Raw genomic sequence first — 72,089 nt, 5'->3', positions numbered from 1 at the left:
AAAATCGGAATAGACTCGACATATAGGGATAAGCACATTCAACAATTATAACCAAGTATGTAAAGATACTAGCATATATCCTATGAGATAAGCACATTCAACAGTTGTAACCAAACATGTAGGGATACTAGCATATATCCTATAGTCACGGATTCAATTCATCTCATTTATATCATCATTCAACTCATCACACAAGCACACTTTGTTGGCGCCATAGAACCAATCGCATGCCCATACATGAGGGTCAGCGCATATAGCTCTGACACGGCCCCGCAGCACCCTGCCTCGTATCGCAACACGAAGGGGTCGATCGCAACCGACCAATGAACCGCAGCTCATCATAATGTTTGATCGCAACCAAACAGTGGACCGCAGCCCAAGAGTAGTCATCTGACCGCAGCCAGGAATACGAACCGCAGCTCATGTAAAACGTTTGATCGCAACCAAACGGTGGTGTAACACCCCCATTTTTCAAAACCAAATTTTCTTTAAAATAAATCTCTTTCTCAATTCAAAATTCATTAATACTATAGCGGAAGCATTAACTAACCAAAATAAAGGGTGTTACCGCCACACTTAGGCAACCTACAACCTAAGTGCTAAGGCTAAACTTACAACATCGAATAAACTCAAACACAAATCCAACTTCTATAATAATAATACAATAAAGGATAATGATATACAACCATAAAGCTTCAGAAATAATAAATCTCCAATAGGTATATTCTTAATTCCTTCTTAGCTTGAATTCATCTTGAATTCCTATCCATGTTCACCTGTAAAAATTATTTGACACAAAAAGATAGAGAATAGACAAAAATTAGCGTAAGCTAAGTAAGTTCCATTTCACCCCGTAAAATAATAGGCTCGGATTTTATATAATTTCCAAATCAAAATACTTATATATTCTTATACTTTTGCAAATCATTTATATATATAAGTATATGTATACTTTTGTATAATTAACATAGTAGAGTTTGTCAAAGTATTACTCAATAAATAATCATTTTTTTTCCAAAACCTTCCACGTCATTTTTCCAAAATACATCATATTTATCAAGAAGGAGTAGATACCAAGTGAAGAGTCTTTAAGCTCTCGACATAACCACCAAAAGGCATCATAAGCCAATCATGAAAAGAATTTAGAATTTCAATGTGAGTTCTACTGGCTCACTCTGGTTTCCATATCTGAGACAAATTTCAAACTTGTGAGTTCTTCCGGCTCACTCCGGTATAATAAAAATATTTTTGTGAGTTCTCCCGGCTCACTCCGGTAAAATGACCAAATTCCAGTCGGTAGGTTGTGAGTTTTCCGGCTCACACCAGCATCAAATATCATCCTCCTCCAAGACTAAAATATGTATGTATATATATTTCCATGTCAAAATATTTCTTTTCCAAATTTTATTCGGTAATAATATGAACGTGGAATAATAATAAGATTTCACCACATACATAAATGGTGTAGCTTGTCAAAATAACACTTTTTGTAAATTGATCACATTTGATCATTATTATTTAGTATATATACATATCAAAAATTCCAAGCCAAGCATATACACAACACTCGGGTTCGACGCGTCGAAACCCATTCTCGATATTTCGAGAATCACCACACAATAGTACCATTTATCGATAAATGCACTCATGTCCACGTTAATAGCATATATCATATAACATTACATATAATATCAATACATACAATAACCGGGAAAAATAATAATTTTAGTGAACATGAAGTCTTACCAAAATGATGACACTATCAACTCCATAAAGTGTCCCAACTCCAATTCCTATCTTTCTTCCTCTATTTTGTTCGTCTTTCTTTTCTTCCCATTTCTCTCTCTCTTTCTTCTTTCTTTCTTTCTTTTCGTCTGCTTTCTTTCTTTTTCATTCTTTTTTTCTTTTCCTTCCTACGATTCATCTCCCTACCCCCTTCTTATAATGCTTCACTTTCTTATAATAATAAATAATATAAATCTTCTAATCATCAATCAGGAATAAGAATATATAACTACTGCTAATCCATCCAATTTGTCCATAATCTACTGCTAATCAATTAACAATATACTGATTTGTCTACTAATCACTCCAATCATTATAATAACGGCTAATCACCTTTTTTTTTTTTTTTTCATCCAATCATTTCTCTGCTAAAATCAAAACAAGATAACCAATTCACAACTGGAAAGAATCAAACTCAACATCTCAAGATGAGTAACATACAAGTCTCAAACCACCACACCATTTCATCCCTTGGTTTATTTCTTAGCAATATATATATATATATATATATATATATATATATATATATATATATATGGAATAGAATATATGGCTTTCTTTAGGCATAATAGATAACTATAACAATTTAATTTTTCTAGGAATAATTTTTGAAAATTCTTTTGGCAACATACAAAAATATTTTAAAGGTGGACTAAATAATTTCCTCAAAATTATATTATTGCCTAAAATTACCAGGTGTCACAGGTGGACCGCAGCCCGAGAGTGTAATTCTGACCGCAGCCAGCTTCTGAACCGCAGCTCAGGAATAACCAATTTGATCGCAACCAAATTGGGGTAACATGCACACATAACACATAGCAAGCACATGCAACCCATATTAACACATTGGGAAAGGGGAGAAAACGTATAACGAAACCTATGTGTGGTCATCCACATACTAGGAATAATCCTAAGGGGTTCATACTTCTCTCACCTAGGCCAACAGGATACCAATTCCACTAGCATGCACAAATATATACATATATAAGACTCGTTTATCCTACGAATGGTACCCGAAACATCAAACTAGACTTTAGGCATGATAGACGGGGTCCGTTGGGACACCACGGGGGTCGGGGAAACATTAAACGGGGAAGCCGGGATCCCGAAGTGGGACTATTTCCAGCGGGTAGCCGGTGGGTGAAGGGTCACCCGCCGACGACGAATTTCCGGGCAGCGGGTGCCCGGCGGTGTAACACCCCGTGTTATGATCCCTAAAACCAATTAATCATTTAACAAATTACCCAAAAGAAAGAATTAAATCACAATAATTAATTAGGAAAGGCCCACCATAGTCCATGGGCCCTTATCCCTAAACTCAATCCTTAGTTCCAAAAGAAATAGAATTAGCAAGCCTATAATATTAATTCCTAACTAGGACTCCTAAATATATAAATAGGGGGCTTAAGAGGCACCTAGAACCCCCCCCCCCCCCCCCCACCACAATAAACGTTCCACCACCCCAAAGAGCTCCAAGAATCCCCTTAAAAGAAATCAAGAAAGCAAGAAAGCTTAAAGAAAGACCCTTCATAGCCAAGGAATTAATTAAGGCTAAGAGGTAACCCATGTCTCAACAAAACCTATTTTCATAGCTATGATTCCCCTCTTAGGATTTCCCCATATTATTGTGTATTGCTGATTTGTGTTATTATTGATGATTGATGGGATAATTCCATGGGTGATCTTGATGATGAAAGGTTCCTGATAATTATTGTGTTCTTGATGATTATATGACGTTCTTGATGATTATATGATGTTCTTGATGAGTGTAGGATGTCCCTGATGATTATATAATATTCTTACCGAATCTTGATATTAGAAGATGAATCGTGACCTTGTTGATTTAAAATTGATTAGAACCCTAGGTTGTATCGTATGGAATTATTCTTGGTATATTGGGTGGGAATTCGCATGATTGGGTGTTTATTACGTTTAGAAAAGCACGATAGGTTACGTGCCGTTTGTTTCCTGATTTTGATCCGTTAATTGTCTACGTGTGTTATCAATTGCGTTTGAAAGTGTCTAAGCATGGTTTCGGGTTCCACAAAGGTTCCCGGGGCGTTTTTGATGAAAAGAGTCAGTGGGGGTAGGGGACCCGCCACCTACCCGCGGCCTCCTTGGGCAACGCCGGCAGCGGGCAGTCGGCGGGCGGGCAGCTGCCCGCTGGGCACCCGCTGCCCGGAATGGCTGCCGCCGGCGGGTGAACCCTCACCCACCGGCTACCCGCTGGTTTGCACCCCAATTGGGGATTTTGGCTTCCCCGTTTGATGTTCCCCCGACCCCCGTGGTGTCCCAACGGACTCCGTCTATCGTGCCTATGTCTAGTTTGATTTTCGGGTACCGTTCGTAGGTCGTATGGGTCTTATATATTGCATGCTAGTTGAATAGGTATCCCGTTGACTTAGGTGAAAGAAGTATGAACCCCTTAGGATTATTCTTAGTATGTGAAGGATCACGCATAGGTTTTGTTATACGTTTTCTCCCCCTTCCCAATGTGTTAATGTGGGTTGCATTTGCTTGCTATGTGTTATGTGTGCATGTTACCCCGACTTGGTTGAGATCAATCGGGCAATACGGGCAGTCGGGTAGACTGAGAACCATACCGGCTGTTAACCAGGCTGGTAGAGACCGGTCAGGTATATAAATATTATATAGGAGTAAGATCCACTATACGGGCAGTTGAATGGGTTGAGAACCATCACAACTGTTAACCAGGCTGGTAGAGACCGGTCATGTATATAAATATTATATAGGACAGAGGTCCACTATACGGGCAGTTGAATGGGTTGAGAACCATCCCAACTATTAACTAGGCTGGTAGAGACCGGTCAGGTATATAAATATTATATAGAGCTGCGGCTCATCGGTCGGTTGCGATCGACCCCTCCGTGTTGTGAGACGGGGCAGGGTGCTGCGGGGCCGTGTCAGAGCTATATGCGCTGACCCTCATGTATGGGCATGCGATTGGTCCTGTGGCGCCAACAAAGTGTGCTATGTGATGAAGTATGGATGAGTTGTTGTTATGAGTATCTTGGGGATGAGACTATGAGATTTATACCGGGGATTGTATATGTTGGGTTATGATTATTAATTGTGCTTATCTTATCTGTCTTGCCTTTTGAAAACTGTATATGCGCGGTATAACTGCTGTCTGTGCTTAGCCCTATCTGTTGAGTCTATCACTGTTTTAAATGCTAGAGTTGTAGGAGATATCCTCATGTTCAAAATGACTTTTCATATATCTATATATATATATATATCTATATGTACTGTATTTCAACGCGTTGGAGTGAGTTACCAGCATCTCTCGCTAAACAGATATATTTGGCTTTCAGGCACAGACGAGTAGATCACTGGAGCGCGCTAGAAGCTTGGACGTAGCTTAGATAGTTTTTCCCTTCCAGACTGCGTGTCATGATTTAGTATTGATACTATTTGAGGATATTAGTTAGTTAGCCTATGCACCTGAGTTCTCTAGCTCAGGTGTGGCATAGCACCCCATACTCTTGTATTATGTTTTGGGATTTAATGAGATTTCACCTTTATTTTATAAGTTTTAAATATCCTGAAAATCTGGGGTGTTACAGGCGGGCAGTCGCCTGCCCGGGGCAGCCGGCGACGTCAAAACTGGCCGCGGGTAGGTGGCGGGTCCCCTACCCCCCCACTGACTCTTTTTCACAAATAACGCCCCGAGAACCTTTGTGGAACCCGAAACCATGCTTAGACACCTTTAAACGTAATTGATGATAACACGTAGACAATTAACGGATCAAAAGCAAGAAACATACGGCACATATCCTATCATGCTTTCTAAACATAATTAACACCCAAACATACGAATTCCCACCCAATATATCAAGAATAACACCATATGAGTTTCACGATACATCCTAGGGCTCTAATTATATTTAAATCATCAAGAACGTAATTCATCTTTTAACACTAAGAAACAATACGATTTATCAAGAATATCACACAATCATTAGGAATCTAGGTTTATCAAGAACATCACACAATCATCAAGAATCTCTTTCCATCATCAAGATTATCAAGATTACCCAAGAAAGCATAACATTAATTATCAAGATCACACCATCAATATCATAAACGAATCATCAATACACAAGAATGTAGAGGGATGCCTAGAGGGAGATCATAGCTAAGAAAATAGGTTTTGTTGAGACATGGGTTACCTCTTAACCTTAATTAGATCCCTTGGCTATTAAGGCTCTTTTTCTCTACAATCTCTTTTTTCTTGATTTCTCCTACGTTTAGTGGTGGGGAATTCTTGGGAATTCTTGTGTGGTGCTATTATTATGGTGTGGGTTCTAATTGCTTTCTAATCCCCTATTTATAGAATCAGGAATCCTAATCATACTCTGAATAATAAAGACCTACTTTCTTTATTCCTAATAGGTATATAGGTCTAGGATTCCTAATTAGAATCTGATTAGTAAAAGGTTTACCCTCTTTATTCCTAATAGGCTTAAAACTCTAGTTTAGGCAAGGGTCCACAGCCCATGGTGGACCACATTAATTAATTAAAGGGAATCCTAACCAAATTAAATCCTTTTTAATTACTATTAACGTAATTAATTAAATAATTAATTCGGGATTGAAGGCTGTAACACGGGGTGTTACAACCTTGACTCTTAGTTGTACCCCCGTGCTTGTTGTTAAATCGAGTCTTGCAGCGAATTCGGCTGCTATGAACGAGTTGGTGGCTCCCTAGTCAAATAGTACGATGGCGAGAGTGGCGTGTACGAGGAATGTCCCGGTTATTACGTCGCTGTCTCCGATTCGGGCCCTACTCATGGCAAGGATTCTCCCCTGGGTAATTTTTGTCCCATTTTCCGAGACCCGTGCCGTTGACTTTCCCCAACCTTGTGGTAAACCGGCCCTGACAACTTTTAATTTATGTGGAGGGATTATGGGACTTCCTTCGACTTTCCTCTTGTGCACCTCGGGAGTTCCCGGAGGGTTATGCTGTACTTGTTGGAGCTCGGCCGCCTTAGCGTAGGCTTCTTCGAGTGTCCTTGGTTTGCTTATGGTCAAGGCTTTCCTGCCTCCGAAGTTGAGCCCGGTAACGAACCTTTCTACTCTGATTGCTTCCATAGGGACCAACCCACCTGTGAAGCGAGTCAACTCTAGGAACCTCTTATAGTACTCTTCCACTGAGGCGTTCCCTTGCCTTAGGTGCAGGAATTCTTCGTTCATGGTTGCTCGAATATGCTGCTGGGGATAGAAACGTTCTCTCAGTTTGGCTTTTAAGAGTTGCCAGTCCACACCTGGTTCCGACCCTTCCTGTGCCCACCACGAGTCGGCCTTATGCCGAAGGTAAAACGATGCTAACTTGACTTGATGCTCCCCTGGACAATTCATTACTTTGAAGATCTTGTCGAATGTCCGAATCCATTCTTCGAGTGTTGCAGGATTTTCTTCCCCAGCAAAAAAATGGGGATCGTAATCCCTTATTCGGCGTGCTAGGTCGTGGCCTCCATCTAATGGGGCTTGATCACTGCTGGTTACTATGGTGTGGTTTAGAGTTTGAATGATCAGAGTCAACTGTTGTAGGTTCTGGGTCAGAACGTCGCGGATGTAATGCTCAGAGGTCCCTGATTGTTCTCCTAATAATGCCCTTCCGGCTGTCTACAGGTTCAACACCGGATGTGAGTGTAAGTCAGGGGTTCACGCCCTTAACTATAAGAATTTCCTATGCTAAGCACATAATATATATTGAGGAAAAGTAAGCATAAGATGGTAAATACACTCACAGCCCCACCGCGCGTCCTAATGTTTCTAGATCTTACGTGACAAAGTACTTAGAATTCAAACCTATTGTCCTAAAGTCTCGTCTTAGGGCCTTATTCCTAGAGTCGAACTTAGGCTCTAATACCAACTGTAACACCCCTAATTTTTAAAACATTTAAAAGCTTATATAAATAACGTAATCTATTATTAAACATCCAAACAGAGCATAAACTATTCATGAGAGTCGGGGTGCTATGCCACACCTAGGTTTGAGAACCTAGGTGCACAGGCTAAACTAACTAATACACAAGTTCCATAAGTCCAAAACACAAGCCAAGGCACGCAGTCCATCATCAGTACCAGTACTGACTAAACTAAGGCTCCAATTCCAACTAGCGCGCTCCTTAGTTACTGATCATCACCTGAAAAACATGTCATAGCAACTGTTATCGAATAATGCGTGTAACACCCCAGATTTTCAGGATATTTAAAACTTATAAATTAAGGGTGAAATCTCATTAAATCCCAAACAGAGTACGAGTGTACGGGGTGCTATGCCACACCGGAGCTAGAGAACTCAGGTGCACAGGCGAACTAACTAATGTCTCAAAGATATGAATGCATAAACATGGCACGCAGGCCGAAAGGGAAACTATCGATTTCTATAATCCAAGCTCTAGCGCACTCCAATGACTTAATCTTCTGTGCCTGAAAGCCAAATATATCTGTTCAGCGAGAGATGCTGGTAACCCACTCCAACGCGTTGAAATACATTACATATAGAGATATATATAGATATACGAAAAGTCATTTCGAAGCATGAAGATATATCCTACGAGACTCTAGCTTTTAAAACCGGGAATGACTCGACAGATAAGGGTAGACACAAGCAACAGTTACAACCAGCGTATATGATCCACAACAGGCAAGACAGATAAAGATAAGCACAATTAATAATCACAACCCAACACAAACAATCCCCAGCATAAACCCCTTAGTCACATCCTCCAATATACTCATAAACACAACTCCTCCATATCTCATCACATAACACACTTTGTTGGCACCACAGGACCAATCGTATGCCCATACATGAGGGTCAGCGCATAGAGCTCTGACACGGCCCCGCAGCACCCTGCCCCGTCTCACCTTACGGAGGAGCCGATCGCAACCGACTGATGGACCTTTGTCCTACATAATATTTATATACCTGACCGGTCTTTACCAGCCTGGTTAACAGTTGAGATGGTTCTCAGCCCATTCAACTGCCCGTATAGTGGACCTTTGTCCTATATAATATTTATATACCTGACCGGTCTCTACCAGCCTGGTTAACAGCCGGTATGGTTCTCAGCCCATCCGACTGCCCGTATAGTGGAACTTAGTCCTATATAATATTTATATACCTGACCGGTCTCTACCAGCCTGGTTAACAGCCGGTATGGTTCTCAGCCCACCCGACTGCCCGTATAGCCCGATTGATCTTAACCAACTCGGGGTTACATGCACACATAACACGTAGCAAGTACATGCAGCCCACATTAACACATTAGGAAGGGGGAGAAAACGTATAACAAAACCTATGCGTGATCCATCACATACTAAGAATAGTCCTAAGGGGTTCATACTTCTTCCACCTAGGTCAACGGGATACCAATTCAACTAGCATGCAATATAATAGACTCATAAACCTACGAACGGTACCCGAAATATCAAACTAGACATAGGCACGATAAACGGAGTCCGTTGGGACGCCACGGGGAACAGGGGAACATCAAACGGGGAAGCCGGGGTCCCGAAGTGGGAGAATTTCCAGCGGGTAGCCGGTGAGTGGGGGGCCACCCGCCGGCTGCCCGCCGGTAACACTGTTCCGGGGAGCGGGTCGCCGGCGGGTAGCTGCCCGCCCGCCGGCTGCCCGCTGCCGGAGGTACACTTTCCGGCCGTGGGTAGGTGGCGGGTCCCCTACCCCCCACTGACTCTTATCACACAAATTCGCCCCGGGAACCATTGTGGAACCCGAAACCATGCTTAGACACTTTGCAACGCAATCAACGACAACACGTAGACAATTAACGGATCAAATACGAGAAACGGACGGCACATAACCTATCATGCTTTTCTAAACATAATCAACACCCAAACATGTGATTTCCCCACCCGATAACCCAAGAATAACATCATACGATACAACCTAGTGTTCTAATCACTTTTATAACAAACAAGAACACGATTCGCCTTCTAATTGCAAGATTCGGTAAGAATAACACATAAGCATCAAGGGCATCATACAATTTATCAAGAATAACACATAATCATCAAGAACTCCATATAATCATCAAGAACATCATAATTATCAAGAATCTCCCAACATCAAGATTATCAAGATCCCCCATGGGATCATCACATCAATCATCAATAATAATCATCACAAGTCATTAATACACAATAATATGGGGAAACCCTAAGGGGGAATCATAACTATGAAAATAGGTTTTGTTGAGACATGGGTTACCTCTTAGCCTTAATTAATTCCTTGGCTATGAAGGGTCTTTCTCTAAGCTTTCTTGATTTCTTCTAAGGGGATTCTTGGAGCTCTTTGGGTGGTGGGGCGTTAATGTGGTGGGGTTTCTAGGTGCCTCTTAAGTCCCCTATTTATATATTTAGGAGTCCTAGTTAGGAACTAATATTATGGGCTTGCTAGTTCTATTTCTTTTGGGACTAAGGATTGGGTTTAGGGATAAGGGCCCGTGGACTATGGTGGGCCTTCCTAATTAATTATTGTGATTTAATTCTTTCTTTTGGGTAATTGATTAAATGATTTAATTGATCTTTAGGGGTCGTAACATGGGGTGTTACACTCTCCCCCCCTTATCGGGAAGCTTCGTCCCCGAAGCTTGGTCATTGCGGAGTGACTTTCTCTTAGTTACCTGGTGTGAAAAGTTCGGGGTAGCGTTCCCTCATTGTGTCTTTGAGCTCCCACGTTGCTTCCTCAGTCCCATGGTTGGTCCAGAGGACTTTTACCATTTCTATGGCTCGGCGACGGGTGTTTCTTGTCTTGGTGTCCAGGATCCTCGCGGGTCTTTCTTCGTATACTAGTGACTCGTCGAGGTTCACGACCTCGGGTTGAAGCACGTGGCTCGGGTCGTGTACATATTTCTTTAGCTGGGATATGTGGAATACGTTGTGTACTCGTTCTAGTTCGACGGGTAGGGCGAGGCGGTTGGCTAGGTTCCCAACTTTTTCTATGATTTCATAAGGGCCGATAAATCGAGGGCTGAGCTTTCCTTTCCTTCCGAATCTCATCACCCCTCGCGTGGGTGAGATTCTCAACCAGACCTTGTCCCCAGTGTTGAATTCGGCTTGTTTCCTCTTTAGGTCGGCGTAGGACTTTTGGCGGTCCTGGGCAGCCTTCATCCTCTCTCGGATGTGCTTGACCTTGGTGATTATGTCCTGTAGGTGTTGGGGCCCTAGTGTTATTGGGTCGACCATGTCTTCCCAACATAAGGGGGTTCTGCACTTTTGTCCGTATAGAGCTTCGTAGGGTGCCATACGAATGCTCGCGTGGTAACTGTTGTTGTATGAGAATTCAATAAGGTCTAGGTGTTCCTCCCATGTCCCTTGAAAGTCCAACACGCAGGCTCTTAGCATGTCTTGGAGGGTCTGAATGGTCCTCTCGGTTTGGCCGTCCATGGTGGGGTGGAAAGCAGTGCTTAGTTTTAGTTTTGTTCCCATGGCTATTTGCAGTGATTTCCAGAATTGTGAGAGGAACCTGGAGTCTCTATCGGATACGATGTTTCGGGGGACTCCGTGATACTTCACTACCTGGCTCAAGTAGGCTTGGGCCAGTTGTGTCATTGTCCACATTTCCTTCATGGCGATGAATCACTCTGTTTTGGTTAGTCGGTCCACTATGACCCAAATCTTATCATTGCCGGTCTTCGTTGGGGGTAGTCCTCCGACGAAATCCATGGATATGGAATCCCACTTTCCTTGTGGTATCTCAAGGGGTTGTACGAGTCCCTTGGGCTTGCATCGTTCGGCCTTCACCCTTTGGCAATTTAGGCACCTAGCCACGAAATCTGCGATTTCCTTTTTCATGTTGGGCCACCAAAATGACCTTTTTACATCTTGGTATAGTTTGTCACCCCCTGGGTGAACCGAGTATGGGGAGTTGTGTCCTTCCTCCAAGATTTGTTGCTTCAAGTGGGGGTGCGTTGAGGGCACGCACCACCTATCTTGGTAACGGAGACTGCCGTCTTCGTATATTTTGAAGGGTCCTTCCTTCCCCTGGGTTAGGTCGAGGCGGATTTTATCTAGTTCCGGATCCTGCTGTTGCCCTATTTTGATTTCCTCGAAGAGCGTAGGCACGACTTGTGCGTTGAATAAGTGGATGTCGGGGAGGTTTTGACCTTGTTTTATTATTTCCAAATTCAGTCTCTGGAAGTCCCTGTACAGTTGGTCTGGTAGGATCTAAGTGGTGTTGAGGGAGTGGTTAGTCTTCCTGCTTAGTGCATCCGCCACCACGTTAGCTTTTCCCTCATGGTATTGGATGTCCAGGTCGTAATCCTTTATGAGTTCTAGCCACCTCCATTGTCTCATGTTTAGGTCTTTTTGGGTGAAGATGTACTTTAGGCTCTTATGGTCCGTGTAAATCTTGCATTGCACCCCGTATAAGTAATGCCTCCAAATTTTTAATGCGAATACGATGGCGGCTAGCTCGAGGTCGTGGGTGGGGTAGTTTTCCTCGTGGGCTTTGAGTTGCCTGGATGCGTAGGCTATTACTCGGCCTTTTTGCAATAGCACGCACCCCAACCCCTTCTTGGATGCGTCACTGAAGACCTCGAATCCTTCTTCCCCGGAGGGGATGGCGAGTACGGGTGCCGTGGTTAACTTATCCTTCAATTCTTGAAAGGCCGAGACGCAGTCGTTGTCCCATTGGAAGGGGGTTTCCTTTTTCATGAGCTTGTTGAGGGGTTGGGCTATCCTGGTGAAGTCGGGTACAAATCTCCTGTAGTAGCCTGCCAAGCCCAGGAAGCTTCGGACTTCGGTGAGTGAGCTTGGTGTGGTCCATTCTTTGACGGCACGGATCTTGGCGGGGTCCACCTTAATCCCTTCCTTGGTTATCACGTGACCTAGGAAGGCCACGCTGTCTTTCCAAAATTCGCATTTAGAGAACTTGGCGTATAGTTGGTGCTCCCTTAGAGTTTGCAGGGTTATGCGGAGGTGTCTTTCATGTTCTTCCTTGTTTCGGGAGTAGACTAGGATGTCATCAATGAATACAATGACGAAGTCATCCAAGTGGGGTCGGAATACTCGGTTCATGAGGTCCATGAATATGGCAGGCGCGTTGGTGAGTCCGAAGGGCATTACGGTGAATTCATAGTGACCGTAACGTGTTCGGAAGGCTGTTTTCTGAATGTCCAGTTTGGCCACCTGTATTTGGTGATACCCGGATCTTAGATCAATCTTTGAGAATACCCCTGCCCCTTTAAGTTGGTCGAACAAGTCGTCGATTCGGGGAAGGGGGTACTTATTCTTTATCGTGACTTGGTTAAGTTCCCTGTAGTCGATGCATAGGCGCATGCTCCCATCCTTCTTTTTAACAAACAACACTGGCGCTCCCCATGGGGAGGTGCTAGGACGGATGTAGTCCTTGTCTAGCAATTCTTGCAGTTGCGTCTTTAGTTCCTTCATTTTTTTTGGCGCTAATCGGTAGGGAGGTTTAGAAATTGGGGCAGCGCCCGGTACGAGATCTATGGTGAACTCGACTTCTCTGACTGGGGGTGCCCCGGGGATTTCGTCCGGGAAGACGTCGGTGAATTCGTTTACCACTGGGATGGTTTGTGGTTCGGGGGTTTTGGTGCTGAGGTCCTCGACCGAACATAGGAAGGCCTCGCTTCCCTTGTTTAGGTATTTCTTCATTTTCATCATGTTCACCACTTTGATCCCGGCTTCCTGGTGGGTTCCATGGTAAGATACCCTCTTACCGTTTGGTCCCCGTAGGACCACTTTTTGTTCTCTGCATAGGATTTGTGCTTGGTATTTCCCTAGCCAATCCATGCCCAAAATCACTTGTACCCCATCCAGTTTGAATTGGATTAAGTTGTTGGGAAATTCCGCCCCTTGTATGGTGATCATTATATTCTCGTACATGCGGTCGCATTCTAGGATTTCGCCGGAGGCCACTTTGACCTGGAGTCGGACCTTGGTGCTGGTGCTGAGGCCGAGCCGAATGGCAAACTCGGTTGCTATAAACGAGTTGGTAGCCCCTGAGTCAAATAACACTGTGGCGGGGGTGGCGTGTACTAGGAAGGTTCCGGAGACGATGTTGTTATCCCCAATTTTGGCTTTGCTTAGAGTAAGGATTCTTCCTTGAGCGGTTGGCGTTGTGACTTGGGGGGGCGAGGCGGCCCTGGGGCTTTTAAGGCCGCGGGTGGGGTTCATGTGATTTCCTTCTGATTTCCTTTTGTTTCCCAGGCGTGTTTCCCGGGGTTGGTTTGGTACTTGTTGTAGTTGGGATGCCTTGGCATAGGCTTCTCTGAGGGTTCCTGGCTCTTGTGTGGCCAGGGCTTTTTGATATTCGGGGTCAAGGCCTGTTATGAACCTTTCGATCCTGATCCTCTCGGTGGGTACTAGCTCGGGGATGAGGCGAGCCAGTTGGCGGAATTGTTGGTAGTATTCCATGATCGAGGTTACACCTTGTCTTAGGTGGAGGAATTCTTTGTATATGGTGGCTCTTAGGTGGTTGGGATAGAATTGTTCTCGTAGTCGCGCTTTTAGGGTTTCCCAGTTGAATCCGGGGTCTTGTTCGCAGGTGGGTCCTTCGTGAGCCCACCAGGTGTCGGTCTCGTGTCTGAAGTAGAAGGATGCCATTCTTACTTGGTCTTTGGGGCATTTAGTTGCCCTGAATATCTTGTCGAAAGTCCCGATCCACTCCTCGAGGGTCGTGGGATCTTCGTTTCCTGAGAGGGTGGGTGGTTGGTGCGTCGAGATTCGTTGGTGGATCTCCAAGTTCTCATTTGGTAAGGGCTGGGGAGCGGTAATACTTAGTGCCTGGGCAATTTGGGCCAGGCGTTGAAGATTCTGAGTCAGGAATTCCTCGGTGGGGAGTTTCGGTGTTCCTACCTGTCTTCTTCTCGGTGCCATCCTGGAGTTCATAGGTCGACGTTATTTTGCGTTCTTACCTTGATGCAATAAGCGAAGGGGGAGGGGGGGGGGGGGGTTTCTTTAAGTTAGAGAGGGATAAAGTGAGGAGAGGTTATGTGTAGGTTTCACAATCTCACCGCGCGTCCTAAGATTCCTAAATCCTATGTTCCTAAGTACCTAGTGTTTAAGCTTAATGTCCTAAGGTCTGATCTTAAGAGTCTTATCCTAGGGTCAACTTTAGGCTCTGATACCAACTGTAACACCCCATATTTTCAGGATATTTAAAACTTATAAATTAAGGGTGAAATCTCATTAAATCCCAAACAGAGTACGAGTGTACAGGGTGCTATGCCACACCTGAGCTAGAGAACTCAGGTGCACAGGCTAACTAACTAATGTCTCAAAGATATGAATGCATAAACATGGCACGCAGGCCGAAACGGAAACTATCTATTTCTATAATCCAAGCTCTAGCGCACTCCAGTGACTTAATCTTCTGTGCCTGAAAGCCAAATATATCTGTTCAGCGAGAGATGCTGGTAACCCACTCCAACGCATTGAAATACATTACATATAGAGATATATATATATATATATATATATATATATATAGATATACGAAAAGTCATTTCGAAGCATGAAGATATATCCTACGAGACTCTAGCTTTTAAAACCGGGAATGACTCGACAGATAAGGGTAGACACAAGCAACAATTACAACCAGCGTATATGATCCACAATAGGCAAGACAGATAAAGATAAGCACAATTAATAATCACAACCCAACATAAACAATCCCCAGCATAAACCCCTTAGTCACATCCTCCAATATACTCATAAACACAACTCCTCCATATCTCATCACATAACACACTTTGTTGGCGCCACAGGACCAATCGCATGCCCATACATGAGGGTCAGCGCATATAGCTCTGACACGGCCCCGCAGCACCCTGCCCCGTCTCACCTTACGGAGGAGCCGATCGCAACCGACTGATGGACCTTTGTCCTACATAATATTTATATACCTGACCGGTCTTTACCAGCCTGGTTAACAGTTGAGATGGTTCTCAGCCCATTCAACTGCCCGTATAGTGGACCTTTGTCCTATATAATATTTATATACCTGACCGGTCTCTACCAGCCTGGTTAACAGCCGGTATGGTTCTCAGCCCACCCGATTGCCCGTATAGCCCGATTGATCTTAACCAACTCGGGGTTACATGCACACATAACACGTAGCAAGTACATGCAGCCCACATTAACACATTAGGAAGGGGGAGAAAACGTATAACAAAACCTATGCGTGATCCATCACATACTAAGAATAGTCATAAGGGGTTCATACTTCTTCCACCTAGGTCAACGGGATACCAATTCAACTAGCATGCAATATAATAGACTCATAAACCTACGAACGGTACCCGAAATATCAAACTAGACATAGGCATGATAAACGGAGTCCGTTGGGACGCCACGGGGAACGGGGGAACATCAAACGGGGAAGCCGTGGTCCCGAAGTGGGAGAATTTCCAGCGGGTAACCGGTGGGTGGGGGGCCACCCACCGGCTGCCCGCCGGTAACACTGTTCCGGGCAGCGGGTCGCCGGCGGGTAGCTGCCCGCCCGCCGGCTGCCCGCTGCCGGAGGTACACTTTCCGGCCGTGGGTAGGTGGCGGGTCCCCTACCCCCCACTGACTCTTATCACACAAATTCGCCCCGGGAACCATTGTGGAACCCGAAACCATGCTTAGACACTTTGCAACGCAATCAACGACAACACGTAGACAATTAACGGATCAAATACGAGAAACGGACGGCACATAACCTATCATGCTTTTCTAAACATAATCAACACCCAAACATGTGATTTCCCCACCCGATAACCCAAGAATAACATCATACGATACAACCTAGGGTTCTAATCACTTTTATAACAAACAAGAACACGATTCGCCTTCTAATTGCAAGATTCGGTAAGAATAACACATAAGCATCAAGGGCATCATACAATTTATCAAAAACAACACATAATCATCAAGAACTCCATATAATCATCAAGAACATCATAATTATCAAGAATCTCCCAACATCAAGATTATCAAGATCCCCCATGGGATCATCACATCAATCATCAATAATAATCATCACAAGTCATTAATACACAATAATATGGGGAAACCCTAAGGGGGAATCATAACTATGAAAATAGGTTTTGTTGAGACATGGGTTACCTCTTAGCCTTAATTAATTCCTTGGCTATGAAGGGTCTTTCTCTAAGCTTTCTTGCTTTCTTGATTTCTTCTAAGGGGATTCTTGGAGCTCTTTGGGTGGTGGGGCGTTAATGTGGTGGGGTTTCTAGGTGCCTCTTAAGTCCCCTATTTATATATTTAGGAGTCCTAGTTAGGAACTAATATTATGGGCTTGCTAGTTCTATTTCTTTTGGGACTAAGGATTGGGTTTAGGGATAAGGGCCCGTGGACTATGGTGGGCCTTCCTAATTAATTATTGTGATTTAATTCTTTCTTTTGGGTAATTGATTAAATGATTTAATTGATCTTTAGGGGTCGTAACACGGGGTGTTACAATGCGGGTATCCCACTTCCACGCGTTATGTACAATATAGGTAGATATAAGAAAATCATTTTGAAACCGGAATCCATATATAACCTAAGCGACTCTAGCTTTAAACTAAGATCAAGACTCAAGACACAAGAACAGACTTGACGCTATAGGACGATCATAAAGACTAGCATGCATCATAAGAACACAAGACAAGGCGTACTAGACAAGCAAGCTCATAAATAGCAATTAAAGGCAACAATGGGATCAAATGAAAATCAATTAACAAGTAATCATCAAGCACACAATCCATCTTCCAACCTCATACCAAGTTCCAACCTTTACTCCTCTCCATCCTTATATCAGTTCCAACCTGTACCTCCAGGCCACCCTTATATCGCATCCCTTATTCCTCCGGAGCAACTACATGCCCCACACCGAAACCACCAACAAGTCCACCAACATGGTAGCACCAAAGTGCCATTCGCATGATCCGTGCCTCTAGCACCACTACCAAGGGGTCAGCGCATATAGCTCTGACATAGCACCGCGGCGCTTATACCCTGACCCAAGCCTTTAGCCAGCAAGTCTAAGGGGTGGTCCGTGCCTTTAGCACGATAACCGAGCACTCGTTGTGCTATCCACCAACAATTCATTTCCACCGATCACAATCTCATCATCATCAATCTCAACCATCATTGCGCAATGATCACGACACCCATCATCAATCAATCAATCAACATATAATCAACAACAACAATCAAGGTATAATAGCAACAAAACACACTACACATAAATTCCTAGAACGGTACTCGAAAAATCATACGAGACTCAAAAACATTGAACGGGGTACAACGGGGCACAACAAGACACAGGAAAACGACAAAAGTGGAAAAACGACCCGCCGCACCACCCCGTTCCAACGGGTGCGCGGTGGGTGGAGGACCACCCGCCGGCCACCTGCTGAAGGGCGGTCACATTCCAGCTGGTGGCCAGCGGGCAACCCACTGCCCGCCGACTGCCCGCTGGAATTGGGCAGCCTACCCGCAGGTAGGTGGTGGGTACTCGTTCCCCCCACCTACCCCCACTGGTACAAAGGTGTTTATTTGGTTCGGTGTTCCTTCGTGGAACCCTAAACCATGTCCAAACACCTCCCAACACGTAACAACAACAACACGGATTCGATTAACAAAGATTGAACCAAGAATCATTCCAATTACGTTCTAACACGACTCCAAAACGTGCCAAGACTTGCATCAATCACGTAACGGTTCAGGAGCATCCAGAACCTCAAGAACATCAAGAAATCTATATGCAAAGCCCTAACGACAAGTCTTAAACTAGAATCAACACCCGAGCATGCATAAACCCACCCAAGAACACCAAGAACATCACAACACGAGATTCACGATATAAACCCTAGGGACAAGTTCTAGACATAATTAAATACAAGATCAAACCAATAACTACACAAGGCCATCAAGAATATCAAGAATAGCAATAATTCACCATATAAACCTAGAGACAAGCTCTAACAAGATATACATACAAAATCACACAAACAATCATTCAATCGGAGCCAATCAATAAACAATAGCAAGGAAAATAGGTTTTGTAAGACATGGGTTACCTCTTAGCCCTAATCGATTTCCTCGGCTATTAAGGTTCTTTTCTAAGATTCTTCTCCCAATCGATCTTCCTAAGCTTGATGGTGGGGGAATTCCTTGGCTAGATCTCCTAAGAGGTATTTTCGAGTAAGAGAGATGTGATGAGAGTTCTAACTACTTCCTGATCTTCTATTTATATGTTTAAGGGAAAACCTATTCAGGGTCTACATGATAAAAGCCCACTTGTCTTATCCCTTGCGGGCTTAAGGTTATAGTTCAAGCAAAGGTTCACGATCCATTGAGGACCGCATAAATTAATTAAGAGAATTATAATTGAATTAAATCCTTTTTTAATTATTTTTATTAACGAAATTAATTTAATAATGAATTCAGGTTTGAAGGTCGTAACACGGGGTGTTACAGCGACGCGATGTCTCCCGCCTTGTTTCTGCTTTGCATGGAGCGGTTGAGCCATACCATAACCACTGAAGTGGACAAAGGCAAGTGGACCGGGATTCAAACAGGTCCTATTTTTTCACACCTATGTTTCACCGACGACATAGTCTTGTTCTCGGAGGCATCATTGGTGCAGGTAAGTGTGATAAAACACTATTTGGCACGGTTCTGCGAGGCATCCGGGCAAAAAAATAGCCTGTGCAAATCCCAGGAAAAAAAACCACACAAGAAGTTCCAAGAATCCCCCTAGGAGAAATCAAGAAAGAAGGAATCTTAAAGAAAGACCCTTCATAGCCAAGGAAATTAATTAAGGCTAAGAGGTAACCCATGTCTCAACAAAACCTATTTTCCTTGCTATAATTATCTTCTTTGGCCTCCTCTCTATACTTGTGTCTTGATGAATCGTTTATGATGTTGGTGATATGTTCTTGATGATTATGAGATGATTTTATGTGTGATCTTGATGATGATAAGAGGTTCTTGATGATTATGTGATGTTCTTGTTGAATCTTGATGTTTTGTTGATTAAAAGATGAACTATGATTTTATTGATTTGAATATGATTAGAGCCCAAGGTTAAAATTGGGAATTTTGTATTATGTTATTCTCGATATAATTGGGTGGGATTTCACATGTTCGGATGTTGATTATGTTTAGAAGTCATGATAGGATATGTGCTATATGATTCTTGTCTTTGATCCGTTAATTGTCTACATGGTGTCATCAATTGCGTTTAAAAGTGTCTAAGCATGGTTTCGGGTTCTACAACGGATCCCGGGACGTTTATTTTGATAAAGAGTCAGTGGGGGTAGGTGTAACACCCCAGATTTTCAGGATAATTAAAACTTATGAAATAAAGGTGAAATCTTATTAAATCCCAAAACAGAATACAAGAGTACGGGGTGCTATGCCACACCTGAGCTAGAGAACTCAGGTGCATAGGCTAACTAACTAATGTCTCAATAATGTAAATGTGTAAACATGGCACGCAGGCCGAAGGGGAAACTAACTACTTCTATTTCGAAGTTCTAGCGCGCTCCAGTGACTTACTCTTCTGTGCCTGAAAGCCAAATATATCTGTTCAGCGGGAGATGCTGGTAACCCACTCCAACGCGTTGAAATACAATACACATAGAGATATATATAGATATACGAAAACCATTTTGAAGCATGAAGATATATCCTACGAGACTCTAGCTTTTAAAACCGGGAATGACTCGACAGACAAGGCTAGACACAAGCAACAGTTATAACAAGCGTATCCAATCCACAACAGGCAAGACAGATAAAGCTGAGCACAAATAATCATAACCCAACATAAACAATCCCCAGCATAAATCCCATAGTCACATCCCCCAATATACTCATAAACACAACTCATCCATATCTCATCACATAGCACACTTTGTTGGCGCCACAAGACCAATCGCATGCCCATACATGAGGGTCAGCGCATATAGCTCTGACACGGCCCCGCAGCACCCTGCCCCGTCTCACAATACGGAGGAGTCGATCGCAACCGACTAATGAACCGCAGCTCTCTATAATATTTATATACCTGACCGTTCTTTACCAGCCTGGTTAACAGTTGGGATGGTTCTCAACCCATTCAACTGCCCGTATAGTGGACCTTTGTCCTATATAATATTTATATACCTGATCGGTCTTTACCAGCCTGGTTAACAGCCGGTATGGTTCTCAGCCCACCCGACTGCCCGTATAGTGGAACTTAGTCCTATATAATATTTATATACCTGACCGGTCTCTACCAGCCTGGTTAACAGCCGGTATGGTTCTCAGCCCACCCGACTGCCCGTATAGCCCGATTGATCTCAACCAAGTCGGGGTAACATGCACACATAACACATGGCAAGCACATGCAACCCACATTAACACATTGGGAAGGGGGAGAAAACGTATAACAAAACCTATGCGTGATCCTTCACATACTAAGAATGGTCCTAAGGGGTTCATACGCCTTTCACCTAGGTCAGCGGGATACCAATTCAACTAGCATGCAATATATAAGACTCATACAACCTACGAACGGTACCCGAAACATCAAACTAGACATAGGCACGATAGACGGAGTCCGTTGGGACACCACGGGGGTCAGGGAAACATCAAACGGGGAAGTCGGGGTCCCAAGTGTGGGAATTTCCAGCGGGTAGCCGGTGGGTGGGGGCCACCCGCCGGTAACACTATCCCGGGCAGCGGGTCGCCGGCGGGCAGCTGCCCGCTGCCGGAACTGCCCTCTTTTGACCGCGGGTAGGTGGCGAGTCCCCTATCCCCACCTACCCCCCACTGACTCATTAACACCAAAAACGCCCCGGGAACCTTCGTGGAACCCGAGACCATGCTTGGACACTTTTAAACGCAATTGACAACACACGTAGACGATTTAACGGATCAAAATCAAGAATCAAACGGCACATAACCTATCATTCTTTTCTAGACCCTATAAACCCCCAATCATGTGAAATCCCACCCAATATACCAAGAATAATACCATACGAATTCCACGATATAACCTAGGGTTCTAATTACTTTTATAACAACGAGAATACGGTTCGCCTTCTAATTACAAGATTCGGTATAAATAACACATAAGCATCAAGAACATCATACAATTATCAAGAACACCATATAATCATCAAGAACTCCACGTAATCGTTAAGAACACCATAGTTATCAAGAATCTCCCAATATCAAGATCACCCATGGAATTATCCCATCAATCATCAATAATAATATCATAAAACATCAATACACAATAATATGGGGAAATCCTATGGGGGAAATCATAACTATGAAAATAGGTTTTGTTGAGACATGGGTTACCTCTTAGCCTTAATTAATTCCTTGGCTATGAAGGGTCTTTCTTTAAGCTTTCTTGATTTCTTCTAGGGGGATTCTTGGAGCTCTTTGGGGTGGTGGGCGTTATTCTTGTGGTGGGGGGTTTCTAGGTGCCCCTTAAGTCCCCTATTTATATATTTAGGAGTCCTAGTTAGGAACTAATATTATGGGCTTGCTAATTCTATTTCTTTCGGGACTAAGGATTTGGTTTAGGGATAAGTGCCCGTGGATTATGGTGGGCCTTCCTAATTAATTATTGTGATTTAATTCTTTCTTTTGGGTAATTGATTAAATGATTTAATTGATCTTAGGGGTCGTAACACGGGGTGTTACAGTAGGGGGACCCGCCACCTACCCGCTGCCCGAGAAGGGTGTCGCCGGCAGCGGGCAGCCGCTGCCCGGAGACTTTTCACCGTTGGGCAGCCACCACCACCCACCGGCTACCCGCTGGAAATTGACCAACTCGGGACTCCGGCTTCCCCATTAGATGTTTCCCCGACCCTCGTGGTGTTCCAACGGACCCCATTTATCGTGCCTATAGTCTAGTTTGATGTTTCGGGTACCATCCGTAGGATAAACGAGTCTTATATATGTATATATGTCGCATGCTAGTGGAATTGGTATCCCGTTGGCCTAGGTGAAAGAAGTATGAACCCCTTAGGAGTATTCCTAATATGTGAATGACCACGCATAGGTTTCATTATACGTTTTCTCCCCTTTCCCAACGTGTTAATGTGGGTTGCATGTGCTTGCTATGTGTTATGTGTGCATGATACCCCAATTTGGTTGCGATCAAATTGGTTATTCCTGAGCTGCGGTTCAGAAGCTGGCTGCGGTCAGAATTACACTCTTGGGCTGCGGTCCACCGTTTCGTTGCGATCAAACGTTTTACATGAGCTGCGATTCATTTTCCTGGCTGCTGTCAGATGATCACTTTTGGGCTGCGGTCCACCGTTTGGTTGCGATCAAACGTCTTACATGAGCTGCGGTTCATATTCCTGGATGCGGTCGGATGACTACTCTTGGGCTGCAGTCCACTGTTTGGTTGCAATCAAATATTATGATGAGCTGCGGTTCATCGGTCGGTTGCGATCGACCCCTTCGTATTGCGATACGAGGCAGGGCGCTGCGAGGCCGTGTCTCTGACCCTCATGTATGGGCATGCGATTGGTCCTGTGGCGCCAGCAAAGTATGCTTGTGTGATGAGATGAGAATTGAATGATGACGTGAATAAGATGAAGCGAATTTGTGACCGTAGGGTATATGCTGATATCTTTATATGCTTGGTTGTAACGGTTGAATGTGCTTATCCCTATCTGTCGAGTCTATTCTTGGTTTTAAAACTAGTGTCTCTTAAGTATATATCTTCCTACTTCAAAATGGTTTTCGTATATATATATATATATATATATATATATATATATATATATATATATATATATATATATATAATGTATTTCAATGCGTTGGAGTGCGTTACCAACATCTCTCGCTGAACAGATATATTTGGCTTTCAGGCACAGATGAGTAGACACTGGAGCGCGCTAGAGATTCAGAGCGTGGAGTAGATAGTTTCCCTTTCGGCCTGCGTGTCATGCTTATGTTTTGACATTATTGAGGATATTAGTTAATAGCCTGTGCGCCTGAGTTCTCTAGCTCAGGTGTGGCATAACACCCCGTACTCTTACATTATGTTTTGGGATTTAAATGAGAATTTACCTTTATTATATTAGTCTCAAAAGTTTTAAAATTTCGGGGTGTTACACGTTGTTAGTTTGGTGGTAGGTTGTTGCTTGCTTGTTGTTTTTGCTTGCAGCCTTGTTGTTTAGCTAGCTTGATAGTTGGTGTTTGGAGTTAGTAGTCTAGTTCTTGGTTGTTGTCTAGAAGTCGGTGGTTGTGTTGAGGCTAGAGTTCTTGATGCTCAATCTATCCATATGTTAAACTCTTGCCAATCCTTGAATTTAAAATGCCTTCTTTCTTGCTTTGGAATACATCTTTGCCTTGGAATCCTTGTGAGTTCTTTTGGAGTCTTTGACCAAAAGAGTTGTTGTTGCACTTCTTGTCACAGTGTTGTTTCCTTTCACCGTTTGCTTTTAATTCGTCGTACCCAAGCTTCGGGGACGAAGCTTCTTTGAAGGGGGGGGGGGGGGATGTGACACCCCAAAAATCCACATTCAATCCATGGATTAATTGAGTAATTAATCCTATTTTATTTGAAGGATAAATTCCTAAAATCCTGATTTTTAATACTCGAGGACTAGTATTTGACTAGTCAACTTCAAAGCTATGTTGTACCTTGAGCTTTGAGGGGAGTTCCCTTGTTCCTTACACTTTCTAAAGGTTATTAAGGGTATCCTTGACTTTTCACCAAGAGTTACTATTATAATGTAACCTAGAAGACTTCTTCATTTCATTCCTTACAATTCCTAGAAATTAGCTCTTCTTTCTCTCTAGAAAAGAAGTGTAGCTTATTCTCCAAGCTAAGTTGAGACCCTTGTCAAGATTCCAAGATTTGCTACCAAGATTCAACCTTTCACCTATTTGGGCATCTAGGAGGGTAAGATCTAAGTCCATCTTGTGTTTTTGGTTTCATCTTAGTTGTCTTTTTCTTAAAGGTAGGATCTTTATGATCTTTCGGTTTAATCTTGAAGTGGGTTTGGAAAGTAAACCTTGTGGGGAGCTTGTTGTGGTGTAAAGTGAAGTCTTTTGGTCTACAAGAGGTAACCCATGCTCTACAAAACCTATTTTGCTTACCTATATGTGATTTCTTGGATTCTACATGTGTTTTGCTATGAAATGGGAGGGTTTATGCATTTGTCTTGTGATATTGCATATCTAGAGTCTGTATTTAGGGTTCCTTTGTGCCATTGCTTGGCATTTTCCATGATTCAAGTCATTGTGTTGTATTGGGTGAGATTTGGCATGTTTTGGACTTGAATTTGTGTTTGGAGAAGAAAATCCTCGAAGGGATCTTTTTGCACAGGAGTATGTACCCGCGGGCGGAACGGCGGGGAGAGCCCTACCCGCCGCCCACCCGCAGGTATATAGGCTTGTGGGTAGTGTACCCGCGGGCGGAACCACGGGTAGGGGCCTACCCGTGGGTCCACCCGCGGGGAACACAGTGGAGTTGGATTGGGATTTGTTCCCCGTGATTCGTTTGACTCGGTATTTGGTCTTTTGACTTCCCGATGTTCTTTTGTGGAACTATTTGAGTGTCTTCTTGATGTTTCGTATATCTAGAACTATATGGTAGGTATCCAAGTAGGACTTTGGTGTCTTGAATCGTGCTAAGTGTTCAACATTGTGTTTCGTTGAACCGTGGTGAGTCTTGTGTGTTCTTCGGAACTACCTTTGGTTTACCCGTTTGATAAGCATGCTAGTTCGGTGTTTAAATGCTAGCGTGTGTGTCGTTTGTACCTTCCGATTGGTTTATGATAACTTGTGTTATTCATCGTTGTTGTTGTTGTTGGGCTGTGACCCATTCCTTGATTGAGTATGGTTTCATATCTTCGTTGTGATCCGTTGATTGATTCCTGTTGTGGTGTGATGCGTGTGTGGCTTTACCTGGATTGCACGATTAGTGGTATGGGACACTAGTTACCAAGGTATTGCAGCGGTCCTCGTGGTGGCCGTGACGTGATTATGGAGTTGTGGCCTTTGTGTAAGGTTCACGTTTTATGGGGGACAACATGTGTTATCCGGGCATGTGTTGCCGTGTACGGTACCTTGTGTACTATGAATTGGTGGTCTCGTTGGTGGTCATTGGTGGGGGACGACGGTCCCGGGGGAATAAGGTTGGACTTGGTTGTACAGGGGTCCTGGAGGTAATGGTTGGAAGAAGATATAAGGTTGGGGGTAGCCATAAGGTTGGAACCGGGCATAAGGAAGGCTTATCAACTCGTGATAGGTGATGTCACGAGGGCTTGTGTAGCCGTTGTTGTGAGTTCTCTTTCTTGTGACGTGTGTAGTCACAAGGGCATGTGGGTCTTGTCTTTATCCTTTGTGTTGTGATTAACCTTTGTGGTTTGGGATGTGTTCCCGTGTTATCTTTGAGAGTGATGAGTCTTGTGTTGACTGTTGATCTTGGTTTTTGACTTATATACTTATATACTCCGTTTCGAAAATGGCTTTATAACTTATATCTATCTATGTATGATATTTCACATGTATTGGTGGGTTACCAGCATCATTCGCTGACCGGGCGTCGTCCCATGTTTATCTTTGTGATCTTTCAGGTGATGTTTAGACGAGCGCGATGTCTAGTGCCTGGTAGTTTAATGTCTTTCCCTTGTTTTTAGCCTGTGAGCCGTTGTAGTGATAGACTTATGGATTTTGGGATAGTTGTGTACACAATGCAGATTTGACCGCCGTAGCGTTTATCATTGTTGGTAAACGTGGCATAGCACCCCTGTTTGGATTTGCTTTTATCCAGTTACCTTTTTATCTCCCGCTGTGCTAGTGTTTTGTTGTGTTATCTGCATGTGTTAAGGCTGTTGTTTTAGCTTGTTTTAGAGGGGTGTTACAAAACTCCACGCCTATGTCTTTCTCGAAGATGAAGAAGCGATGGATGATTGGGGATGGGGAATGGAACTGGACGATCGTTTCTCAGTTAGTTCGGCGTATGCAGCTTTGCGGGAGGAATCGAGCGCAAATGTGGATTATGATTGGCAGAGAATTTGGAAGCTGAGACTCCCCAACAGAATCAACCACTTTATGTGGTTGGTTAAACAAGGGAATCTTATGACTAATTTTGAACGTGCAAAGCGAGGATTCACAACTGATACGAATTGTATGTCTTGTGCAGGTACGCCAGAGGATCTTGAACACATTTTCAGATCATGCGCTGAGGTTAGCTGGGTACCTCTTCGAACAATGTAGATGCTGCGAACGAAAGACTGGGAGTCATGGCTGTCTTCTATCAACCTAAAAGTAGATCCAAAGCTGGGGTTCAAAGAAGGCTGGCCAAAGGTGTTTGGGATAAGTTTGTGGTGGTGCTGGAGATGGAGGAATGCGAGGATCTTTGAAGACGAACACATAAGTACCGCACAAAAGCTTACTTGGATTCGGACCCAACAACACCAGATAAAAGCGGCCTTTGAGTCACGGTGGTCGCCTAAAGTCGGATCTCGAAGTGTAGCAGAAACCGCCGCAAGGACGAAGCCACCGCTAGGATGGTGGAAGCTCAATGTTGATGGCTGCTGCAAGGGCGCGACTCAGAAAGAAGGATGTGGAGGAGTCTTGCGAGATCACTTACGACGATGGATTCATGGTGTGACGCACAATATAGGCTCGTGTGCAGCGGAAGAAGCGGAAGCGTGGGCGGTTTTCGTGGGGATACGGATGGCTGCCGGTTGCCACGCTGAGAAAGTGGTGGTGGAAAGCGACTCCTCAGCAACGTTGAAAAGCATTAATGCTTGTATCAAGACTGGCCAGGGAAGCAACATTGTGAAGTTATGCGTGAGAGAATTAAGTGCCTTCCAAGAGGTGGAGCTTAACCATGTGGTACGAGATCGAAATAAAGTTGCGGACAAGCTCGCGTCGGTCAGATTGGACCATGGTTTGGGGACATGGGTCATTGTCGCCCAACCGAGGTGTATAGACGGTTTACTTTGGGAAGATAGGGTTGGCGCTTGTGCAAACCGTGGGGTACCCTCACGGAGATAGGTTGCGCACATTTCTTTGTTATATCACCCGGGCTTGAGCCCTCCTTCTGTAACAAAAAAAGGTTAAGTTTATTACCTGTAATCTTTCTAATATAATTATCTCTCTGATGTGGCTTGCAGGATGTGTTTGCCCAGGGCCCTCAATTTTTGGGACTCCATATTGCCCATATATCATATGATATAGGGAAAATAGTACATTTTCTCTCTGAGTTATATACTTATAACATTTTTTTCCTTGAATTATTCAAGTGACAGTTTTTCCCCCTGAAATGTTAAATCGACATATTACCCTTAAAATAAATATTTCATTTATTTTTTTCCAACAAATTATGACCACAATTTGGTTCAAACCGAACATACACTATAGCAACCAAACCGAAATATTCCAATTACAATTTAGAATCAAAACTCGATATTTAGAGTTTATTAAAATCATCGAACCGGAACGACCGGTTCATGTTCCAATCTAAATAAAATAAAATACATTTATTGTTGAATTTAGACTATTTAAAAAAAAATTCAAAATAAAGTTTGAACCAGTAGTTCAAACTGGATCCAGAACCGTGAACCGGTGGTTCAAAATAAAAACCAAATCGCGATCATATATACTTATATGAAAGAATAAGAATAAATGTAAAAAAGAACATACGCTATTTGTAAATATTATAATTCTAATTTTAAACTAATGCTAGTAGTTGTTCCAATTTGAACCGCCGGTTCATGGTTCAGGATCTATTTTTTTCGATTCATGATTTTAATAAACTGAAATCCAAATATTGGGTTCTGGATCTAAATCATAACTAGAAACTTTCAATTCGATTGCTATAGTGTCCGGTTTAGTTCGAACTGAACCGTGATCATCCCTATGTTTAAGCAATAATTTGTTCGAGAATAAAAAATAAATAAAATGTTTACTTTAAGGGTAGAAATGTCAATTTAATATATCGAGGGGAACATCATCACTTTTAAAATAATTGAAGGGCTAATATATTTACATGAATAATTTAGGGGGAAAATGTGCTATATACATATAATTCAAGGGGAAAAACTGTCATTTTCCCTATGATATATATATATATATATATATATAGATTAAGGATCAAATGAGGACTCATCCTTAGGTGAGAACGTGATGACTAATCTTGTGCGTTTGTTATTTTTATTTGGATGACCCAGATTTGAGTTCCTGAAATGACATGGATTGATCTTTTTTGTTAAAGTGGGGTAGAAGTGTCTTTTTTTTTTTTTTTTTTTTTTTTTGTGTGAATGCATGTGTAATCATTGGCGAAATTGGTTTCATATTTTCTTGGATCATCACCGTTGCAATTTGGAGTCGCGATTTCTTCATCATTGATTGAGTACTCGCCCATGCAAACTAATCAGTATTTTTTATTTTTTTCGTTTGTTCTTTTGAGTATAATATTGTCTATATTTGGATGGTCGTGTATATGTACAAATGCTTGTGCATTCGTGTGTGCTGATTGTGCAACCTAGTGTGGTAAGTTGTGCACTGTAGGCTAGAGAGTTGTGCATTATAGCACGTAGTTCAGTGCATCGTAGGACATTGGGATGTCCACTGTAGAATTTTTTTGTGGGGTTTGAATGCACAACAATAAAGTTATCGATGCACAACACTCAGTATAGGAATACACAACATTTTGTATAGGAATGCACATCTTTTAATAAGACTGATTTACCCTAAATTTATTCATTTTAATATTTTAAAGGGATTTGTTTCCTTAATCGGTGTGATTTGTTCCGTTTAATCTCAACCATACATCACTCTAATTTAATGATCTAGATTAGTCCTCACGTCGTTACCTAAGATTAGGTCCTCACCTGATCTGGACCATATATATATATATATATATATATATATATATATATATATATATAGATTTTGGATCCGGTGAGACCCCCTAATTAGGTGAGATCGTGAGATTCGATCCCGAGCGTGCATTCTTATATTTTAACGGTTAAGATTTATGGTTTGTTTTATTTAAAAATGGTTGGTATGGAATATGCTTAGGGGTAGTGGTGTAATTTCCTCGGTGCATTTTTTTCTTTCCCTGTCAAAATTGGTACAGGCTTTTTCTTTCCTTATGGGTTTTGTGTTATTTGTATTCGCAAGTCGCAGCTAAGCCCTCATTCTCAGAGAAAGCGCAGGAAAGCAGAGGTTGGCTGGTGATCGTCGTCTTCGTCCATCTGACGAACGATCGTAGTTTGCGTTGACCTCCGAGAACCCTAGTTCTCCGCCTCCAACTTCGACGGTGATCCAATGGTCTCGTCTTCAATCAGGAATTGGGGAAGGTTTTAGGGCAAACGAGACTTCCTTTGTTACCGATCGGGTTCTAGATCGGACACCGGTTGCAATCGCGGAGATTTTGAATGATTTGCCGATCTCGATTGTGACGGAGCCTCTTCGTGGCCACTCAGATGCTTTGATGGGTAGTGTGACGGGTCAAAGAGTCCAGGCCGGTGTTCGGAATGATGTTCGAGTGACACGTGCGTTGGCGGTGAGTGAGCAGCCGGTGGTGTCCAGTGATGTTAACCTCGGATTACGATCGATTCTTAGTCGCAAACCAAAAACGCCATATGGGCGTAATATTGCTGCTCGTGACCACCCTTCATCTTCAACTTTGGCAATGGTTCCAGGTGATGTTTCCCTTCCAATGTATATGGCTTCTGTCACCTTGGTGGGGGTGGTGATGGGAGACGGCGTACTATTGCCGGTGGTAATGTAGGGAGGGGTGTGTGCGTTTGAGTTTTTTGGTGTGTGCATATTACTGGCATTGGAGCTTTTCATGGGGTGTGTGTTGTAGTAGTTAGGCCTGTGCACACTACTGGCTAACTTTTCATTATATGTTGTTTTTTATTTTTGTTATATTTATTTATTTATTTATTTATTTTTGTTGTCGTTTGCATGCACTATGCTGGACCATCTGCTAATAATGAAAATTGAAAAGTGCTTCTCAATTGTTGAGAATGAGGTTGAGTATTTGGTTGTTTGAGTATTGTAGAATGCTTTACCGAAATGATAATGTATATGATCAAATCTTGAGCAATGTTTTCTTGTTTTTATTTGTCTAACTTCTTCAAGTTTACATTTTAAAATCTATAAAACCTCTATTTTGAAAATACTAAGAGGTTCTAAGTTTATACTAAATTGTATATATTGCACTATGGTGAAGTACATATGCATGGTTCTTTAGACTTTGGTTGCTGCAAAAGTAATTGTTGTAGCATTATGATGCTTTAGTGCTTAAGAATAGGTGTATATAATGCACTATGAGGAGTGATCTTGTTAGGATGATTGCAGAATCATTTACTAAGAAGAAAGGAAAACTCAATCATATTGTAAAAGGGAACAGGCAATGAAGCTAATGAGAATGATGTATTGATGTGTATTACTGTCTCCTATGTGATAGTATTTACAAATCCTCTGTATTGAGCTATGTATAATCTTTCTACTTATATTTCGAAGACACACAGTAAATACTAATAATTCTTCTCATAAATTTTGATAGTGTTTTAATGTATTTTTCTCTTTATTGAAGGAAAATTGAAATTAAAAGATGGAACTACAACTTGTGGATGAACAACCGAAATTGTCTGGGCGTCAAGCACTAAAGCATTTCAATAGATCAATACCCCACTATACCTCATTTTATTATTATTGTCTTATTAATGTGCTTGTAATTATTATATTAGTAAATTCATGTACTATTACAAAAGTTTTGAGTTGTAATTTGTTAAATATTATGGAGTATTGGATTGTTTTTTATTTTAATTTAGAATTGTATAATATGCACACATCTTATCACTACTATGCTCACACCACCGGTAAATGCACTACCATCACACCACTAAATTTGAAAAAAAAAAAAAAAAAACAAACCAACACAGCAAGGTGCAAAGTTGCACTGCCCGAAATATGCACACGCCATGAAGACAAAAGTAAAGTAATAATAAAAAAACACATACTATGCACACATCAGAATATGCACACGCCATGTAACACAAACGTACACACCCACGCCAATTTGCATAAATGTAAACTAAAAAATGTTAATAGTAAATATGATATTTTTCCTTTCATTAACTGTTTAAAAATGACGATACAGTGTAATGCACAAGCCCAACTGTTCTAACGCACATGCCTAAAAAAATGCACACGTCATATCACATAACTACACACACCTACCACCTCCAAAAAAAAAAAAAAAAAAAAAAAAAAAAAACAAACAAACAAACAAACAAATCACTTACACATGCCAAACCCCCCAAATGCACACACCCTACCACACGAATGCACACACTAACGCAACATTAACGTAGGAAAATTTACAAATGTAGATGCATGTGTTCTTATGCGCCATTTGCATGCTCTATAGGAGTATAAAATACCGTTCCTTATTTGCACAATAAAATATCAGAATACAGAGTATATCTAATTATTACCATTGATAGGATGAATAATATTATGGTAAAGATGCTATTTAAATGATACCAAAATTAAACACCATCATATAATTACTCTTTCACCCTTCTTTGACTTTCAATCATACCCATCAATTAAAAATTGATTAATGAATGAGATGAGATCTCATGATCTCATATATCAAGGGGATCTCATGGGAACCAAAGCCTATATATATTACAATTCGGCCCCCAAAATTTGGGGGCCAATTGTAAAAAATAAAATAAAATTATATACATATATTAGAGTTAATTCTATTTGTGGTCATAGATTTATTGGTGACAGTCCATTTTAAGTCATTTTTTATTAAAAATTCACTTTTGGTCCTAGTATTATTGTGACATGTCAATTTTTTTTTTCGTTTATTAACAAAATAGTTTAAATATCATTAAATACACGGACGTTTTGGTCTTCAATTATAGATGTTTTGAGAAAAATAAACATAAAAAATATAGCGGTTCAACCTACTTTGTATAAAAAAGATCGAAATTACTTTGTATTTAACGATATTTCAACGATTTTGTTGATGAAGGACAAACTGATCATACTACGAACAAATGAGGATGTTCTAATAAAAAAAGACCAAAAGTGTATTGTCACCTATAAATCTAGAATAAAAAATGGAATTAACTCAATATATTGTATGAGATTATGAGGCTAGAGCGCAATAACTATGCACTCAAGCAGGAACAAAGCATCAACATATATAATATTCTATTACTCTGATATTTTGGTAATTCAATCTCTAATCTCTATTTTCCCTAATTCTTATTCCTATTGCTTAATCTCTATTAGGAGTCTATATTATTTAGTAGTTGAGTTGTGTTAGGACTACTCTTGTGTAGTCTTATATTCTCTCTGTACGTTTACATTGATTCAATATACAGAACATACTATTCTCATCTGGTATCACGAGTTCACGGTGATTTCTTATGGCGGCCCTCGGCACTGATGACGGCTCTGTTGGTGTTTCGTTCGAACGGACTGTCTCCGAGGCTGCACTTTCGGCTCCTCTTCAGTCGAATGTGTCATTCTCTTCCGCCCACCACTTCGTTTCGATTAAACTGAGGTCCCGGAATTATCTTTTCTGGCGGACGCAGTTGTTGCCTTTTCTTGATGGTCAGGGGTTGCTTGGATTTGTGGATGGCTCTGCGTCGTGTCCGCCGGAGACCACGTCGGCTGTTTCTGCCGAAGGAGCGCTGGTGGCAGTTCCGGCGGTGTCTTCTGCTTCTCGTTGCTTGGCTTCGCCAGGATAAGGCGGTGCTTTCTTTGCTGATTTCCTCTCTTTCAGACGAGATGATGCACCTTGCTGTTGGAGTGACGGCGTCTCGGCAGTTATGGCAGTCGGTTGAGCGGGAGTTGGGGTCGACGACCCGTGCTCGTGCGCTCCGACTTTCTGGGCAGCTGCAATCGCTTCGGCAGGGAGACTCGTCCATCACGGATTATCTCGGCCGTGCTCGCGTCTTGGTGGAGGACTTGGCTTTGGCCGGCCGGCCGGTGACCTTGGGGGACCAAAATATGTTCATCTTTCGTGGGTTGCGTGCTGAGTACCGGCCGTTGGTGGCGTCCTTGACGAGAGGTCCTCCTCTCTCTCTATCTGAGCTCTCTGATTTTCTGGTTTCGCAGGCATTCATTTGCGCGGAGGATCCCGGTGACTTGGCTGCTGCTCCGGTTGCCATGGCTGCCCAGCGCAGTGGTCGTTCCGGGGAGCAGCGCGGTGGCCGTGGGCGGCGTGGTGGCCGCAATCGGAAAGGTGGCCGCGGTCGGGGTGGTGGTGTGCGATGCCAAATTTGTAACGGGTCTGGTCATTCGGCGCTAACTTGTTTTAAGCGTTATTCGGATGCTCCCGGGCCGCAGGCTCATGTTACTTTTCCCGTGGAGGATTCGGGCTCGATGGGCTCTCAGCAGTGGTTTCCCGATACAGGTGCTTCCAATCACGCTACATCGGACCCTTCCTTGATGTCTGCTACGGCCCCTTATTCTGGACCTGACACGCTCCGGGTTGGAAACGGTAACTCTTTACCTATTGTTAGTACTGGTTCGGCTTCGATAGCCTCTTCTAGTCGTTTATTTAATTTATCTGATGTTCTGTTCGTTCCTGGTTTGTCTGCGTCTCTGTTATCTGTTCAGCGCTTTGCTAAAGATAATTCTGTATTTTTTGAGTTTCACTCGGACTTTTTTCTTGTGAAGGATCGTACCACCAAGGCGGTCCTGTATAAGGGGCTGGCCTCGGGTGGTCTTTATTCGTGGCCGGTCTCCCGTTCGAGTCCCGCTGCTTTTGTTGCTTATCGTGCGTCCTCTTCTATTTGGCATAGTCGGCTGGGTCACCCTCATGATCGTGTTCTGCGTCAAATTTTGCGTCTTTTTTCGCCTAGTACTAGTCTTAGTAATAATTCGAGTCTCTATAGTGCTTGTATGCTTGGTAAGTCGTCTAGATTTCCTTTGCCGCGTGTTGCTACGGCTACATCTCATGTATTACAGTTAGTTTATACTGATATTTGGGGCCCAGCGCCTTTTTTGTCTGTCAATGGTTTTCGTTATTTTGTCTTATTTGTTGATGATTATACACGTCATATTTGGTACTATCCCATGCGTGCTAAGACGGATGTCTATGCAATTTTTGATCAGTTTCGTGTACTAGTAGAACGCTCTTATAATCGTAAAATTGTTGCTATTCAGTCCGATTTAGGGGGAGAGTATAAACGTCTCCATAAAACGTTTACCTCTCTTGGTATTAATCATCGGCATTCTTGTGCGTATACCCACGAACAAAATGGTCGGGTAGAACGTAGGCATCGTCATATAGTCGAAACTGGTCTTGCTTTGATGGCTCAGGCGTCTGTTCCGTCTCGTTATTGGGACTACGCTTTTGAGACCGCTGTTTATCTCATTAACAGGATGCCCACTCGTGTGTTGAATGATGATAGCCCGCATTTTCGGCTTCATCGTTCTAATCCTTCTTATTCTTTTTTGCGTGTTTTTGGGTGTCTCTGTTTTCCTCTTTTGCGTCCTTACAATCGTCATAAATTGCAGTTTCGGTCCACCCCGTGTGTTTTCTTGGGCTATCCGCCCTCGTTTCGTGGCTATCGTTGTCTGGATTTGTCTTACAATAAGGTTTTCGTTTGCCGCCATGTGCGGTTTGATGAAACCGTTTACCCGTTTGCTGCTTCTGTGCCTGCGCAGGTTTCAGGTTCTGCTGTGGTCTCCCTGTGGGGGGTTGGTGCCGTACGGGTTCCGGCAGAGTGTGTGGGGCATGTTTCTGATGAGCCTCCTGTTCAGGTTGATGTGCCGGATTTGGTTGATGATTCCCAGGCTTCTGATTCTTGCACGGTGTCGGATCCGGCTCCGGATGGTGCGGCGTTGGCGAAGCGGACTGCTCGTCCACGTCGTCGGGCTCCTAAGCAGGTATTGCCTCGGTCACATGTGATGGCCACACGTAGTCGGGGACCGACTGAGCATGTTGTTTTGCTGTCTGCTTCTGATATGCCTGAACCGACGTGTTACTCTCAGGCGGTGCAATATCCTGAATGGCGTGAGGCCATGGATTTGGAGTTCAATGCCTTATTGCAGAATGATACTTGGCGCCTGGTTCCGTGCACGCCTGGTATGAACGTCGTTGGTTGCAAATGGGTGTTCCGAACTAAGCGCAAGGCGGATGGTTCGGTTGAGCGTCATAAGGCACGGTTGGTCGCCAAAGGCTTTAATCAGGTCGCCGGGGAGGATTTCTTTGAGACGTTTAGCCCGGTGGTTAAACCGACTACAGTCCGGCTTTTATTGTCATTGGCTGTTTCGCGTGGGTGGACGATTCGGCAGCTTGACGTCCACAACGCTTTCTTGAATGGAACGCTCGCTGAGACAGTTTACATGAAGCAACCTCCGGGTTATGAGGACAAAGCTGCTCCTGGGCATGTGTGTTTGTTACAGCGGTCCTTATATGGTCTTAAGCAGGCTCCTCGGGCGTGGTTTAATCGCCTGCATTCTTTCTTGGTTTCTGTTGGTTTCACTCCGTCTAAAACTGATGTTTCCTTGTTCATTTATACTCGTGACTGTGTTCATCTTTATGTGCTTGTGTATGTGGATGACATTCTGGTCATGGGCTCAGATTCCTCGCGTGTTGTTGGTCTTCTTGGGCAGTTGGCTTCAGAATTCAAGATCCGTGATATGGGTGCTCCGTCCTTTTTCCTGGGTATTGAAACTGTGCCGTGGCGTGATGGCCTTTTGTTGTCTCAACAGCGGTATATGCAGGATATTCTAAAGCGTGCTGGCATGGTCGACTGCAAGCCTCTAGCCACGCCGGCTTCTCTGGCTCGTTCCTCTGAGGATTCGGCTGTTCCTTATGCTGATCCCACGCATTATCGCAGTCTTGCCGTGGCATTGCAGTATCTTACAGTTACTCGTCCGGACTTGTCGTTTGTGGTTAACAGGCTCTGCCAGCATATGCATTCTCCGACTACTGAGCATTGGAGTTGGCTTAAGCGTGTCTTACGCTACGTTAAGGGTACTCTGCACTACGGTTTGTACCTTCGTAAGTCTTTGTCTACTACTTTGCATGCTTTCTCGGACTCAGATTGGGCTGGTGATCCGGACGATCGGAAGTCCACATGTGGTTTTGCTGTCTTTCTGGGTGGCAATTTGGTTTCTTGGGCCTGTCGGAAGCAACGCACTGTGGCGCGTTCATCTACTGAGGCTGAGTACAAGGCTCTGGCTGATGTGTCGGCGGAGGTTACTTGGTTGGTTTCTTTGCTGCGTGAGCTTGGGGTGTCCTCGGGTTCTCCACCGACTCTCTGGTGTGACAACTTGGGTGCTACTTACTTGTGTGCCAATCCGGTCTTCCATGCCCGTACGAAGCATGTCGAGATTGACTACCATTTTGTTCGTGACAAGGTAGCCAAGAAGGAGTTGCTGGTCAGTTTCATTTCTACCAAGGACCAGCTTGCGGATGTTTTCACTAAGGCTCTTCCCGGTCCCCGGTTCTCCTTCTTGCGTGACAAGCTCAATGTCGTCTCCCGTCAACCATGTGCTTGAGGGGGAGTATTAGGAGTCTATATTATTTAGTAGTTGAGTTGTGTTAGGACTACTCTTGTGTAGTCTTATATTCTCTCTGTACGTTTACATTGATTCAATATACAGAACATACTATTCTCATCATCTCTATTTCCCTAATCTATTTTCGTATTCCCTAATCTCTAGCTTGGTCAATAGGTCATAATCAATAGTTCATTAACCTCATTGAGTCATTTCTCTCAAGTTCTTCATCAAACATCTGGTAATTATTAATTAAAACATATTAACTTAATTGTACATATTATTTGATTTATTTCACAATTATTATTTATTGACATGGCTTATGAACTTAATAATTTTAAATATTGAATAATCTATTCAAGAGTTTGTTTCTCGATAAATTATTTATTGATAGAGATTTTAAATATTTCTTTCTTAGGATTTATGATTTTTTTTTTAATTTTAAAAATAATATGACGTCGGTTTCGTAAATATATGAATTTTTCTTATTATTACTAAAGATACGGCGTCATCGTATCTTCAATGTTTATAAAAATTTTTAATTAAAGAAATAACGTCAGTTTTTTAAGAAAATCGATGTCGTATCTTTTGAAATTTAAAAAATTTAAATATATTTACGATATCGATTTTCTAAATAAAAAATCGACATCGTATATATAAATTTTTAATTTTTTTAAAATAGAAAACGACATTGGTTTTCACAAAAAACTGACATCGTTTTCTTTTTTTAAAAAATTCAAAAATAAATAACCGACATTGCATGTGCTTTTAATTAAATAAAAAAAAATTATGCGGCAGGGATCAAAATGGAATGTTTTCAATTTTAAAATTCTAAGCTCTCTTTTTAATGCAGATTTCATGGGATTACTTTTTTTTTTTTGGCTTCTTTTGTTTGTTCTCTGATCTTTCTTCTTATTTTCATTAGACACATCCATTCTCTGATCTTTCTTCTTATTTTCTTATCTTTTGTTTGTTCTCTGATCCATTCTTATTTCTCATGACTCATCTGTTGGAAATTTATATAATAATGAAGATTAATGTTTCAGATGGACTACCATGAAAGGTTAAATAATATTTGGAGTTGTAGAGTTATAAATATAATTTTAGTTTGGTAGAAAGTCAATTGAGAAATTTTATTTAGTTTAATGATTCGTTGGTATTAACGAATCGTTGGTTCTTAACGAATCAATGCATAAATCACTTTGGTAGTATCGAATCGAGACTGTTCGTTAATTACGAGTTTAATTCACAATTCGTTATTAAAAAATAAATAGTTTCGGGTTGCATGATTCGGGTTTAACGAATCAATGGATTCGTTGGATTACCCGAATCGATGCGTGAAATGGAATGGATTCGTTGAATTATTGAATTACCTGCATGCGTGAAATGGAGTAAGTTAATATATATATATATATATATATATATATATATATATATATATATATATGTATATATAGGCTAATTTTTCGGTGTACTCCATTCTTAAAGTGTATACCGTGCGCATTCATCTGGAGCATTGATTTTGTGCATCTGACTGTCCAAAAATAAGCGCACATTCCCTTATAGCGCACCGAGACACATGCGGCACTCCCCCTTGCGGTATCCCCCTCTGTCATTTAATTTGCGTTGGATTTGAATTCTATCACGTACGTTAGTTTCTCTGCTATCACGACTCTACGATCCAGCATCTTCCCCAACTTCAGACCAATTGAAACCTTTCACCGACATTAGTTCCTCGGCTAACACGTCTCTACGCTCCCAATCTCCTCCCCAAATTCAGAACAATGGCTACGCATGGTGCAGCAACTTCGGCGGTTGCCGCGGAAGGGCTGACGACGGCTACAGGTTCCATACCCCCCCCCCCCCTTTTTTTATTTATTGTATTGTTATTTTTATTTTGCTGCCATTTCGTATCCCTTCCGTGTACTGCCGGGGTACGCTCGGCAGTTGCCGCGAACTCGTAGCGTTGCATGTATATTTGAATTCAAATGACATTGTTTGTGGTTGAGCATCCTCCTTCCCGGGAATGCATGCGCATACACCGCCCCCCATACAGAGTTATACTACCGCTTTGGTTGTTCCCCACCCCTCTAATTAAGCCTTGTTTTTTTTCTGCTGTTAGTTAAACACCCGTGTGCGTGAGTCTATAGTTCACTGCAGGCCCCTCTTTTTGTTGTTTGGATGAATGCATCCGAAGCCATGCCCCCCTTAATACCATTTATAATCTACACACACATGCCTCAAGCTTTGCTATGGTTCATGCATGTTGGTGCTTTTTTTTTTTCCTGCTATTAGTCGAACCCCAACTGTATAGAAGGCATTTTTATCCACCTTTAATGCATGCTGATTAACAACATTATCGTGCACCAACTGTAGGGTTACTTAGCAGTGATTCAGGCACCGGGGATGTAATGCACAGCACGACGGGGATTAATACTACGGTTAAACAATATTGGATACCGAATGTTGACGCTGACTTGTTGCCAGCCGTCGGGCAGCGTGGATTCGACATTAGGCACAGTAATGTTAAGAGAGATAGTGGTAATCAAATCATTTCTCGTCATTTAGTATGTAGCAGACAAGGAGCCAAAGGAGGTGGCCGGAGCAAACCCATACTAGAAGTTAGTGTTGGCAATGGTAGCAACAAGCAACAACGGAGACAGATTTCTAACAGAGTGGGGTGCTGCGCTAAGTTGGGATTCAAGAAAGTGAGTACCAGGGAGTTTATGGTGTCTATATTTATCGAGGAACACAACCATAGTTTGTGCTCGGAGGGTGCTAAATTATTTATGCGGGGTAACCGGAAGCTTAATGTGGCCCAACAAGCATTTTTAGCAAACTGTGTTAAGGCAAACGCTGGTTCTTCAGCCGGGTTTAAGTTTTGTAAGGAGGTGGCCGGTTCATTTGACAACGTTGGTGCAACCGAGATGGAGTTCCACAATTTTAAGCGGGACTTGCAAAAGAATGTTGACGTGGTTGACGGTGAACTGATTATCGAGTGGTTGAAAACAAAACGTGAACTCTATGACGGTTTCTTTTTTGATTACCACCTCGACGAAGAAAATCAACTTGCACGACTCTTTTGGGTGGACCCTATTGGTAGGGGTAGTTTTTCTTGTTATGGTGATGTGATCTCGTTTGATGCCACGTACAACAAGAACAGGTGTGTTATCCCCCCTTTTGTTACGTGTTTTTTTTTGGATATCTGAACTATTAATTTTTGTTACGTAATGCAGATATAATTTGGTGTTTGTGCCATTTACTAGAGTGGACAACCACAAGTGTAACACCCTAAATTTTGAGATATTTAAAAACCTATAAAATAAAGGCCAATCTCTTATTAATTCCCAAACAGAGCATAAACTAGACGCAGTAGTCGGGGTGCTATGCCACATCTGAGCTGGAGAACTCAAATGCACAGGCTAACCTAACTAACAAAGCTTACACCATAACTAATACCTAAATACAAAACAAGGCACGCATGCCATCTTATCCAGGCTAGAACTATCTAAACTAAGTCAACGAATCCTCTAGCGTGCTCCGAAGCTACTCACTGTTCCTGAAAACATTCAGTATAACAACCGTCAGCGAATAATGCTGGTAACCCACTCCAACGCGTTAAGTAAAATGTAGGTAGATATAAGAAACTCATTTTGAAACTGGAATACATATATACTTATGAGACTCTAGTTTAAATCCAAGATCAAGACTCAAGGCATATTAACAGACTCAATATCATAGAATAATCATAAGAACTAATATGCGTCCTAAGCATGCAATGTAAGACATAACAGGCAGATAATCATGCAAATAACGAGAAGAGGCAACTAAGGCATTCAATACAATCAGTTAGCAAGTAGTCAACAAAGCACACAATTCATCCTCCAACCTTATACCAAGTTCCAACCGTATAACTCGCCTCCGTCCTTATATCAGTTCCAACATATACCTCCAGGCCACCCTTATATCCCACCACTTATGCCTCTGGGCAACTACATGCCCCCACCGACGAACCCACCTTTGTAACACCCCGTGTCACGACCCCTAAGATCAATTAAATCATTTAATCAATTACCCAAAAGAGAGAATTAAATCGCAATAATTAATTAGGAAAGGCCCACCATAGTCCACGGGCCCTTATCCCTAAACCCAATCCTTAATCCCAAAAGAAATAGAACTAGCAAGCCCATAATATTAGTTCCTAACTAGGACTTCTAATTATATAAATAGGGGACTTATGAGGCACCTAGAAACCCCCCCACCACAGGAATAACGCCCACCACCCCAAAGAGCTCCAAGAACCCCCCCTAGAAGAAATCAAGAAAGCAAGAAAGCTTAAAGAGAGACCCTTCATAACCAAGGAATTAATTAAGGCTAAGAGGTAACCCATGTCTCAACAAAACCTATTTTCATAGTTATGATTTCCCCCGTAGGATTTCCCCATATTATTGTGTATTGATGTTTTATGATATTATTATTGATGATTGATGGGATAATTCCATGGGTGATCTTGATATTGGGAGATTCTTGATAACTATGGTGTTCTTAACGATTACGTGGAGTTCTTGATGATTATATGGTGTTCTTGATAATTGTATGACGTTCTTGATGCTTATGTGTTATTTATACCGAATCTTGTAATTAGAAGGCGAACCGTATTCTTGTTGTTATAAAAGTAATTAGAACCCTAGGTTATATCGTGGAATTCGTATGGTATTATTCTTGGTATATTGGGTGGGATTTCACATGATTGGGGGTTTATAGGGTCTAGAAAAGCATGATAGGTTATGTGCCATTTGATTCTTGATTTTGATCCGTTAAATCGTCTACGTGTGTTGTCAATTGCGTTTAAAAGTGTCCAAGCATGGTCTCGGGTTCCACGAAGGTTCCCGGGGCGTTTTTGGTGTTAATGAGTCAGTGGGGAGTAGGTGGGGGTAGGGGACCCGCCACCTACCCGCGGTCAAAAGAGGGTAGTTCCGGCAGTGGGCAGCCGGCGGGCGGGCAGCTGCCCGCCGGCGACCCGCTGCCCGGAACAGTGTTACCGGCGGGCAGCCGGCGGGTGGCCCCCCACCCACCGGCTACCCGCTAGAAATTCCCACACTTGGGACCCCGACTTCCCCGTTTGATGTTTCCCCGACACCCGTGGTGTCCCAAAGGACTCCGTCTATCGTGCCTATGTCTAGTTTGATGTTTCGGGTACCGTTCGTAGGTTGTATGAGTCTTATATATTGCATGCTAGTTGAATTGGTATCCCGCTGACCTAAGTGAAAGGAGTATGAACCCCTTAGGACTATTCTTAGTATGTGAAGGATCACGCATAGGTTTTGTTATACGTTTTCTCCCCCTTCCCTATGTGTTAATGTGGGTTGCATGTGTTTGCTATGTGTTATGTGTGCATGTAACCCTGAATTGGTTAAGATCAATCGGGCTATACGGGCAGTCGGGTGGGCTGAGAACCATACCGGCTGTTAACCAGGCTGGTAGAGACCGGTCAGGTATATAAATATTATATAGGACTAAGTTCCACTATACGGGCAGTCGGATGGGCTGAGAACCATACCGGCTGTTAACCAGGCTGGTAAAGACCGGTCAGGTATATAAATATTATATAGGACAAAGGTCCACTATACGGGCAGTTGAATGGGTTGAGAACCATCCCAACTGTTAACCAGGTTGGTAAAGACCGGTCAGGTATACAAATATTATATAGAACTGCAGTTCAATAGTCGGTTGCGATCGACTCCTCCGTAAGGTGAGACGGGGCAGGGTGCTGCGGGGCCGTGTCAGAGCTATATGCGCTGACCCTCATGTATGGGCATGCGATTGGTCCTGTGGCGCCAACAAAGTGTGCTATGTGATGAGATATGGATGAGTTGTGTTTATGAGTATATTGGGGGATGTGACTATGGGATTTATGCTGGGGATTGTTTATGTTGGGTTATGATTATTAATTGTGCTCAGCTGTACCTGTCTTACCTGTTGTGGATTGTATACGCTTGTTATAACTGTTGCTTGTGTCTAGCCTTATCTGTCGAGTCATTCCCGGTTTTAAAGGCTAGAGTCTCGTAGGATATATCTTCATGCTTTAAAATGGTTTTCGTATATCTATCTCTATATGTATTGTATTTCAACGCGTTGGAGTGGGTTACCAGCATCTCTCGCTGAACATATATATTTGGCTTTCAGGCATAGACGAGTAGTTCACTGGAGCGCGTTAGAAGCTTGGACGTAGCTTAGATAGTTTTTCCCTTTCGGCCTGCATGCCATGATTTAGTTCTGATACTATTTGAGGATATTAGACAGTTAGCCTGTGCACCTGAGTTCTCTAGCTCAGGTGTGGCATAGCACCCCATACTCTTGTACTATGTCTTGGGATTCAACGAGATTTCACCTTTATTTTATAAGTTTTAAATATCCTGAAAATCTGGGGTGTTACAGTTGGTATCAGAGCCTAAGTTTGACCCTAGGATAAGACTCTTAAGACCGGACTTTAGGACAATAGGCTCGAACTCTAAGTATCTAGGAACATAAGATTCAGGAATCTTAGGACACGCGGTGAGATTGTGAAACCTACACATAACCTCCCTTACCTGGAGAAAAACTTTCCCCTAAGAAGGACCCCAAGCCCCAATTTAACGCTCTTATAAACATTGACCCAGGAAGACGACAACATGGCACCCAACAGAAGACAATCAAGGACTCCAGAACCCGCCACGCACGACCCCCTAACCCAAACGCTACAACAACTAACACAAGTCGCCCAAGCACTAAGCGACGTGGCTCTCCGCAACGCCAGGCCCCCACCACCTCCGTCGAACGCAAACGCAGACTTCGCCCGACAAGTCTCTAACCACCGACCACCCACGTTCTCAGGAGAAGAGGATCCCGTAATCCTGGAAGAATGGATCCGAACCCTTGACAAAATTCTCGGGTTAGTAGAATGCCCAGAAGAACGCCGCGTGGAGATAGCCTCGTTCTACTTCGGACACGAGGCCGATCTCTGGTGGATCCACGAGGGTCCCACTTACCAACAAGAACCAGGGTTCAACTGGGAACAACTCAAAACGCGACTACGAGAGAGATTCTATCCAACACACGTGAGAGCGTCCATGTACAAAGAGTTTCTCCATCTAAAACAAGGGACAACTACCGTTATGGAATACCACAAACGATTCCTTGAACTAGCACGCTTCGCACCCGAACTAATCCCCACCGAGGTAACCAAAATAGAGAGATTCGTATCGGGCCTCAACTTTGAAGCCCGAAAAGCACTAGTGGTAAGCAGACCTCGGACTCTCAACGAGGCTTACTCCAGTGCCGCTAATCTCTACCGAATCCAACTACTCCAACGCGGGGTTCAGGAGAAAATGCGAAAGAGGAACCCCGGAGGAGGGGCACCACCAGTAAAAAGAACAAGAAGCGACGCCAACACAAGACCAAGTAACCTGACCAACCAAAGGCCACCTCCGTGGAATAACGACGCTAGCGCCAGGAGCTTTCCTTGCCCGAAATGCAACAAGAACCATAGAGGCAAGGATTGCATGGGCAAACCCCTGCGATGCTTCAACTGCGGAGAGGAAGGACACAAGGCCTTCCTTTGCACCCAACCCCAAAGACCACGCACTGCCACCATGGGACAACATGGGGGCACCGCTCATCAAGGAAACTACGACGCTCCCGGAAAAATATTCGTCATGAGCCGCACTCAAGCCGACCTCGGGAACGAGAGCAATCTCGAGGAAGGAAACCCATGCCCAGAAGACGAGGACCACGCAAGCCCCGTGGGAGAAAGCCAAGAAGACGAATTCTGTCTAGGTTAGGTTGGCAATTTCTTGTAATAACCCTCGTGGTAGAACTACTTATTTAGCTTAATTACTTCGAAGATATTATAAATAAAAGATCGGTTCAAAATTCGGTCTTATTTACGGGGGGGGGGGGGGGGGGGGGGGGGTAGAACTAAAACTATGCAAACTAGCCAAATCTCACCACTAGAAGACAAGGGCCCCATCATCATAGGGCCTAGTGTTGCCAATGAGAATTGAACTCTTAACCTTCTACTTAAGGGACAAAACTCTAACCACTAGCCCATGAGTGTTTCTTGAAACCTCAAGGGAACACTCCCTTGTTAAAGCCCCTACAATCCCTAAAACCCCACAAAATCCCCAAATCAAAAAAACCTTCTTCTTCTTCCCTTTCTCATTCTTCTTCTCCACTCCCTTCCCTACTCTCCCTCACACCCCTCGCCGCACCCCACCGGAGGAACCCCCCAACTGCTCGACGTCCCCACCAAGCCTAACGCCACCGCCGGACAACCTTTCCCCGCCGGTCCCACGCCGCCGCACCAGCACCCCGCCACCTTCACCCGGCGAACACCCAGCCGCCGCCCGCTGCCACTCTTCGCCCAAGCACCCGTCACCACCCCTCGCCGAGCCACCTCCTCCCCTCGCCAGGCCACCACCGGAGCACAGCTCACCGCCGCCCACCTTGCCGCACGAAAAAACGCACCACCGGAGCCCCCACCGGAAAAGTCGCCGGAAAAGCCACACCACCGGAGCACTCGCCGGAAAACGCCACTTGAAAGGAAAAGAAAATGCCGAAAAAGCCCCTCGGAACCCGCACCCCAGAATGGAGCAATGCCGATTACACCGTGATCGGAGGTAAAACCCTTGAACCCGACCAATTTTCTCCGGAATTGGTTGACATGCTTAAACACCAAGGGCTTTTGGATACGTACCTCACCATCAAGGGGGATACGTACCCCGAATTGGTGAAAGAATTCTACCAACACCTTGTGGCCACCAAACGGGGTGACAAGGTAGAAGTCACCACCAAGGTCCGTGGCAAGGAAATTGTGCTTTCCGAGGGCCGTTTGGCCAAACTCTTGAAATTGACCACCACGGGTGTGTCAAACTACGACCGAAAGGGGTGGATCGATACCCAACACACAGGGTACAAGGACTACCTCGGGTACCTACTCGGGAAAGAGGACGGGTTCACCTCGGCCACGCGACCCAACCGGAAGTGGCTATCGGCGGAGCAAAAGATATTGGTTATGATTGTAACCGGTAGCCTCTTGCCCACCAATAATAAGAGCAAGGACGTAGGGAGCTTAGAATGCACCTTTGCCTATCTACTGAAACATAAAATCAAGTTCAACATGCCAGCACTCATGCTGAAACACATGGAGTTTTGCAAGACAAACAACCGTCTTAGCCTACCCTACGGGATGATCCTAAGTTGGATCATGGAGAAAAAGGGGGTGGACCTAAGCGACACCGAGGTAAAGACCGCATATGGCATGGTCTTTAACGCCCAAAACCTACGCCGCAATGACATCTACTACACCGAGGGAGGACATTACCTCACCCTCGAAGAAATCTGCCAAAAACCCGAGGATGAACGAAGAGAATTGGTCGACCAACTAGACATCTCCAACAAAAAGCTCAAATGGGCTATGCAAGATTGCGGAATTCTAGAGGGAAATGAGGATCAGGAGGAGGATGACGAGCCCAATCCAACAGTGCAACCACGATCAGGAGGAAATCCAAGGGAACAAAACGAGGGCTCAATCAATGAACGCATACTCGCACAGCTCAACCGGCAAAACCAAATCATGGAGGAAGGATTCTCATCCTTGATCCGTACGACACGCGCACTCGATCAGAGGGTGGCGGCGATCGAGGCCACCATGGGCACTCGCGGGGCATCCAGCTCAAGAGCAGGAAACCGAGATAGACCTAAAAGCCTTCTATCACAACACCACCAGGAATCCAGTCTACCCCAGCTAAGGCAAAACGTGGGGCCACATTCCTAACCAGGAGGCCAAGATGCGGGATGCCTAGGGGTGAAAGAGTGGATTAACACACCGGGCTTCGGGGACGAAGCCCCTCGTAAGGGGGGGAGAGTGTAACACCCCGTGTTACGACCCCTAAGATCAATTAAATCATTTAATCAATTACCCAAAAGAGAGAATTAAATCACAGTAATTAATTAGGAAAGGCCCACCATAGTCCACGGGCCCTTATCCCTAAACCCAATCCTTAGTCCCAAAAGAAATAGAACTAGCAAGCCCATAATATTAGTTCCTAACTAGGACTTCTAATCATATAAATAGGGGACTTATGAGGCACCTAGAAACCCCCCCACCACAGGAATAACGCCCACCACCCCAAAGAGCTCCAAGAACCCCCCTAGAAGAAATCAAGAAAGCAAGAAAGCTTAAAGAGAAACCCTTCATAACCAAGGAATTAATTAAGGCTAAGAGGTAACCCATGTCTCAACAAAACCTATTTTCATAGTTATGATTTCCCCTGTAGGATTTCCCCATATTATTGTGTATTGATGTTTTATGATATTATTATTGATGATTGATGGGATAATTCCATGGGTGATCTTGATATTGGGAGATTCTTGATAACTATGGTGTTCTTAACGATTACGTGGAGTTCTTGATGATTATATGGTGTTCTTGATAATTGTATGACGTTCTTGATGCTTATGTGTTATTTATACCGAATCTTGTAATTAGAAGGCGAACCGTATTCTTGTTGTTATAAAAGTAATTAGAACCCTAGGTTATATCGTGGAATTCGTATGGTATTATTCTTGGTATATTGGGTGGGATTTCACATGATTGGGGGTTTATAGGGTCTAGAAAAGCATGATAGGTTATGTGCCGTTTGATTCTTGATTTTGATCCGTTAAATCGTCTACGTGTGTTGTCAATTGCGTTTAAAAGTGTCCAAGCATGGTCTCGGGTTCCACGAAGGTTCCCGGGGCGTTTTTGGTGTTAATGAGTCAGTGGGGGGTAGGTGGGGGTAGGGGACCCGTCACCTACCCGCGGTCAAAAGAGGGCAGTTCCGGCAGTGGGCAGCCGGCGGGCGGGCAGCTGCCCGCCGGCGACCCGCTGCCCGGAACAGTGTTACCGGCGGGCAGCCGGCGGGTGCCCCCCACCCACCGGCTACCCGCTGGAAATTCCCACACTTGGGACCTCGACTTCCCCGTTTGATGTTTCCCCGACCCCCGTGGTGTCCCAACGGACTCCGTCTATCGTGCCTATGTCTAGTTTGATGTTTCGGGTACCGTTCGTAGGTTGTATGAGTCTTATATATTGCATGCTAGTTGAATTGGTATCCCGCTGACCTAGGTGAAAGGAGTATGAACCCCTTAGGACTATTCTTAGTATGTGAAGGATCACGCATAGGTTTTGTTATACGTTTTCTCCCCCTTCCCAATGTGTTAATGTGGGTTGCATGTGCTTGCTATGTGTTATGTGTGCATGTAACCCCGAATTGGTTAAGATCAATCGGGCTATACGGGCAGTCGGGTGGGCTGAAAACCATACCGGCTGTTAACCAGGCTGGTAGAGACCGGTCAGGTATATAAATATTATATAGGACTAAGTTCCACTATACGGGCAGTCGGATGGGCTGAGAACCATACCAGTTGTTAACCAGGCTGGTAAAGACCGGTCAGGTATATAAATATTATATAGGACAAAGGTCCACTATACTGGCAGTTGAATGGGTTGAGAACCATCCCAACTGTTAACCAGGCTGGTAAAGACCGGTCAGGTATACAAATATTATATAGAACTGCAGTTCAATAGTCGGTTGCGATCGACTCCTCCGTAAGGTGAGACGGGGCAGGATGCTGCGGGGCCGTGTCAGAGCTATATGCGCTGACCCTCATGTATGGGCATGCGATTGGTCCTGTGGCGCCAACAAAGTGTGCTATGTGATGAGATATGGATGAGTTGTGTTTATGAGTATATTGGGGGATGTGACTGTGGGATTTATGCTGGGGATTGTTTATGTTGGGTTATGATTATTAATTGTGCTCAGCTGTACCTGTCTTGCCTGTTGTGGATTGTATACGCTTGTTATAACTGTTGCTTGTGTCTAGCCTTATTTGTCGAGTCATTCCCGGTTTTAAAAGCTAGAGTCTCGTAGGATATATCTTCATGCTTTAAAATGGTTTTCGTATATCTATCTCTATATGTATTGTATTTCAACGCGTTGGAGTGGGTTACCAGCATCTCTCGCTGAACAGATATATTTGGCTTTCAGGCACAGACGAGTAGTTCACTGGAGCGCGTTAGAAGCTTGGACGTAGCTTAGATAGTTTTTCCCTTTCGGCCTGCGTGCTATGATTTAGTACTGGTACTATTTGAGGATATTAGACAGTTAGCCTGTGCACTTGAGTTCTCTAGCTCAGGTGTGGCATAGCACCCCATACTCTTGTACTATGTCTTGGGATTCAACGAGATTTCACCTTTATTTTATAAGTTTTAAATATCCTGAAAATCTGGGGTGTTACAACCTTTCAACCACCAACATATAAAGATGGTGCCGCAGTGCCATTGAATGATCCGCACCTCTAGTGCCATTACCAAGGGGTTAGCGCATATAGCTCTAACATGACACCGCAACACTTTTAACCTGACCCATGCCTAAAGCAAGCAAATCGAAGGTGTGTGTGTGCCTTTAGCACAGTCACCGCTATGGTCTGTACCTTTAGTACAATGACCGGGCACAAGTGGTGCCAACCACCAACAGTTTATTTTCCACCAATCACAATCTCATCATCACATCATCATCATCATCAGTCACACTAGCCATTGCGCAATGACCCCAATACTCATTATCATCAATCAATCAACACATAAACACATATCAAGCAAGACACAACAACAACGACATGTATCACACATAAATTCCTAGAAAGATGCCGAAAACACCAAACGAGACTCATACACGACAAACGGGGTTCAATGGGACACAACGGGATACGGGGAAACATTAAACGGGGAAAAACACCGTGGACCACGTCGGGATTCCAGCGGGTAGGTGGCGGGTGGAGGACCACCCGTCGGCGGCGGGTTACTATTCCAGCGGGTGGCCGGCAGGCAGACCACCGCCCGCCGGCTGCCCGCTGGAACAGTATTGCGGGCAGCAGGTATGTGGTGGGTGGTCAGTCCCCCGACCTACCCCCCACTGATACACAGACAACTTTATGGTCCCGGGATCCCTCGTGGAACCTGAAACCATGTCCAAACACATTCAAACAAATAACGACAACACCACGTATTCACTTAACGGAATTAACCCAAGAATCACACCAAATACACCCTCACACGATTCCTAAACATGCCAAGACTCAACATAAATCACATAACGATCCAGGGACATCTGGAATCACAAGAACATTAAGAAATCTATATGCAAAGTCCTAAACACAAGTCCTAGGCTAGACTCAACACCCGAACATGCAAAATCCCACCCAAACATACCAATAATAACATAATACGAAATCCACGTTATAACCCTAGGGCTCTAGACATAATCAAAATACAAGATCGTTCATATAATTAATCATAGTATCAAGAATATCAAGATTATCACATAAACATCAAGATTATCACATAAACACCAAGATTATCACATAAACACAATAAAAACCCTAGGCAAAGCTCTATCAAGACTCAAGCACAGAATCATATATCAAAGGAGCCAATGAATAAGATATAGCGAGGAAAATAGATTTTGTTGAGACATGGTTTACCTCTTAGCCTTAATTAATCCTCCCTTGGCTATTAAGGTTCTTTTTTACGATTTCCATCCGATTGATCTCACTAGGCTTGGTGGTGGGGAATCTCCCAGGAATATTTTCGTGTAATATAACTATGGGTGGTAAGGGTTCTAATTGCTTTCTAATCCCCTGTTTATAGAGTTAGGAATCCTAATAAGAGTCTGAGTGGTAAAGACCTACATTCTATTCCTAACAGGTATATAGGTCTAGGATTCCTAATTAGAATCTGAGTAGTAAAGACCTACTATCTTTATTCCTAATAGGTCTAGGATTCCTAATTAGAATCTGAATAGTGGAATGACCACTTCCTTTATTCCAAATAGGCTTAAGACTCTAGTGTAGGCAAGGGTCCACGATCCATGGTGGACCACATTAATTAATTAAAGGGGATCCTAACCAAATTAAATCCTTTATAATTATTATTAACGGAATTAATTAAATAATTAATCCAGGATTAAAGGCTGTAACACGGGGTGTTACACCCCCCCCCCCTTATAGGAAGCTTCGTCCCCGAAGCTTTAGAAATCATTTTGGGGATAATGAGTCAAAATCAGTACTGTATTTCATGAGGACACATTTTACGGGGAAAGGTACGTAAATATCCATCTACGCACACTGGGTCTTGGGAAGGATTGGGTTAGAAGGATAAAGAGAGCGAAGGATTTTAGGTTTTAAACTCGAGGGCAGGGTTAATTAGGAATAGAGGACCGAAGTTTTCAAAGTTGCAACTTAGGTAATAAGGGCGCCACCTTGTATGGAATAATTTGAAATAAGGAATCAAGAATGAGTTTGGAAGGGCAGAAAGGGTTTTCTTGAACAAAGTGGCATTTGAATGACAAGGGAGGGGAAGAATTCGGCTAGATTAGGGTTAAGGATTCTCAACTTTGAGTTGATCATTATGGCTTGAGGCACCGATTCCGACGTAATGACGAATTGATGATCCTGTTTCTTTAGCTTTGGTACTGATTGACTCTAGGATTTTCGTTGGTCTTTTCTTCCCAAGTTGAAATCTTATCCATCTTTACCACTTTTGAAGGGGTTCACGTGGCGAATTCTGTGCATATTTCTCCAAAGTACTCAAAAGTCTTGACTGAGTCGGTTAGCTAGGCCAATCCTTAGGTCCCAACTCCCGATCCTTTTTGAGGTTTCTTAAGGGTCAGGGAAATTCGGGTTGACTTCCTTGACCTATTTGAATTTCATCTCTTCCTTGGTAGATGAGATTCTTTAGCAAGACTTCATGTCCTTCCTGGAATTTGGTTTGTTGCGCCCTTTTGGTGATGCTTTTAGTAGTGAAAGCACTTAACACACTTCCCTCTTTCTTAAAATGAAGTCGGTTGCTGATTCTTGTTGTGAAACGACTTGGCGATCCTTGCGATTTGTTTTACTTCTTTGATTGATCTTTAGGGTAATTGAGGTTTGGACCAGAGTGTTCCTTACACTTCCCTTGAACGTGCGATCCTAGGGTGGATGCACAAAACCTATGATAAGAAATGTCCCTTAGACTCTAACCGTCTTCTTTTGTTCTTCTTGGACGAAAATGGATGTCTCCTTTATTCTACATGGATTCGAGGATCTTTGGTAAGGTAAACAAAAGGGCTAGGGACTGGAATGGGCTTGTACCATAGGTTTCGGTATTCTCTCTCTTTACAGAATCTTGGAAGAGTCCTTTGAATACTCGAATGTTAACCATGTTTGTAGGAGACCTGGTCTACCCTCAGTGCTTGACTTAAGGCCTTTGTAAGTTTGTGGCACAAGTTCCCGTCTTGACGTCTTGGTTTGCATGATTCTTTTGTCAACCCTTCCTAGTGGGTTGCATCATAGAGTCCATTGTAACTTTACAGCTAATGCGATCGATAGTTCCTTTTTTGAGAATGTGGCGTGGGTCAAAGGTCGTTTACCAAAGTTAGCATCTTTGAGATGATCCATGGTTTCTTACCTAAGGATTTGCGCATGCCTTTACTAATTTCTCAATTGGTCGAGTCTTGTTCATAGTTAATCAATCTTGAAGTCTTCATAGGGTAGTTGGCTGCAATCCAACTTTGTCTTTTCTTGTCTTGGTTAGCGTAACGCCTTTTTGATCTTCTTTAGGGTTCCACTTTGTTGTTCGATCCCGTTTTAATCCTTTAGCGATCAAAATGCTTAGTGATGTCTTTCTCTTTCTTGGAATACATTTGGTTGACTGCTCTTGTTGTCACACGACGTTGGCGTCGTTGTGTGTCGTATGTACTTTTTACGATGTCTTAAAACTACCAAGGCCTTCACGCCAAGGCGGGGGTCTTTACAGCAGCGAAGCTCGGCGTACGATACTCTCCACGCATCCGTCATTTCTGCCTAACCCGTCGATCGATCGCCTTAGCACTAAACCGACAAACACCAACTCTCACGCCATCTGCCACAGCAAGGGATTTACACCACTCGTAGGGTTCTAATAAGGACTCCAAAAGAGGGATATAAAATTAGAGTGATGGAAATGGTTCCAAGCTCATAGCAATTTAAGGTTTTCCAAGGATGAATCAAAGAGTAAGGAAATGCATAACGGGTGTTTAATTGCTTTCAAGGATAACCAAGGATTCGATGCAAAGGGTTTCAACAATTTAGGAATATCGAGAGGTTGGGATTCAAGGGCGAATGATATTTGGAGCTGAGGCAAAGGGTTCACACGTCTGCATGATATACTTATCTCGCATTAAAGATTAGGCAATGGCGTTGTTCTTGCATTACTTCACTTCCTTGCATTTAATTAGCGTTCTAGTTCTCCTTACAGATGGTCTCCCATTTCCGTTACTCCTATTCCGGATCTGCTCCTGAACTCCCCATTGTAGAAGCTGGATTTGGTAAAGGTCGGCGGCGCTAGCGTAAGCCTCGTCGAGGGTCCTGGGTTTACTTACGGGTAAAGCCTTTCGAGTCTCGAAGTCGAGACCCGCCACAACTTCTCTACTTTAGTCGCCTCCATGGGCACCAATTCAGGTGCGAAACGAGCTAGCTTGAAGAATCGTTTGTGGTATCCCACCACTGTAGTTGTCCCATGTTTCAGGTGGGGGAATTCTTCGTACATGGTTGCCCTTACATGCGCATGATAGAAACATCCCCGTAGCCGAGCCTTCAGGGTTTCCTAGTTGAATCCCGGTTCTTGCCTACAGGCAAGTCCCTCGTGAACCCACCAAAGATCAGCCTTATATCCGAAGTAGAACGAGGCTAGTTCCACATGGCGTCCTTCCGGGCATTCCACTACTTCAAAGATCTTGTCGAACGTTCAGATGCATTCCTCGAGGTTCGTAGGATCTTCTCCCCCTGCGAAGATAGGTGGGCGATGGCTCGAGACTTGGCGAGCCACGTCTGGGTTCCCCTATCGTGCCTATGATATTTTGGGTTTCCAAGAATTCGAGTTGGGTACAACAAGGGTAAGCAAAGGCATAATGGATGTCGGTTGTTCTCAAGAATAACCAAGGGTCATAAGATATGATTCTAATGAAATAGAAATATCAAGCGAATGGGGTTCGGAGACGAAATGATAGTTCAAACGAGGCAAAGGACTCACGAGATGTCCGAATAGGCTCAACTTACTCCAGGGATTAACTATCAGCGTCTGTTCGTCCACTGCTTCATTTCCTTACATCAATAGACGTCCTAGTTCTCTTTTCCTTTTCATTGCTATCGTAATCTTTTCATATCGATATAAATCAGCTTACCAGGAGATGTATGCCACTTACTCGAATCGGGGATCGTAGTGACTGAATCCAGGTCGTGAGTGAAGCAGTATATTGGGTTGACCGCATGTCCAAATGTAAACGCCACATCTTAATTGCTTTGCTTTAACAGACACCCGAGTCTTTTCTTCTCTTTAGTCATAGTCTTTATTGAGTCCATGTCAGGTCTTTAGAGGGAACTAGAACGAGGCAACTTATCGCGTAAGTGTACACTACCCAGTTACGGAGGTAAACTTATCTACTCGCACCCTTACCTGGTGCCTTGACTAAAAGAACTGAAGCTAGGCAAAGAACAAGTACAAGAAACTTAAATGAAAGTGATAAACTCACAGTCCCACCGCGCGTCCTAAGATCCCTATACCCTAAGGTCAAAGCTGAGCGTTGTAGCTTGAATTGCCAAAAGGTCAAAGCTGAGCGTTGTAGAACCAAAGGTTTGGTGCAGCCGTTGGAAGTACCACAAAGGGAAGTGGGATTCTATCTCCATGGATTTTGTGGGAGGTTTACCGGTGACCCGCACCGGCAAGGACAAGATTTGGGTAGTGGTGGATCGGTTATCCAAGACAGCTCGGCTCATTGCAATGAAGGAAACGTGGACGATGACTCAGTTAGCCCGAGCTTATGTAAACCAAGTAGTGAAGTACCATGGTGTACACCGGGATATTGTTTAACACCTTACCCTTAGGCGTTGTAGCCTAAGGTTGTGAAAATTAAGTTCTAGTTGGCCTAACTTCTTAAGCTTGGGAGTGCTTCGGGGACGAAGCATTCTTTAAGGAGGGTAGATTGTGATACCCCAGAAATTTTAAATTATTTAAGTAGGAAAAATGTTTAATCTTCATATTTAAGAAAAATAAAATTGGTTATAATGAGTTTTAAACCCTACACCTTTCTTTTGCAATAACAAGATCTTTACCATCAAACCATTACAACTTTGATGTTATTGTTCACATTTGAGGATATGTTAGTGAAACTATTTTATGGTATGTTCCGTAGATTATGTATGTAACATATATATGTAATTTGGATGAAGTATATGCTAAACATTAAATAAGATTTTGTTATACATATAAGATTAGGAATGTGATCGTGATTTGTGTCCAAGTTCATTTAGCATGTGGATAAATTCAATTTGTAACACCCCAAAATTTGACTTTCAAAACTTTCATTAAATGACATTACAATTCAAAACTTAGTATAAATAGAATTACTAAAAATAAATTTTCTTATAAATTGTACTTCAATTCAAGTCTCAAATAATCCGTAATTCAAATTCTAACACTTATAGGTGTTGCCGCCACATCTAACCTATCAAGACTAGATGCAAGGCTAATCACAAAACCGTCAAATACTTCAATTACATCTATTACATTTATTTTCGTCTTCTAACACGCTCTTTCACTTCAAGCTTCATAAATCCCTGTTCACATTTTTTTCAAGAAACACATAACAAACAGTGGAGATTAGCAAAACATGCTAAGTAAGGATTACTTTGCCCGAAAACAAAATTTAAAATAAAATAAGGTACAATACTTTCAAAAATAACTTTTCTTTCAAAATCACTTACAAAACCTTCTTCATTTCATCAACAACCAATAACCACATCATTGTACCTTTAAATATTTAATTCATTTTCCACATACAAATAATCATTTTGGAAGAACATCACAACAATAATAATTAGCCACAAGGCTTACTTAAAAACCGATATGTGCTTTTAAAATATTTGATTTCTCTTTTCAAATAAATACAAGTTTTTATGGAAAATCACCAATCACATAAATGGGCACGAAATCACATATCCAGTAACATAAATGGGCATAAGATCCCATAGCCGATATAAATGGGCATATGACCCCATAGCCAATATAAATGGGCATAAGATCCCATAGCCAATATAAATGGGTATAAAATCCCATAGCCAATATAAATGGGCATCAAATCCCATAGCCAATATAAATGGGCATCAAATCCCATAGCCAATATAAATGGACATAAAGTCCCATAGCCAATATAAATGGGTATAAAATCCAATAGCCAATATAAATGGGTATAAAATCCCATAGCCAATATAAATGGGTATAAAATCCCATAGCCAATATAAATGGGTATACAATCCCATAGCCAATTACACAACATTATACCGCCACGATAGTTTTCCAAAAAAATTTCCTTCACTTCAACACCAACAACACAGATGTTTTACATCACAATTTAAACACCTAAAATCAACATTTCACTTTTACTAATCATTTAAATTCTTTTATGCATATATAATAAAATATATACACGCTAATTAAACAAAAATACTATTATTATATAAATATAAATATATATATATATATATATATATATATATATATATATATATATATATATATATATATATATATTTGTTGTTTTGTTGTATGAGTACGGAAAATACATTTATATACATATTTACATACGGTAATGTATAACAACAAATCAAATAAAAAGATGTAAATTTTTTTTATGCCCAAATCACAATAAAAGTACATATTGTTAAACACAAGAATATTTCCAAATAATCACTTAAATCATTTTATAAGGCAAATAATTAAGAGCCAACAATTCATCATTTTAAAAATTAATTTGGGCAAAGTAAAAATGGAGAACAACCACTTACTTGAAGAGAGTTTCACTTAATTTTCTCTTAACCATTTAAGAATTCAAAGGCTCCTCTTTAACTTGAAGGAATTTCTTGGCTCTTGAAAGAATAAAGAATTTTTTTTTTATATATATAAATGATATATGTATACATACAGCAATTCTTTTTTTTTTCTTAAATAATTTTTTTATAATTACTGTACATATATATACGATTACATATCTATACAAATTAGATTTTTATTATTACTTTATTTATACATTACATTAAAGTACGTGTGTGTGTATATATATATATATTTTCATTGCAAAAATAAACTATATTAAGATTATTATTATATGTATTATACTTTTTTTTTATAGAATCATATAGTGTAACATAAAAAAAAATAAAATAATAATTTTTCCTGTAGAAAACATTTACGATAATATATTTAGATATAATTCATACCACAAAATCAACCAACCAAAATCTCATACTAGTACATTTTCGACTAATACATCATACCAACATCATGCCAATATCATACCAACATTTCCAAATCACACTTGATCATTTCATAAAATAATTCATTTCATTTATAACTTTTAACCAATCAAAAATCCATTTTTTAAAACAAAGATGGGCAAAGTAAAATGAAGAAAAACCACATACGGTAGTCAATTCCTCAAAACCAAGCTTCAAAGCTTACTCTTAATCTCTTGTAAAGAAAAAGAAATGGAAGAAGACTTGATCAACTCTTGATGGTTGAAGAAGAAGGAACAATTTTATGTTTACAGATGAAAATTTCGGCAAAGGAGAGACAAAAGTGAGATGAAGTTTCTCGGCCAATAATGAGAGGAAAACCAAGGGGAAAGTTACGGCCAATAAGAAGAAAAAGATGAAGGAGAACATGAATAAAAAGGAAATGATAATTTCTAATAATGAAAAATAAAGGTGATGGAGAAATTATTAACAAGAATTAAGGTAGGTTAGGGAGTGATGAGTGCTAATTAGTTGACCAAGATTTATCCACATGCTAAATGAACTTGGACACAAATCACGACCACATTCCTAATCTTATATGTATAACAAAATCTTATTTAATGTTTAGCATATACTTCATCCAAATTACATATATATGTTACATACATAATCTACGGAACATACCATAAAATAGTTTCACTAACATATCATCAAATGTGGATGATGACATGAAAGTTGTAATGGTTTGATGGTAAGGATCTTGTTATTACAAAAGAAAGGTGTAGGGTTCAAAACTCATTATAACTAATTTTATTTTTCTTAAATATGAAGATTAAACCTTTTTCCTACTTAAATAATTTAAAATTTTCGGGGTATCACATATTGTCTCCGATCGAGATCCGAGGTTCATATCCCAATTTTGGAAGTCTTTGCAAGCGGCCATGAGAATAAAACTGAATCTTAGTACCGCTTTCCACCCTGCCACGGACGGACAAACCGAAAGGACCATTCAGACAATTGAAGACATGCTAAGGGCGTGTATGTTGGATTTTCAAGGTTCGTGGGAAGAACACCTGGATCTAATAGAATTTTCTTATAATAACAGCTACCACTTAAGTATACGAATGGCACCGTACGAGGCGCTTTATGGTCAAAAGTGCCGTAGTCCGTTATGTTGGGAAAACTTGGTCAACCCGGTGATGTTAGGTCCACAGTACTTGCATGAAACGGTGGAGAAAATCAAGTACATTCAAGGGAGGATGAAAATGTCACAAGACCGCCAGAAGTCGTATGCCGATTTAGGAAGGAAACAAGTGGAGTTCAACGTTGGGGACAAGGTGTGGTTGAAGGTTTCTCCCACCCGGGGATTTATGAGATTCGGGAAGAAAGGCAAGCTAAGCCCTCGGTTCATTGGGCCTTATGAGATTCTTGAAAGGATAGGGAGTTTGGCGTATCGTCTAGCGTTGCCAATGGAGTTAGAATGAGTGTACAATGTCTTTCATGTGTCTCAGCTTAAGAAATACGTGCATGATCCGACGCATGTAATTCTGCCGGAGGTGGTTCCGCTTGATGGCACCATGTCTTACGAGGAAAGACCACTTCGGATTTTGGATTTCAAAACCAGGGAAACCCGCAGGAAATCGGTGAAGATGGTAAAAGTATGGTGGTCCCATCAGGTGTAGAAGAAGCAACCTAGGAGTTGGAGTCGGCTATGAGGGAGCGTTACCCGGAGTTTTTCACCTCAGGTACCTCGTGTTACCTTTCTTATTGATTAGTTTTAGGATTAGGAGTAGAGTAGTGGTTGTTGTTCTGGCCTTAGCGTTTGTGTGCTCAAGAAACTCCTTTTGAGACCTTTTGAAACCTTACAATTTTTTGATTTTTGCAAGCCTTACACCTTTTTGTATCCTTGATGTTTTGGTTAATGGTATTCTTGCTTTCCTTTGTCACATTGTGGATTCGTGTTACCCATTTTGTTTGAACTCGTCGTGCCCAAGCTTCGGGGACGAAGCTTCTTGTTATGGGGAGAGGATGTGACACCCCGTAAATCTAATCTCTAATCAAGGATTAATTAGAGAATTAATCCGAGTCTCCTTGTTAATTTCTTCCTAAAAATCTTGAAAATTCAATAGTCGAAGGACTAGAAATTGACTAGTCATTCAAGGTCAAAAGGTTGTACCTTATGCTTATTGGGTTGTGCCCTTGTTTCCTTATTCTTCCAACTTTAGTAAGGGCAAAGATGTCTTTCTACCTAAGGTTTGTGGTTCAAGCTAACCTAGCAACATCTCTTCATTTCATTCACCAACAATCTAAACACAAAATCTCTACCTTCTCTCTAAGAAGTGGTAGCTTCTTCTCCAAGCTAGAATTTGGGCATCCTAAATCTTGCAAGTTGTCTCCCAGGATTCCTACTTTCCTTATCTTGAGCATAGGGGAGGGTAAGATCCGTGATCTTTTGGTGTTTTTAACCTCTTTTTAGATGTCTTTTCTAAAAATAGAATCTTTGTTGTCTTTTAGTTTGTTTATGAAGTTGGTGTGGAAGAAGAGCTTTAGGGTGGGCTTTCTAAGGGTGAGAAAGAGAAGTTTTAGGCTACAAAGTTAACTCATGCTTTACAAAACCTATTTTCTTACTTATATGATGATTTCTTGGCTTCTACTTGTAATTCTTGTGATGAAATGTGAGATTTGATGCATTGTCTTGTGGTGATGCATGTTTAGAGCTTGTTTTTAGGGTTCTTGTATGCCACTGCTTGGCTATTTCTTGGGTTCAAGTCATATTGTTGTTTTGTGTCAGATTTTAGGTGTTTTGGACTTGAATTTGGACTTGTTGTTGAAAATCCCCGAAGGGATTATTTTTGGAGTACAGGTGTACCCGCGGGCGGAACGGCGGGCAAAGGCCTACCCGCCGCCCCACCCGCAGGGAACGTGACTCGTGGGCTTGTGTACCCGCGGGTGGAGGTCCACCCGTGGCCCCACCCGCGGGGAACATTGTTGGCGATGTCCGGGGATTTATTCCCGTGATTCTTTTGACTCGGTATTGACGTTTTGACCTCTCGATGTTGTTTTATTGGGCTATTTGTTAGTCTTCTTGATGTTTCGTATGTCTAGAACGGTACCTTAGGAATCCATGTAGGATTTGGTGTCTTGAATCGTGTTAAGGGTCCAACTTTCTGATTCGTTGGGCTAATGTGAGTCTTGAATGTTCTATGGAACTACTTTTGGTTTACCTGTTTGATAAGCATGTTAGTTTGATGTTGAAATGCTAGTGTGTGCAGTTTGTTCTTTCCTTTTGAGATTGGCAACTTATGTTGACAATCGTTTGGTGTCGGATTGTGATCCTTCGTTGTTGAGTATGGTTTCATATCTTTGTTGTGATCCATTGATTGATTCCTATGATGTGAACGTATGTAATCGTTGTACCCTTTGATTGATGCTTGATTAAGGTTATTGTTGAACCTTAGTCTTCTTGTAATGATGATGACTTGTGTGACTATGATTGAAATTGGTGGTGTGTTACCTGAGCGTAGGCTCATATGTTGGAGGTTATATATGTGATTGAAATTAATGGTACCCTCGTGTACTGAGAGTTCGGCGGTATGTTGGAGGCTATGTTGGAGGGGGGACGACAGTCCCTGACGGTACAAGGTTGGACTCAGAAGTACAGGGTGGCACTCGGAGATAATGGTTGGAACTGAAATAAGGCCGGGGGTAGCCATAAGGTTGGAACAGGGCATAAGGTTGGAACTTGAAACTGTGATACTTGTGACATGTAGTTGTCATTGTGGTATGTAGTTGCCAATGTGTGAATGTGTATTCTTTGCTTTTGAGTATGTCTTGATGTATTCTACTTTGTGATCAGTAGAATGAATCTCGAGTTATATTGTCTACAGTTGGTATTCTTGTCTTGTTGTTGTCGTAAGGATGTTGACTTCCTTTCCCTTGAGAGTGTGAATGAGTCCTTGAAGTTGACTTCTCTCTATGTCTTTTGAAATGATATATACTATATTTCGTTCTGAATACGGTTTTGACTTATACTTATCTATATATGTTATTTAACGCGTATTGATGGGTTACCAGCATTATTCGCTGACCGGGTGGTATCCCCATGTTATGTTTTCCTTGTTCTACAGGTTTTGAGTAGGGACCCGAGAGCGCTAGACTGGAGCTTAAGATAGTTTTATTCTTTGTCTAGACGTTGTGTTTTGAGCGGCATGTGTGCCTTGACTCTTTAGACTTTGATGTATGGTTTAGTTTTCCCGCCTGTGCATCTTTTAGTATTTAAGATGTGGCATAATGCCCCCGTATAGACTTGCTTCCGCTTTGTTTAATGGTTTATTAGATTGCTTTTCTCTTGCAATTAAGTTTTAAATTATGGTAAAAATCGGTGGTGTTACAATATCAGTTCCAACCTATACCTCCAGGCCACCCTTATATCCGCACCCCTTATGCCTCCGGGCAACTACATGCCCCCACCGACAAACCCACCTTTCAACCACCAACATATCAAGATGGTGTCGCAGTGCCATTCAATGATCCGCACCTCTAGTGCCATTACCAAGGGGTTAGCGCATATAGCTCTAACATGACACCGCAACATTTATAGCCTGACCCATGCCTAAAGCAAGCAAATTGAAGGTGGGTGTGTGCCTTTAGCACAGTCACCGCTATGGTCTGTACCTTTAGTACAATGACTGGGCACAAGTGGTGCCAACCGCCAACAGTTTATTTTCCACCAATCACAATCTCATCATCACATCATCATCATCATCATCATCAGTTACACTGGTTATTGCGCAATGACCCCAAAACTCATTATCATCAATCAATCAACATATAAACACATAAAAATCAAGACACAAAAATAACGACACGTATCACACATAAATTCCTAGAACGATGCTTAAAACACCAAACGAGACTCATACACGACAAACGGGGTTTAACGAGACACAACGGGACACGGGGAAACATCAAACGAGGGAAAACACCACGGACCACGCCGGGATTCCAGCGGGTAAGTGGCTGGTGGAAGACCACTCGCCGGCGGCGGGTTACTATTCCAGCGGGTGGCCGGCGGGCAGACCACCGCCTGCTGGAACATAATCAAAATACAAGATCATTCATATAATTAATCATAGTATCAATAATATTAAGATTATCACATAAACATCAAGATTATCACATAAACACCAAGATTATCACATAAACACAATAAAAACCCTAGGCAAAGCTCTATCAAGACTCAAGCACAGAATCATATATCAAAGGAGCCAATGAATAAGATATCGCGAGGAAAATAGGTTTTGTCGAGATATGGGTTACCTCTTAGCCTTAATTAATCCTCCCTTGGCTATTAAGGTTCTTCTTTAAGATTTCCATCCGATTGATCTCCCTAGGCTTGGTGGTGGGGAATCTCCCGGGAATATTTTTGTGTAATATAACTATGGGTGGTAAGGGTTCTAATTGCTTTCTAATCCTCTGTTTATAGAGTTAGGAATCCTAATCAGAGTCTGAGTGGTAAAGACCTACATTCTATTCCTAACAGGTATATAGGTCTAGGATTCCTAATTAGAATATGAGTAGTAAAGACCTACTATCTTTATTCTTAATAGGTCTAAGATTCCTAATTAGAATCTGATTAGTGGAAGGTCCACTTCCTTTATTCCTAATAGGCTTAAGACTCTAGTGTAGGCAAGGGTCCACGATCCATAGTGGACCATATTAATTAATTAAAGGGGATCCTAACCAAATTAAATCCTTTATAATTATTATTAACGGAATTAATTAAATAATTAATCCAGATTAAAGGCCATAACACGGGGTGTTACAACAAGCATTCCATTACTTTCGCCGCCGGGTTAATCACTAGAGAGGATATGGAGTCATACAGCTGGCTACTGGAGATACTCATCAGTGCAACGACACGGTTTCCACTATGTGTTGTCACCGACTAGGACCCAGCTATGAAGATTTCTATAGACCGGGTTATACCTGAGTGTCGTCACCGCTACTGTATGTGGCACATTTTGACGAAGGTTTGTGAAAAAAAGTTGGGACTGGATTAGCACAGAATCAGGTGTTCCGCAAGAGTTTGAATGATATCGTCTGGAACAAACGAATCTCCAGCAGCAATTTCGAAGTACAATGGCAATTGCTAATGGAGAAATACAACTTGACTGAGCACCGGTGGTTTCGTAAATTATTTGCAGAAAGAGAGCATTGGATTCCTGCATTTTTTTCTGATTTGCCATTGAGTGGTTTGGTACGCACCACATCCCGGTCTGAGGCACAGAACAGCGTTTATGTGAAATTCACCCGCCCCCGCTCCAGTTTGGTTCAGTTCTACATTCAATTTCAGAGTGTCCTTGAAACTCAGCACCACAATCAAACGAAATTAGATGCCAAGTGTGAGTGGTACCTGCCCGAGTTTAAAACTCCTTTGGCATTAGAGCGACACGTCGCACAGTTGTTCACACTCGCTATTTTTTTACGATATGCAAGAAGAGATTGAAGCGGCATGTTTCAATTACTAGGTTGTGGGTATCCGCATGGTTGGTGGGGACATTTTTTACTACATCACAAATGACTCCCCTGCCACGTACACCGTACGCTACACGCCGGATGGGTGTAGTACTTTTTGCAGGTGCAAGATGTTCCAACGAATGGGGTTGATTTGCCGGCATATGTTTCTGGTGTTCAAGAGTGCACAGCTCGAGCAGTTACCAGCCCAGTACATCGTGGACCGTTGGCGCAAACACCTGAGTTGCGGTTCCTGTAGAGGGCCACGCCCAACCGGGCACGCCCCCAAAACAAACGCAACAGAATTGCGGTATGAGATAAACACATGTGTAGGGCTAGTGGGGAGATCACAACACGTCAAGCCCGAATGGTGCAGGTATTAAAAGAGCTTAGTGTGGAATTTGTAAGTGACGGTTCAAGCATCGGGGCGGCAAAGGGTAACAGTGCTACGATCGAGGCATTATGTGGGGTGCAGCCACCGACATCCATAACCATTAAAGCACTGGCCCAAGCTAAGAACAAAGGGAGTGGGAAGCGTCTTAAAAGCAGCCGAGAGATAGCCATAGAGAATAATGCCAAAGTTGGCCGAAAGTGTGGGATGTGCGGTGAGTACGGCAGACATAATGCCCGTAGTTGTCCTTCCAAGTTCAATACAGTTCAGCTTAGTTGATTTAGCATAGTTTTGATTTGATTGTCTTCGTGCTTGTTGCATTTTTGCTTAGTTGATTTAGCTTAATTTGTCTTGCGCAGTGTTTGTTGCATTCTAGCTTAGTTGATTTAGCTTAATTTGTCTTGCGCAGTGCACGCAGCTTTTTTGCACAGAAATCGGAAAATGCCCCGTGAACAATGCAATGCTTGATCCATTTTAGTTTAATTGGTTTTGAGTTATTTCATTTTGTTCGCCTTACCCAGTACATATTAACGTTGTCAAAGAGGCATTAGGTGTAGTATAAGGTGATGTTTTTTATTTATACGGAATCCAAGATATTATGGTTCAAGTTACTGATGAATGTCCCAAAGGGAATATTAATAAACTTATTACTGTGAACAATGTGTGAGACACTTGTCACCTCTTGTCTAATTTGGTGTAAGGCATGCATGTATTTCTAATTTGGTTCCCAATAGGCAATAATTTGTGATCTGGCTGGGTCCTTATAATCGGTAGATTAGAGTAGCTTCATATCCATTTTACCACCATTTGTTGCACTGCAGAACCTTAATTCTGTTTCAGTATTTCTTTCGAAACCAATATGATGTTATAGACCTTAATAGCATAGATATATGGTTGCTTTAGAGGTTAATGTATGTTAGTGTTATGGCACCCACAAAAATGAACCCTTACTCCTTACACAATCCAACCTGTGTGAGTAGAAAGAGGATGAACCAAACCACATCCTTATTGCACCCATAATAGTTAGCTAAATAACACACAATACTGTGTAAACCAACTATGACCAAGCCAAAAATGCAACAGCGTTGCTTTTAAAAATTGTACTAACTAATGACGCAACAGTTGTACTCCCTAATTATTGCTAGAGTTGTGCCAACCTCTGGATATCATATTGGCCAACACGAGAGGCTATATTCTCCATGTGTTCATTGACCTCACACAGAAGTATGTTGTGCATGAAACGCTTGCGTAGATCTAGGACTTTCTGGCTGTTACCCCGCTGCAACCCACAGTCCCAGTCTCTGCACCTTTGCCCAATGTATGACTCCATGTGTCGCATTGTAAACACCGCAGAGTAGAGGGTAGACGTGGTGTCTCTCTACGCCATCTGCATCCTTTTTGGTTCATGCTTTCTATTCGGAATGCACGAAGCGTCTGTTGTTTGCTATCTAGGTATGTGCTCAGTAGATCAATCTGCCCAAAAAAAAAAAAAAATTGGTAAGTTAATTTCACCAATTCAGAAAGGTCATTTGGTTAATCACGTACCAACTCTTGTGGTGCACTGCCATACAACTCTTGGTTCGGTCTGTTCGTGGACGAGCTGTCGATAATATCAAACCTGGAGTGCTTGAAACTTATGCTCATCATGTAGTACTGCCCTTGTGCATTATTGGGAAAATAAACTATACAATACCAACTCGATTGCGTTAGTTAGCGTGGTGTTCCATGATACACATCGTTGTGCAACATTATTTAAAAGTTTCTAGACGATATAGTCGCCGTCCCTACATGTTTCATAGCCTTTAGTTCCTCATCTAGACGCCATGTAAACCATATTACTCTCTCATCTTGGCTGGCAGAAGTGGCAACGACGGTGCCAATCTACAACAAGATATGTTATACTCCAGTAGTTTATATCATTGCCAGTGCAACGGGCTCATGCGATAGGGGTTAAGATACTCATCACCGTGGTACTAGTCTTGAAAAATATGCGGGAAGGTTCATCCTCCCGCTTGGTTTTTTCGCGGAGATTGAGCACGCTGCACCATGCATCCACTACAACCTTTGCCACGTTAGTCCTTTCCCTCAAAGTTTTGAAATCTGACCATCTTGCTTTCTGCTTGATATGATGGAAGAGCACATCATTGCTACACAGATAACCCACACTGTTAATAAAAAAAAAAAAAAAAAAACAGCACCTGATTGCTTTGTGGCATTTATTGTTGTGCAGAAAAATTTAAAACAGAATTAGGATAACAGAAAGCAAATAAAAACAAGTAGCAGTATATACTTAATTATTTAATCTCGGTCCACATTTTTATTTTTTAGACATAACATGATACTTGATGGGTTCTGTAGCATGTCAAATACATTAGAGCACTACTAGGATTCAGTATGATAAGAGCCTTGGTATTTTTGAAAATGTTGGTTGCACCCCGTAATACTAAATAGTGCATTCTATGACATCTAATAGTGCAATACCCTAATGGTGGTCTCTAATGCATACCGTAGCTTGCACTGCCATATTGAGCCCCATATGAATCAACACTACACAGTTTTTGTTGTGCTTAGTTTAGATAATTAGATGTGTATCTTTATATTCATAGATAGATAAACGAATGGTAAATAATTTCTTCTTTAGCAAAATGGAACTCATTTGCTGATTACATAACAGAATTTAGTTGACTGAATATGACAAACCAAATTGAATCACTTTGTAAATGCCTGTAAAGTAAGAAATAAACATGATGACAGCCTAGAAATTAACTAAAACAGTGGCTGTAGTCCATCATTCTAACTTGCGCACTTTATGATATCTTCAAGTGCGATAACCTAGAGTGTGCTTTACACACAATATATCACAGTTACAATTTTGCTAAGATAGAACTGCAGTACTACAGGTGCAACGTGCAGCATATATTTTACACGCATTTGACCCCCTTGAATTCCTAGCACCAATTATACCGCACATGAAACCCCATCTATGGAAAGCTCATCCACCGCAAACAAAATGACAAAACGAGTATTTAGATCCAAGAACCCCGCTTACCTGTCACCGTGCGGGCAGCCGAACACCCACAGCCAAACAGCATACACGGGTGGAAGAGGAAGGGTAGGGTAACCGTCGGTGGTGCTAAAAAACATGCCAAACGGATACTCTCCTGGAACGATCAGACCCCTCCCTTTGCGAACAGCCGCATCCCGCCTCGCCGGGCCTACACATTGGGGGGGATGGCTGCAGGCCAGCCCCCTTCTACTGCATCTGGAGGTGTACCTGAACCGGATTTCATGACACACGTAAGTAACCATAGTAGCACACGACAATTAGAAAGTTTAGTCACAAAACTGGGGAGACGGTGTGCCAACACCCTGCGCCCACGCCCTGTTTTTTTCCAGATTCTGCGTGGACAGCTCTTGGGTCAGCCCTAGGCTAAAACTAGGAGCATCAACCCCCCGATAGACTCTATTGTCTCTTTCTCGAGACGGTCCAACTCCCTGAAGAATTCAGGGTCATGCCATATCGCTTCCTTGTGGTCAACCACTGCCGGGGTGGGGGGTTGAGGTGCCTCCCTAGGATTGTGCTCCTGAATTATCCCACGCAACAATTCCATTGCAACACCGGCCCGATCAACAACCAGTGAAGCAACTGAGAGTAGGTCTCCGGTGATGGTTGCAAACTCTTCGTCAAAGCCCTACAACAAACATGGAATTAAACTATCTTGAAAATGTTTTCCAACATAAAATACAACTTGATGGCTAGAATATTCCTGGCATACCTGGTTGTGCGCCAACGCAGGCACAGGGGGGCACCGACTGCATATCGTTGTTTCGTTGCCCTCGCGGTTGGACTACCCATGTCCTCGTCCTGGCCGACCCCATTGTCGTTGGAAAGCTTGATGAACGCAAAGGTGCTTCCACCCGGCCAGTCCCAAACGCCTCTACACTAACCTATCGGCACTCCCGTGCTTTAATTTGCTCCGTGGTCCACCCGTCCAACGCTGGGATTGTCCTCGGCACATCCCGTGCGGTGACCACCACCCTATCGACATATTAGAGCTGCACCAACAAGATTACCCACAAATTATCAACCAATAATTAATAACGTACATTTCCACATACGTTCTATCACAAAATAACACTTACCGTTAGAAAGAGCAATGGTCCCGTGAATTTGCGAGCGGTGTTTTTCGACCAGCTAGCATGTGTGGTAACCAACGAGTGCAACAGATATGCGCACAAATCCAAATCCTTGATCTTGGTTACGTCGCTGAACATGTGCACAATCTTCTGGTTTACATAGCCATTGGCGGTGCTTGAAGCTAAAGTGCTTACAGCGACCACACTAAAGTGACGTTTAAACCAAACCCCACCCTCTTCGAGACCTAACAACAATGTGCTCAACGCCTTAATTGTGACCCTCCCTCTTTGTTGATTCACCTCGGCCTTCCATTGGTATAGGTCAGGCCCTACAACTTGTGTATCACGCTTTGTGACGGGTATTGTACCATTTGGGAGTCCCAATACAGCTGCAACGTCCTCCTTGGTAATTTTGATGCATCTCCCACCGCCCAAGTCCAACTCCATTACCGAAGGTTTAAAACAAGATACCAACCAATATCCAAGGCGAAGTGTTAACTCCTTGATATGCAACCCTAGAAGGCTCCCCATCCCAATACTGTTGACATCCTCCCTATGCCGTTGTGTTAATGAACCGACAACCTGCACGAGTTCCTTGGGCATCCCCTGCGTGTTGATCTGGGGAAACAGGCAGTCCACATGCCCATGCCTAGCCCGCAAAGATCCTTCATACTCCACATCATTGAGGACCTGCGGAGGGGTGTAGAAGTCCTCACCAGACACACTCCCGTCATCAGTTAATAAAACCACCTGCGGTGCATCCCGACCTGAGACAACCCAGAGCAGACCAAAGTTAATTAAATATAATTTTTATACAAAATTAATAAATCCTCCATGACCAAAGTTAATTAAACATAATTTTTATACCAAATAATTTGTTTACTCCATCATACTCGAATATATATATATATATATATATATATATATATATATATATATATATATATATATATATATATATATATATATATATATATATATATATATATATATATATATATATATATATATAATACCACACTTCTACACATATCTAAATATACACAATCTATATAACACTATGCCAACATAATTCGCTTTCAACTAAAAGTATATAAATTGCAACAATCTGTTATTGCTAATCTATCTGTTATTGCTAATGACACTTACCTAACCTTGCCCAACATACAACTGTTTTCAAATATTACATATCTACACTGTCTAAATCAGCACTTATACCCCCTAGTCTAGTGCGCAGTTTCATTCTGTTTCTGCAATACTCACCACAGGGCAGGGGGAAACAAAAGTGGCAAGATAACAAGGAAATAAAAGACTATGAACATAGAAACAATTACCATTACCAGTTTTACATTTTGATTTAGCTCTGCCAACGATTAACATGTGCTTAATTAAAGTGATGGTCACACTATTTCAATTCAAATTGAAATTGCAGAAATAAGCTCCTAATGGACTCCCAATGATTAAACACACAAAAAATTAACAATAAACAAGTGCAAAGAACAATACGTAAACTGCGTACATAACAAATTAAATAACCATACGCATTCCAGAAATACCACATCTGATAGTGCATCACCCCAACCCCCCTACTTCAACGAAGGGACCCAACTTCCCCACCCCACCCCCTACACAAACAACACCCCACGCACCCTGGGATATTTTATCCCATCAATTTCAACCAAGCTACAGCACCCCAGCAAATAACAAGCCCACCACTCAGTCCACCCTCACAAACACCCCCCCCCCCCCCGACCCAACAAGGAATAAAAAAAATAGAAAAAAAATTGGGGAAACAACGCAAACGAATTGGAACTAACCCTACTGCATTGATCGTTTCCTTGCAACGACCCTGGAAGCCACCCCGGAAGCCGAACGATCGCAGAACCTACGAGCCGCCGAACGCGACGGACGGCGGTGTAACACCCCGTGTTACCGCCTTCAATCCCGGATTAATTATTTAATTAATTCCGTTAATAATAATTAAAAATGATTTAATTTGGTTAGGATTCCCTTTAATTAATTAACGTGGTCCACCATGGATTGTGGACTCTTGCCTAAACTAGAGTCTTAAGCCTATTAGGAATAAAGAGAGTAAATCTTTTACTAGTCAGATTCTAATTAGGAATCCTAGACCTATATATATCTATTAGGAATAAAGAAAGTAGGCATTTATTATTCAGATTATGATTAGGATTCCTGATTGTATAAATAGGGGATTAGAAAGCAATTAGAACCCTTACCACCCATAGTTATATTACACGAAAATATTCCCGGGAGATTCCCCACCACCAAGCCTAGGGAGATCAATCAGATGGAAATCTTAGAGAAGAACACTTAATAGCCAAGGGAGGATTAATTAAGGCTAAGAGGTAACCATGTCTCAACAAAACCTATTTTCTTTGCTATAATCTTCTTCATTGGCTCCTTTGATATGCAATTTTATGCTTGTGTCTTGATAAGGATTTTATGATGATTATGATATAATCTTGATGTTTATGAGATGATCTTATGTGTTGATCTTGATATTCTTGATGATTATGAGAGGATCTTGATAATTGTGTGTGGATCTTGATAATCATGATGTTCTTGATTTTAAAGATGAAGTTATGATCTTATGATTTAAATATGATTAGAGTCCTAGGTTAAATTGTGGATTTCTTATTGTGATATTCTTGGTATATTTGGGTGGGATTTTGCATGTTCGGGTATTGAGTCTTGTTTATGTTTAGAAGTCATGTTAGGATGTATTTAACGTGATTCTTTGTTTTAAGCCATTGCTTGATTACGTGGTGTTGTCATTTGTGTTTAAATGTGTCTGGAAATGGTGTCGGGTTCCACGAGAGATCCCGGGACAAAATTATTACAAAAGAGTCAGTGGGGGTAGGTGGGGGTAGGGGAACCCGCCACCTACCCGCTGCCCCAAGTAGGGCCGCCGGCAGCGGGCAGGCGACTGCCTGCCGGGCACCCGCTGCCCATTGTGGCGACGCCGGCGGGTGGTTCTCCACCCGTCGGCCACCCACTGGTTTTTCCCAGTGTGGATTGGTGGTTTTCCCCGTTTGATGTTTTCCCATGTCCCGTGGTGTCCCATCGGACCCCGTTTGTCGTGCCTGAGTCTAGTTTGATGTTTCGGGTACCGTTCGTAATGTAAAAGAGTCTTGTGTATTGCATGCTAGTTGAATTGGTAACCCGTTGGCCTAGGTGAAAGATGTATAAACCCCTTAGGGCTATTCCTAGTATGTGGTTGACCACGCATAAGTTTTATTTATACATTTTCTCCCTCCCTATGTGCTAATGTGGGTTGCATGTGCTTGCTATGTGTAATGTGTGCATG

Source organism: Ipomoea nil, unplaced genomic scaffold (assembly GCF_001879475.1).
Source record: "Ipomoea nil cultivar Tokyo-kokei standard unplaced genomic scaffold, Asagao_1.1 scaffold0202, whole genome shotgun sequence".
NCBI classification, from domain to species: Eukaryota; Viridiplantae; Streptophyta; class Magnoliopsida; order Solanales; family Convolvulaceae; genus Ipomoea; species Ipomoea nil.
Note: the sequence above shows the minus strand (reverse complement) of the source record.